General features: G+C 33.7%; 1 protein-coding gene across 1 annotated transcript; it reads right to left on the bottom strand.

Moving 5' to 3' along the window:
- Positions 1-8,617: 8,617 nt before the first annotated feature.
- LOC129234612 (short-chain specific acyl-CoA dehydrogenase, mitochondrial-like) lies at positions 8,618-42,623 on the bottom strand. Its single transcript, XM_054868642.1, has 11 exons — positions 42,420-42,623; positions 32,439-32,605; positions 30,062-30,211; positions 29,155-29,266; positions 26,267-26,382; positions 24,248-24,454; positions 19,764-19,820; positions 17,107-17,187; positions 14,083-14,178; positions 10,400-10,456; positions 8,618-8,862 (listed from the first exon to the last, which is right to left on the bottom strand). Exons 1-11 carry the CDS (start codon positions 42,466-42,468, stop codon positions 8,710-8,712), a joined length of 1,245 nt encoding a protein of 414 aa, XP_054724617.1. The 5' UTR covers positions 42,469-42,623; the 3' UTR covers positions 8,618-8,709.
- Between the last annotated feature and the right edge of the window lie 29,466 nt (positions 42,624-72,089).

Below are 72,089 nucleotides of genomic sequence, written 5' to 3' on the forward strand. Positions count from 1 at the left end.
AGTCAAAAGTGTTTTTAAAAAATTTTGAAAAAGAAAAAAAAAATTTTTTTTTTTCCTTCTTATTTTTCTAGCAGAAAAAAAAAGGAATTCAGAACTCCACCGAAAAACTCTAAAAGTGAAGTCAAAATTGTTAATTTAAGCAATTTTTGGTAATGGTTTATAGAAAAGAGGCTTGATTTTTTAAAATCAGTTTTGTGCTTTCTTTGGTGACGTTAGGGAGATTGGGAGTTCGCAAGGAAATTTTCCGAAATTGAAGTCTTAAAAAAGAAGTTTTAGGCTATCTTCGGATACATGAAGACATTGGGAAGGTTCAGCGGCGCTGTCTGGTGAGCTTTTCAACTAAACTGAAAAGCATGTAAATGTAGGCTGTATCTAGTGGTGTAAGGGTCTCCTCTAACTCCAACAAAGACTGGATTTTAATCCCGAAATATTATCAAATTTGAAATCAATTTTAGTTTATCTTTGATGACGTTAAGGAGAATGGGGAAATTACGCGAGCTCTCGAGAAATTTTCTGATGCCAAAGTTTCAAAAACGGAATTGTAAGCTATCTTTCACAGCATAAATTTCTGACTATTTCCAAAAATGTTGGGAAGTCAGATGGTTTTCCTGTTTCCTTGCGAAATGTTTTGAAAATGACGCCCTAAAAAGGCAACTTTAGCCTTTGTTTGACGGACAACGTCATGAGAGAGAGAGTTCGGAGGGGGATTTCCACTCGAAATCTTTTTCGAAACAGTTGCTTATTTTAAGCTCTTCATCCCTGAGAAAAGAAGGCTTTGCTGTCTTTCCTTAGAAATTTCTAAAGACGAAATTTGGAGCCAACTGTGATGACGTTAGGTTCGTGCACGTTTGGGGTCCCTACCTTAGAATTTTTCTGAAGTTTCAGTTTCAAAAACCCAACGTTAAGCTATTTTTAGGGACATTGGATGCAATGGGGATTTTAAAATTAGAAGTTGATGTCCTTAATACAAATATTAGACTATCTTTAACCACGTCAAAGGAAGGGTCAAGGCTCGACCGCGCTCAGGAATTTGTTGGTATTGAAATTTTTAAAACTCAATATTAGGCTAAACGATTAGATGTAAAGGGATGGGGTGGGAGTTATCCTTTGGAAATGTTTCTTAAAACTGCACTTTTTAGTCCTGGATCTGACAACACTTCTGTAGGAAAGTTTGAGTAGGGAGAATTTTTTTTCAAAAATGCTTAGTAGGCGTCCTAGAAAGTATTTTGGACTCGGGTGGACATCCGCCACCTGGTCACTTCTCCTGCTATGACGTCATCAAAAATGGCGGCCGCTCGATCACATAAATGCTCATATTTATTTTAATACTTGACTTTTTTGCGTGATTCTTGCACATTTTTATACTAATTTGTATTAACTATTTTACTTTTAAGTTACAGTTTTAAAGTTTTCTCGAAAAAGTAATTTGAAAGCAATTTATTTTATTGTTTTTTATTTATTTTCCTTTTTTAAAATTCATTCTTTAAAATTATTTTTTCAACTGTCAATCGTTGAATAACCGTATAAAATTATACTCAAAAACTATTTATGTAAAAAAATGTTTATTTGCCATTTTTACCTGGTGTGACTAATCAATCAGAATGTTTATTAGTCGCTCCACTATAGGCGGCGCAGACGTAACATTCGAGCGCGTTGTTATTCTTCGAAGCAGTAAGTTGGCAGCCATTGAATTATATGATGTGTTATGAGTGCAACAGAGGGTGGTTTTCGAAATGATGAAACGCTGTTAATCTGAATGATTGTTTTGTTCGTGATTTATCGAAACAAAATTGAGATATGGATATTATTAAATTGTCGAGAGTGTCAAAAGACAGCATAAGAAACCTTAAACCAGTTGAAAAGACGTGCATTATGTGTAATAAAAGCGACAATAGTGTGATAAGTACAGAAAATGGTCGTGAAAAATACAGGGCCGCTGTAAAATTGCGAAATGACATAGTTACTAAGCGTTTGAACGCCTTAAGTGAGGAAGAGTTGCTGTACTGCCATATGAATAATTCTTATAAGCAATAGTGTCATAAGAAACCTCTTTTACAGCTTCAAAATGAGAAGGAAATATGAAAAGATGAAGATGACGGCATCATTACTGCTCAGTCAAATGTGCAGGAAAGTTTAAGGAAATCTGGAAGGAAGCGTGCACGTCATCACAGTCCTCAAGCAGGAGGTATTCCTCATCAATTACAATTGTGTATCATCTGTAACCATGTACCACATAATCGCATTTGCGAGAAGAACAGAATAAGTGAGTATCCGAGAGCTAAGGAGTTTTTAAAAGTCACATTATACTTACAAGATGATGTTTTCAACCGCACTTGTGATTTGGAGGATGTATCAAGTGTTTTCGGCGCCGATCTTTTGTGCCATAACAATTGTATTTCTGGATATTTATTGCAGTACAAACGAAAACTTGAAGCAGATGAGAAGAGTACACCTCCAGTTTCAGAAAAGGTGGCAGCCTTTTCGCTTATAGCTCATGACATCAAATCTGGACTGCATGAAGACTACGGATACACGCTCAGTTACATTCGAGACAAGTTTAATATGCAAAATGAGGGCATCAAAATCAGCAACAAGGAGCTTAAACTAATGCTGTGTGATTACTTTCAAAATGACATTACTTTCGCCAAACCTATAGAGGCAAACAAACCGTTTATATTTTTTTCTGCGAATCATCATACAGAAGAAGTAGCAGATGTCCTTAGAAGCTGCAATCCTGTAACAGAATGAGCCATTCTACTAAGAGACGCATTGCAGGGGCTAGATTTCGAGCTCAGCGATAAATTTGGTGATGCGCAAGACCTTAAAAGCTCTTGGACTAAAAGTAAAATACCTGATGTTTTAATAAACTTTTTCAGTACATTATTTGACATAGATCAAAACTCCATGAAATAACTTGACAATGAACAAGAAGAGGAAGAAAAGAGGAAGTATCCTCAGAAGTGGTACCTGAAGACACAAGCGTTATTACAAATAATGTACTATAACATGCATCGTGGAAGTAAAAAAACTCCTTTACATATGATGATGGGCGAAGCAATACATCAGAAATGCAAAAGTAAAACATTGATAACAAGCTTGAACCATCTCGGCTTCAGTGTCAGCTACAGTGAGATCATTCGTCACCACCATAATCTTGCACAATATGCTCTTAAATAGTCTCCTACTGCAGTGCCAATGCCCAGTCATTTTAAGACTGATTTATATACGGTTGGCGCTTTCGATAACTTTGACTACGAAGAATCTACTTTATCCGGTATAGGAGGCTCTCATGAAACTGTGTGCGTATTATTCTAAGATAAACAGCAAGACATCAGTTAAACCATGCTTATCGGAAACTGGTATCACACGAGGTTTGAAAGCAATTCAAGAACTACTTCCATGCTAGAAGATACAATTGTATTTCAAACCGGCAAAACGTCCTGATCTTCCAAGCGATTATGAAGTTTCCTCAAATTTATTTAGAATGGATGAGAATGAAAAGAAGAAATACGAAAATTCAGACAAGTTATGGCAATTTTTAAGAATTACACAACCTCTTTTACACAGCTTTGACTTCATTGTTGATTACGAGCATCGTAATCAAGAAAAAAACCTTGAACAGCTTGTCCCATCCTGGAGCGCTTTTAATGCACTTTGTACAGTTGAAAATATGCAGCAACAACAAGTCGGATTTCTACCAGTGATTCGAAACCGAGTAAATCAGCATGCTACAGTTTACACTGCTATATTGAATTTTAATAGTGATCTTGATCAGTTGGATCAAAATTATTTACCAGTAACCTGTGACGAAGGTGTATACGCTATTACACGCGAAGTGCAACTTAGCAATCCAGATACATTTTTCAATATTGTACTGGTTATGGATGCATTCCATATAGCTAAAATTGTACTATGTTGTTTAGGTAAATATCTTCAAGGAAGTGGAATATCCAATGTGTTTATAGAATTTTCAGTGTTTGGGGTAAATGGGCTACAATCGGTTTTACATGGAAAGAATTATGTGAGAGGTGTCAAGGGGATGTTCATGTTGGGAGAAAACATGTTCAGATCGCAGGTGAAATCTTTTTTGACAGAACGTTCCATTGAGTCCTACGCTACAGAGTTTGAAAACTTACAGACCATTCAGCAGAATATTTCTCTGGCATGGGAAAAAAATCAGATCATATAGATGTAGATGGTAATGTGGAAAAACTCTTCTCAGAGTTTGAGAGGTTTGTCAGCCGAGGAAGGAAAATGTCAGAGCAATTTTTGTACTGGGACAATTTTTTGAAACTCGTCCAACTTCTCAGAAATTTGATTCGTTCAGATAGACGTAGTTCAAGTCTGACGATTAAACCTGTTTTATAGTCGACGTCATGAACTCTGTACGAAAGGTTATGACAAATGAAAGTAAAACGTTTGGTGGAGCTGTTTCAACTTTTTCGTCATACATCGGGAGCATCACGAAGAAATGTGGAAGAATAGAGCACATTTTTGACAGTTATCGCAAATTTTCTCCTAAAAAGTCTGAAATGGTTCAAAGACAAGGTAGCAGCATCGTTATAGATGTGGTCAAAATCTCAGAAGATATTCCATTGCCTGTCCAACTCAGCAGCTTTTGGGGATCTTCAAAGAAACAAACTGATGTTGCAAATACTGATACAGTGACAGCTTCTTTGATTCAAACACCACATAATACCAACCACACTTTTAGTGCCTCTTCATGGTGATGAAGAGGATGATGTAATATTTAACTGTACATCTTTGCAAAGTGGAAAACAGATAAATCACCCAGAACTAAACTGTCTGACAGTAGAGGAAGCTGACTTCAGAATGTTGATTCATTCAAAACATGCATCCCTGTGTGGATTCACTAAATCGTTCTTGTTAGCGCCGACACTGATATAATGGTGTTAGCTTTGTTTCACTATCTTACTCTTCAACGATTTGGTGTTCGGGAACTTTGGGTGCGTACTGGAGTTGGTGATTCTACGCGATTATTATCTGTTAATGATATTCACCGAAAAATAGGTGAAAACTTATGTTCGTTGCTTCCTGCCACCCACGCACTATCTGGATCAGATTATACAAGTAAATTTGGTACAAAAAAACTGCTCTTTATTGTGCATCTGTAGGGTATTTGGAGAGTTTTGGCGTATCATCTGACTGGATTTATATAGAGCAAAGCCTTAAATCTGCAGAAGAATACTTAGTGCAAGTACTGCAAAAAGGGTCATTCTGTAAAGCTTTAGATGAACTTAGGTTATGACTGTATCATCATGCGAAAAATATTAACACTGATAACTTGCCACCTACTAGCAGAAGTGCTAAGAGTCACTTATTAAGATCATATTTTTACACATACCTACAACGCCATTGTATTGACGATGTTACTGTTGACTTAGATCCTTGTGAATTTGGTTTTGCATGATTGATGATTTGATGCGAGAAAAGAACTTACAGAGATTTCCAGCTGATTTTATTAGAGCATGTAATTGCTTGAAATGTGCCAAATCTTCCTGTACTTGTAGAGCAAATGAAATAACCAGTTGCTCTTTCTTTAAGTGTAATAGTGCGGGTTTGCAACCAAATTGTAACAACCTCTTTCAAGTATAATTTTATTAAGTTCAACAAAAAAATAAAAAAATAGTTATTAAGTTATAGCAGTAGTAAAAATACATTGCTATTCGCCTTAAAAACACTAATTGTAACTTACTGGCCAAATTTTAATTTTTGTTTGTTAAGTACTAACATAAATTTGTTTTTATATGGAGACGAAAGCGCGCGCCTGCCATCTTTAATGACGTCATAGCTGAAAAATGTACGAAATGGCAGATGTCCACATAAGCTCTAAATACTTTTTAGGACACCTACTAAACATTTCTGAAGAAAAATTCTCCGTACTCAATGTTCCTATCGTATTCCTTAACATTTATGAGAGCGAGCGGCCGCCACCTTTGATGACGTCATAACAGGAGAAGTGACCAGGTGTCGGATGTCCACCCGAGTCCAAAATACTTTCTAGAGCACCTACTAAACATTTTCGAAAAGAAACTCTCCCTACTCGAACTTTCCTACAGAAGTGCTGTCAGATCCTGGACTATTTGGGCTCTTTGTTGACGTTAAGGGATAGGAAGGCTCTTCCCGAAAAATGTGACACCGCCCTCAGTCTGTAGCTTCAGACGCAGGAAGAGAAAAAACAAACAATATAATCCTGAGATGTCCACAAATCCAACACCTGTTTAGTATTTGAGTAATTTTATTGTCAAAGTCGTACCACAGCCTTAGACTTAAAAGACCTTTGTTTCGACTCAAAAAAAAAAAAAAAAAAAAAATCAAAAACATGATTTACTAATTGGGGAAACGCGTTGAATTTTTTCGTATCAAAAGTGTGAAATTGCCGCCCCCCGAAAAGTGCCGCCCGGGGCGGACCGCCCCTCCCTAGCTACGCCACTGGGCACAAGTTCACATAGGGACAAATATGTATACCAAATTTCGTTCGATTTCATGTGATAGATTTTGCTGTAGAGTGGCCACAAAAAATTGGACATACACGTGACATACGCACACACACACAGACAGACATTTTCCAAAAATGGTCGAAATGGACTCAGCACTCTTCAAAACGTTCAAATCTGTCAAAATTCGAAAATTTGCACGAATTCAATACTTTTTTCTATATCAAATTTTCTACAATTAGAATTAATCAGTCGGTGTGTAATTTATCAAGTCCGCATTATATTTATGGAATATTTAACTTTTAATTAGATTTTTGCCACATTTTTTACTATTATTTTAAGTGATGTTATTTTTCTATGTACAAGATGGTTGTGTCGAGTATCAAGCAAATTTATACTAAGATGGATATGTGTCGAGTATTATGCAAATATTGAATCAGCCAGGGGTTTTGTGATTCGAAAACTTTGAGTTGTTGTTTTCGAAAATTTTAGGCTTACATTCTAAAACTGAAAAGTTATTTTCAAAAAAAAACTTTTTTAATGATTTTTATCAATGATTTTGATGATTTTTGTAAGAATATTTGAAGAGCTTTTATATAATTTCCATGATTTTTGTTCTTATATTTGAAGAGTATTTGGGGGGGGGGGGGGTGTTTGTAGAAGAAAATTTTTGTACATTCTTTAGCATGCCCCCCCCCCTGAAAAGAAATTCTGTATCCGCCCCCGGCCACGTGTTGTTATATGTAACTGAACTACTTGCATATATTGTCAAAAGAAACGGACTGCTTCTCTCTATCATGCTTTGCAAGAAAGCAAAGACAATTCAGGGATCAATTCAGGACAGATACTAAGCACAAAATAATAATAAACTGAGAGTAGCACTCTTTGTTACTGAACTTTAATCATCATAAATTTATTTACTTACTCAATTTGAATTTATACCCACTACTATTTCTACCATCTACACTGCATTCTTTCTTAAATTCCAAAACAAAAACCCTCACATGATCTAGAATTTATGAATCACTAGCAAAAACGTGCACTTGCTCCAAACACTTACTTACAAAGCAAAAGAAAACCACGTATGTAATCAGTTCTATCATCCCTCCTTCTTGGAGTGAACGTTTCTGGTATACTATTGGTCCAAAGTATCCATGTGATCCCATATGAAAAAAAAAACATATCTCCCCTACAGGATGTAAGAAAACTTGATTGCCCTTGCAACAATCTCTCTTTTGTGTTTAGTGAAAAAAAACCACTATGTGTGGAGCGTGCCTAGTCATTGTTATGTGTGTAGTACAAACTAAGCTTTGTATATAACCATAATCAAGTGGTTAAATATAGTTATAAATTTTCAACAAAATATTCTACTGTTAATTTGTTTTTAAGGGCTACAACTAAATTTTTGAACTTATCTACAAACAATACATTGAAATAAATTTTTATACTAATTAAAAAAGTGCTAACTTACATATTTTTATCGGTACTAATTACTTTATGCAATTTATCTTAATCATGTCAAAATTTGTAAAATCTTTACTAATAATAAAGCTGAAAGCCTGTCGGGATCTCTTGACTGTCTGGATGTCTGGATCTCTGTGACGCGCATAGCGCCTAGACCGTTCGGCCAATTTTTATTAAATTTGGCACAAAGTTAGTTTGTAGCATGGGGGTGTGCACCTCGAAGCGATTTTTTGAAAATTCGATGTGATTCTTTTTCTATTCCAATTTTAAGAACAAAAATATCATAAGATGGACGAGTAAATTATGAAATTATCATAACATGGAACCGTAACATGGGCACAAGCCAATTGGCGAGATACGAAATTATCATAACGTGGAACCGTAACATGGGTACAAGCTAATTGGCGAGAAAATTCATTTGATCTTTTTATGTTCCAATTTTAAGAAAATTTTACCAAGCAAATTATCACAATGCGGACGAATAAATTATAGAATTATCATAATGTGGAACCGTAACATGGGCAAGCAAATAAAAATAGCAAATTGGCAAGAAATTCATCATCCATTATTTGTAAATATACAAGCGAACCAAGTGACCTTTCAATTTTCTACTATGGGAAAAGTCGTGCGGGTACTAGTGTTATATAAAGGATTTGAATCAGCAGACTTTTTCAAAGAACGAGATAAAATTATAAATAAAATGCTTTATTTCTGTTAAAAATAGACTATTATTTTTATAAATTACAAAAATAACGTAGGATATTAATAAAGATGTCAGTTAGTATGCTCAAAGACCATATTCTTTGATTAGGTTACCGGCGATCACCAACTTCTGAATTTCAGAAGTTCCTTCATAAATTTCTGTAATGCGAGCATCTCGATAATGACGTTCAGCAGGCATGTCGGATATGTATCCCATACCACCTAAGATTTGAATTGCCTAAAAGATGAACATGAATTGTTACAAATTGTACTGATTTTACAAGAAAGACATTTGAATACTAAAAACAAGGGGAACAAATTAATTTCAGATAAATAGACAAAATCCTCTTTACAACACTTGCAGCATTATATCAACTAATCATCAATAGGAACATTGTTGTTGTCACAGAAGGAAATAAAGGATAAGTTGCATTAGTTATTATTAACTAAATACCTAAACACAGCGGAACCTCGATAACTCAACACACCAAGGGAACATGAAAACATGACGACTTAAGCAGATGTCAACTTACTGAGGTTCCATAATTTTAATTCCTAATGAGTTTCTCTTACATTCACAATGCTTAACATTCACATTAAAGAATTAATTCTATTATTATTTTTTTTTTTTGAAGAGTACATATTAAAATCACCAATATTATTTCAGTTCCTCATAAAGAATAAATCCATAATTTTTGAAAAGAGATGAAAGTTTCTTGTGTGGTCTGTTAGAGATAAATCTGCTCACACTTGTTTGAAAAATATGTCATGACACTTTCTTTCTCTAGAGGACTCCCTTGTGTACCCTTCCTAATCCTACCCTTTTAGAATTGCCCTAACAACACAGAGTTTGGTGACTGACTCCCTTGGATAAAAAATAGAATTGTCTAAAAGAGCTTTCCGGAAAAGTATTGACTGACCACAAAACCACAGAGTAAAATTCTGAGAAAAGGTCAATATGCAAGAATGTTGATAGCAAAAATTGGACTAGAATGGATGTCGACTTATAAGGGTTCCTGCAAATGTGCATCAAGTTAGAGAGATTTTCATTCATTGAAATTAGCACTGGGCCAACCATAAGAAAGGTAAATGTTGAGTTAACGAGTAGTTGAGTTTTTCGCATGTTGAGTTTACCGAAGTTTCACTGCATACAAATTTTTGAAAACTATAGCAAATTTGCTCTAAATATGACCAATATTGTTACGGCTCAAAGTCATTTCAATGTTTGTTTTTAGGATTTGATACAATGGGCCGGAGTTTAGGGTAAAACTTTTCAAGCAAATAAAAAAAAATATCAAATAATATAAACCAATTAATAAACTTAACCTAATAAAAAAAAACGAATTGTGACAACATTGCAAACACAGCCACATTGAAAATTGGCAGCATTTGCACAGAGAAGGAAAAAAAATCAAGACATCAAGAAAGAGTATTGATGTTCAGCAAAACAACTAAGCATTTGGGTTTGCACTAATTCATATGCAGAAGCATAGCTATTGTACTTGTGATGCAAGGAAATTTAGATATTGTTTGAAAATACATCAGTAATTTCAACTTTATATAATGCAAATACAAACATAGATGTTATTACTTTTATCTACAATATTTGAGAAGTTAAATATGTATTAATTTAAAAGCAATATATTTTTTGTGGGGGCATTTTTTGAACCATTCTAAAATAAAATCTTTCAACAATTCTGTATATCACAAGAATAATATATTCGTATGTATATCACAAGTTAAGATAACAATAATCATAACAGTAGACAACTTACTTGATGAGAAACAAAAGTAGCTGCTTCAGATGCTGCTAATTTGGCCATTGCAGCTTCCTGCAAAATATTGATGGTACATAAATTGATGGTATAATTTTAGAAAGCAGAATTATTTAAATAATTTCTTGTCCATAAAAGTTGCTGTTAAATTACACACTAAAACAGATCCTCAAAACTTAAAATCATTTACAATAAAAGTATATACCAAAATGTACTGAAAGAATTAAGTTTTAAATTCAATATCTCAAACATTAAGTGCTGTTTACTCTTTGAATGCCAAGCAAATATGTATGAATAAATACATATACTACAAAGGTTTCTTTTAGACTTTTTATACCTAAATGACTTGAGCGAGCATGATCAATTGTATCTTTTTGATTTTAGTTTACTTTTTGACACCATTGGAAAAAGCGACAGATTTTACTCCTGAATACGTAAGTATTCAGTGGGTCCATGATTCGTCTTTATCATTTTAATTTCTTAAAAGTATTTTAATTTCTGTCGTGATTGTTTGGAAGGGAAATTTCACATGATGTTTTTTTTTTCATTTATTTAAGCCTGATTGTTGAATATACGTCGCTTGACACAATTTTCATCATCAAGGTAGACTGGGCAAAGCCGAGCAATGCAACTAGTATTTATTAAGAGGACAAATTTTTGTCGCCATGGTTACAAATCATTTGTGTTCATTCAAGGCTTAACTTAAGCAGATTTTTTTTTAAGGGAATGGTGCAAAATTGATTCCCCCCCCCCCCAGGGAAAACAACATAGATGAACTTAAAAAGCAAAACTCCATCTAAACACAACACAATCTAAATTACTAATTCCTGTTATTTAAGGTTAGTAAGAAGTAAAAATACGTAATGTTATACATATGCTTTTTCTTTCCCTTCTTTTAGCAAAATGAATTTTTGTAAATGATGAAAAGAGGAAGAGGCAGGTTGTTACACATTTTCAGCGAGTTTGCTTGGGAAAAGTCAAAGAAAACCAATGAGACAGAGAGAGAGACATGGTGTTAAAAACAGAACTTAAGCACTCTAGCTTCAGTCACGAATAGTGTTAGCATGGGAGCTACAAATTTCGAATTCTGAAGACTACAAGTAGTTGTATAACAGGGTTGTCCAACTAACGGCCCGCGGGCCGCATGTGGCCCGCCAACTTCTTATTCAGCATATTACTTTTTTTTGACATTTTATGCTATCAAGAAGCATTCGAGACTACCATTCTTGATCAAGCCGGGGTCCCCAAAGTTACCTCTTAATCGCTCTTTTACTCCTTTCATTGTAATGGGAGAAAAAAGTAAAGGACATCTACAGGTCAAGCAGTCCTACCCTGCACACTAGAGCTCAAGCGAATTCCTAGAGATAGTATTGCATAGCGTTGGCGGGGGGGGGGGAGACAGGGAGGGAAGATTGAAACATTTCAGATAAGCAAAACCTGCCAGGAATCAGTTACAAATAAAGACCCCCCCCCCCACACACACACACACTGACTCTACGGCCTTTTTTCATTTCCAAAAAGAAATTGAGAATTTGCTCTCGTCACTTTGTCGTTGGGAGCACATATTTATGCGAAGTGCTTTTTCGATGATGAACTTTATCGAGAATCGTCACAGGAGCTCTCTGACAGTTCATTGTTAGACCTTCTTCTGCTGGCAATGACAAACATCGATGTTGACACTCCTGCTCTTGTAAAAAAGGCGGATCGACCTCAGTTTTCCCATTAAAATTTAAGCAAATTGTTTTTTATAACCCTTTTGTTTCATTGTTTTATAATTAATAATTCAACTATTAATTGTTGTTGTATAAGAGGTAAGAGGTTATTGTACAACTTTTTTAAACTGCGGCCCGCCAGGTGATAAGTGAGAGGAATTCTGGCCCGTGGGCTCTTTGCAGTTGGACAACCCTGTTGTATAACAATGAAAAAAGAATCAAACTTAACTACTATCCATTTTTAGTAATCAACAGGGCATACATTTTGCGAAGCAGAAAAGTTGAAGTTTGAATTTTATAACTGCTTTTTAATGCTATTTTTTGATAAAATTCTTTGACTAATCAAAGAATGAATATTATGAGCAAACAACATATTTTAAACGACACTACATTCCGTTCTACATTAAAAAGTAAATAATTACAAAATTTTGCTTCATTGAATCAGTTGCTTTATTGAATTAAAGTAGCAAACATTAAAATAACTTCCAACTTTTAAAATAATTAAAAAATTGACAAGATGCAAAAGGACTGATATCTCAAAAACTGCCTGCAATTTTTGGCGCAGCTCGAGCTCAATTCTGGCAAGTTGCCAAAAGATTTTCATGAAATGAGTCATAAATTGAAAATTCAATTCAGTGGAAACTTAAATAAGTCAATTCCGACAATGCACTCAATTCGACACTGATTTTTCTCAAAAAAAAAAAAAACAACCTTCATTTGAATTTTGACGTTTTAATTCAATAAGTTTTTTACAACTATGAATTGTGATAGGATCCAACTTGTTGGGTTTCTTGTTTCTACAAATGGCTTAATGGATGACAATGTTGTTGGGTTTTTTTAAAACCCAACAGCATTTTAACGTATTTCAAGGTTTCTAAACACTTGAAAATGAAACATTGTTTTTAAGCAGTTTTTAAAGTTCTTTCAAGGCAGGCCAAACAAAAACTAAAAACTAAACTCAGTGATGCAACAGCCCATGGGGGGCCAAGGCCTACAGTGCCTACATCAGTTTGGAAGAACAGGGGCTCTGGGGTGCAAGGCTGGTTAGGTGGTCAACCAAACACAGAACCTCCAGGATTTAGTTCCCAAGTGCACTTGATACTCATTTTATCAAGCCACTGATGGGAAGAAAGGCTGGGTCAACTGTGCCTTACATAAGAATTAAAATCAGGTCTGTGGCATGGAAGGGCAAAGCCTTACCACTGAGCCATTAAGAATCATGATAGCTAAACTGCCACTCTTCAAACTGTGCTGCTGAAAGCTATTACGGCCTACAAGAACAATTAGATACTAGTTACATAAACTTTCAACATTCTTGAAACATTAAGGATACTAAATTACAGGAGGTACCATTATCTGAGTCATTAGCCTTATGTAGCTATTACAGGTGAGTTTTGCAGCTGTTATGCAAATAAAATTTAAGAATTCTATACAGTAATATACAGTTTCTCAATAGAACAGTCTTGCCTTTTAAAAGCATTATTAAAATACAGTTCTCAGTTTATCAAACAGTTTTGAAAAAAAAAAATAAAAAGAGATTTGCTTTTGGATTATTTATAAATGATAGTGCTCATCTCATCTGTAGCTGGCAAAACTTGAATGATGACTTAGAACAGATAGTGCTAGCTCAAATTCTGATTATCTAAAACAGATTAATATTTAAGTTTTAACGAATTTCACAGTTAGATACTAAGATTTCAAACATCCAATAATTGACATCACTCTAAACATGCAGTCTTTGGTTTCACAGAGCAAAATCTCACGACTATTTTCAAAACTCAACAGCTGAACTACCATTATGTTTTATCTATTTCCTCAGCAATGAGACAGAACAACCATTATGCAAAATATCAACAAAAAGAAAAATGATGCTTTAATTTCTCTATCAATAATAATTGATCAGTAATATTTTCTGTTAGTTTTTACAGCTAAGTACATAAAATTGTTGCAACATGATCATAATGCACTCACTTTTGTATATTTTTGCCCAGCATCTTTCAAAGTAGCTGCTTTCCACGTTAACAATCGGGCTGCTTCAATTTTTGATTCCATTTCTGCTAGTTTTATCTGCAGACAAAATGTAAAAATAATTATGGAAAAAAATATTCGTTTTCATGGAAGTCAAATACGAGTGATTAATGATTTCAAGAAATATCTTAAATAGATAAGATAATTTGACACAGTAAAAGAGTTTGGAGATACACCTGAAAATATCCATTTGCAACCTGCCAATAAAACTTCACAGTTTTATGAGCAAATAAAACCCCCAACTTATCATTAATCACTTTTACATCAATAATAGTTTACTTTTCACACATAGGATACCAGTCTACCAACACATAAGAAAATGCCTTCTTTGTTTCCCCCTTTACTATCAATTTGCACTTTTAGAAGGTAAAGATTTTCCATGTGTACCAAATGTCACAAAAAGGTATATAAAAATAAAAATGATAAGTCTTATATCGTTAAAAAGAAATTCTTGAGCCTTACACTTTTACTTTTGAAATATAATAAGGTTGAGAAAGGGCAAAATAATTTTTTTTAAAGCAAATATTTTCTGGTTTTTTTCTTTTTTTAGACAGTTTACGATGAAAAATGATAGAGTATTCTTGTAAGTTATATTGTAAAAATTAAAACTAACTGATATTGTTGAAACTTTGTTTTCAGGATTTCAACTTAAAAAATCAGAAAGGAAAAATTCCATACATTTTAAGAAATACGTTTAAAAAAGTCAAGTGGGGTGGAATGGGTATAATATTAGGCTAAATGACATAGGCTGTGGAATTAACATTTTTTCTCGTTAAAAGTTTTTCTCTGAAGTAAGCTGTTCATTTTATCTAAAGTTTTATATTCTGAAATCCTTGTAACGAAGTTGCTTAAGGTTGCACTAAATCTGGTTGGATGGAAGACACAATCTTTGAAAAATGGTACAAAATTTTTGTAAGGCATCTGAAAAGACGTGCAAACCATCAGACATATTATCGGGGCGGCATTTCAGCATTTCATTCGGGGGGGGGTCGAGTTTATTAATAAAGAGTTTTTTAAATATATACCTTAGTATGGTACAAAACACATATTAGCTAACAGCAAGTAATTGTGATATGGTTGGAGATTGCATAGTTAAAGAGCCCCCAGAAAAGATATTTGTTGATGTGAGATCAATTTTTGAAAAATAGTATGTATTTTTAAAGAGTATCTATGAAGCATACTATGCTTGAGCAGCTGAAATGTGTTTCTAGCAGAAGAAAGTGATGAACGCTTATTAAATAGACACACTTAAAATATGAGCTTAAATGTAAAATACCAAGGCATTTTCTTGTGAAAATCATGCAGCCACACCACTGCACGGGCCTCTCATAACCATCGTTACACAGAGCACACAAGATAGACACGTATATTTACCCTATATGAGGAAATGAAGTCTTTAGTTAAAATTAACCATGATTCTTCATGTTTTTCTGTTCTTAAAAGACTGGTAAAGGCTTGATGAATTTCTAATAATTTAAAAAACGGAAAACACTTGCTCATGTCTGAAAATGTGTCGAGTTTCATCAACCATTACGAAGAACCAGCAAGATTGGTTTTCTTGAGCATTGATTTGCGATTCACTTAAATTGAATTTGCTCATTTTCATCATTCCTCTCAAAAAATTTGGGGGTGCGACCGCCCCCTCTCGAAACCTCTATTTGCCGCCCCTGCATATTATGAAACTAAAAAGCATGCTATCAATAGAGAAATTATCATTTGCCTACCACCCATGGGTGCCCATATGCAAAACTTTGAGGGGCTCAGATAATTTCTCCATGGTTTAGCAGGATATTTTCCCCAAGGAAACCGATGTCAGTACAGATTAGAGTTATTAAAATTTGACATTTTTAATAACTTATTCATTAATGGCTGGAGAAAAAATGTTTTTACATTTTAGCAAAGAAAAAAGTACTAAAAGCAAGAAAGTTCCAATTTCAAAGGGGTGGGGGCTTGAGCTCCCACTAACCCCCCTATATGGGCGCCCTTGCTACCACCTAATACGAATCGCGCCCTGCAACCACTAGACAAAGCCAGAGCTGACTGAATAAATTGAAAACCAGTCTGATCAAACTTCCATTCTACTAAGCTTATGTACAATAGCTACAGGAGATTGGGTGCTAGTTATAAAAAATACATTGCTACTAACATTGCTAAGAATTTTAAAAAGTATTTTATTGCTCAAGTTGTAGAATTTTTAGATACTGTAAAAAAGTCTTTGTTGGGAGACTTTTTCACCTTCCCCAATAACGCAAAAATGGAGATTGAAGTGAAACTTTTAATTGAAGTGAAATTACAAATTATATTGTTCAATAGATTTTTACCCTATCTTTTTGTGAAAAAATAATAAATAAATTCATGTTTTCACTCTGAAATTTAATTAAAAATAATACTACCCTTTTCACCCCACCCCATGGGGTGGAATGGGTATAAAATCAGAATTTGAAATAATAGCTTTTTAACTACTAAACAATAAAATTATTTCTGCAATTTTAACTATGGATATGCAAAATGTATTGTTGGAATGTAACAACTCAGTCATGGTTTTTTAATTGTTGGACATCAGATTTGAATAGTTAGACAATCATTTCAAAATTATCAATTTTTATACCCATTCCACCCCACCTCATGTATCAAATATTCAATTTTAAAGGCAATATCAGATAAGGAAGGCAATAAAAGTTTCCTTAATGAGCATTTAATTTTATTACTTTAACAAACCGAGTATTATTTGTATACTGTACATAACTTATTGTAAAATTTCTCTGTATTTTACAACATTATTTTTTTCAAAAAAGTGCACATTTCAAAAATCAATACTTTTTCATAGAAACTTGTAATGCACAGGAATGGGTAACTGGGCCAAAAAAAAAAACTTTTTAAGACACTTGATAATGCATATCATTTACCACTAAGGAAATAGTCATTTAGAAAATTTTCATAAACAGCTTGAAAAGCAACTTGCTGTACCTGAATCGCTTGCAACTTGAGTATTGAAGCACCAAAAGCTTGTCTTTGAGCAGCATAGTTAACAGCACAATCGAGAGCAGCCTAAAGCATAAACAGAAGAAAAAAAGCATGTTAGCTAAAATATAACTCACTCATCAGTTTTGTGCAAATGTTAATGATTTTGACAATAAAGAATAGAAATAAAGATACAGTCGAACCTCGTTACCACAACACCTTTCAGACTGTCAACAAAGTGTCGTCATAGCCGAGAGCGACGTCATAACCGGAATAGTTTAAAAAATTCATAATCAAACATTGGTTAACCATAAAATTAGATTTAATGAAGAAATTAATACTGTTTATATTTTTTTAATTAGAATTTCCTATTGTAAATTTTAATTATTAGTGAATATAACAAAAATTATTCAAAAAAAGAAAAGAAAAGAAAAACCCTTCACTTATTATTATTATTATTTTTTTTTTCAATTCTACAATACTTTCTAATAAAATGTTTGATAAATTTTTGAATAATATTTGTCACACTCCTTTTTTCACGAAATTACCAGCAAGAAAGAAACCAATTCAAAACCCTTTTCACTTTTGTCCACAATTTGATTAGATTTTGATGGCTAAGCCCCACCTTTCAAAGGTGAAAAAACCCTTTCTAGTCCTTTTATCCACTTTAAGAGTTGTGTCACCCTTTTCAATCTAATGAGGAATTCCTTATCTCCTTTTCTCTTATGGGAGAAGCTTGTTGTGACCACCTACAGCGTAACGTAGCTATGGTCTTTTTCTTCTCTTCCTGTTTTCCTCGTCCATTATTGCAATCCACCAGCTTTGAATTCGTTTCTATTGTGCCTCTTGTCAAAGTCTGAAACCTGTACCTTTCAGAAGTTATCTACTCGCCCCCACCATTCTCGAGGTGTCATGCCTGGTCAAATCTCTTGTCAGAGTCCGAAGTTCCTACAACAAACATTTCCAGATGTCTTCATTATTTTAATGAACATTTTTCAATTGCAAAGAAATATTTGATCCAGTCAGCACAGTTCGAAGCGTCGTCGTAACCGGAGTTGCACGAAAAAAACTGCTGTAAAATCCGGAGTCACTTAACATTAAAATTATATGGCATAAGTTCGGAACTTTGAAAAAGTGACGTGACATCCGAAGTGTCGTGAAATCCGAGTGTCGCGATTACAGGGTTTGACTGTAGATAATTTGACAAGAAATAAAGGTGATCAGTGTTAATGCAAACAGAACACATAATTTTTTTTTTCTTTTAAGAAATTCATATTTGGTTTGAAAGTGCTTAAAACGAACTGCTTTAGATAGAGTTTTATTGCACTAACTTAAAACTTGTGAGACATAAATACTCTAAGCAATAACGTTTTACTACATAATATTGAAAATTGATAAACAAGACTTAAAAGCATTGCAAAATCGTTTTACTCCATCAAACAAACACTAATGTGTGCTGTAGAAAATATAGAAAAAATACAAGTCTTTGTACTGCAAATTATTAGGATTAAGAAGTTTGAAAAAATCAGTTTGTAAATATTAGAAAAGCATTAGTGAAACATTTATCATAACTATCACCTCTTGAGCTAAAATTTAACCCAATTGTGTATAGTTTTTTCCCCATGTCTCCATGCCAGTCAATTTGACTTATATTCCTTTTTTTTTCTTTTTTGAGAAATAATTCTAATATATTTTCTGCTCATTTTTGAACAAAATGTAGGTTTTTACTTTCAGGTAATAACAGAGTACTAATCGCTAACTGAAAAAAATCTACAGATAAACCTTTAGCAATCAATGCCAATTTATTGAAGATTTAAAAAAAAAATCTTTTATTCTTTCCTTCTTTTTATAAAATTTTTACTGAAAAGGGGTTAAAAAGTCTTCGATGTTCACAGATTAGCATAAACGATTTGAGTGGTTTCTGAAGAAGTAACAGTAAAACTTTCAGCAACACTGCATTGAAACAAACAAAATAAAATACATAGTGAAATTCTAATAAATGGTAAAAGCTATTATTAATGAACACATTTCTTGCTAATAATTTCAATGAAATGGATTTTCAATAACCAGAACTTTGTAGAACTTGACAAAGTAAAAAAAAGAAGTACTTAATAAAGTCCATCAATTTTACTTTTAATTATTTCAATACAATGTACTTTCAACAACCGAAGTTCCATGAGTTGAATATTTATTTAAATAAAATATAGATTAAACATTCATTTAAGTTTTCGTTCCAGATTGATTGACTTCAGTATTTAATTTTTTCTGCAAAGCAAAGTTCACATCTTTTTAACATTTTTTTAAAGTAAAATTTTTGCTTTGATTTTCAAACAAACAACTATTTTTGCCTAACCTGTTTCAAAGAATTGTTGATCCAAGCAGGCATGTTCTTGCTAATAAAGCATACATTCGTTTGTCGAAAATGTATCAACTTTTTGACATTGACTTCAGAACAATGCTTTGAATGATAATACTTCGCAGCTCATTTAATATGCCTGTCTTTCTGATGCATGAGAGTCCATTTTGGAGGAATCCATAAAATTACTATATTTTAAAATGCCTTATTTTACAAACAAAAGATAAAAAAATAGAATTTTAAATAATAGACATTCAAGGCTGTGTGTTATACTCCTCATCTGAAGTTAAAATTTCATCAATAATACCTGCGCAATACCAAGAGCTTGACCTGCAATTCCAATTCTTCCAGCATCCAAGCTCATCTATAATATTAAAAATGTTAACACAATATGAAAATACAACCAAGAATATATTTCAAATGTTAATTTTGTAAATATAAATAACAGGATGCAGTAGCGGTGATTCGGAGGGGGGGGGCTTTATCGTTAATTCACTTATTTTATTTTCAAATTTAGAAACCAAAACTAAAAATTGTAAAAAAGGCAGGAATGTCAAAATTTTCAGAACATAATGGGGTCGTTTCCAAAATTTTAAAAGTATTTTTTTCTGAAAGAGCATGCTTAAAAACATGGGATCTAACCATTTTTTAAATAATTTGTTTAAGTTTAATATTTAAAAAAAATTACTTAAATCGGTGCAGTTTCATTGTTTATGTTTCTGCCCGATGACATCACAAATGATGAAATGCTATTCAGTGTTGCCATTCACAGACCAAAATATTAAATTTGCATCTTTACTTCCATGTATTGGCAACAATATGGTTGATAGCAAGCGTAGAGCGCAATATTTGATTTGCTTGTTGATTATCATAATGTGGAACCATGGTAGAAAGATGCACCAAAATGCATCATTTGTGACATCATCAAGATCACGCCTTGTTTGAAAAATCGGACATTTAAAACAATTAATTTAAAAACAATTGTTGGGAAAATGAAAAGACTTTCTGGGTCTATGTTATTTTTTCTGCTCATTCTATCCATTTCAGTGACTAAAAGTAGTACTTTTGACTAAAGGAAACAACCCCATTACTTGTTTTACTCTGTATATCTGTTAATAAAACAGTATTTAACACAAGCAATAACTTTTAGTTTATGTAATCAATTGTTTTACTTAAACAAAAGCCACTTGTTTGATGAAATTATTACCAGGTGTTTGTGACACCTCAAAATGCTTCAGGGTAACTAATGTAGGTGTAATTCATATCTAAATGTTTCTTCAGGGAAAGTTATTGAGTAGAAAATTCATCAAAGTCTTAAGAAAAACGTGATTTAAGTTGATAGACAAACCTCAATTTCCACTTATCTGCTTCAATACAGTCGACTCCCGATACAACGCGATTCAACTTACGCGGAATGGCTATAACGCGAATTTTTCACGAGCAGTGAATTTTGGAGCTAAAGCAAATTTCTCGCTCACAACACGAAAATATTTGAAAGGAATTGTGGTGCTAAATGTCTGCTTTGTTACTGACTACTAAGTATTGACTTCATGAATGCACTTAAATCCTTTTAGCATCACTGACTGACTGACTGACTGCACAAGTTCTCACACACCGCACTAGTCAAAACATCAGTTTGTTAGTGAAGATGAAAAAAAAAGCAAAAGGTTGCGATGAACAACTAAAAGTGGATCGAAGTTTTACTATGAAGCGCGCAGATTTGTGTCTAAGCAAAATGCAAAGAGTATGAATTGGGACGCTGCTATTATATTGTGGATTGTAGAGACCCTGAAAGAGGGGGTCTAACCATAATGTAACCATAATGGAAATGTTATAACAGTAAATGCCAAGCGACTCTATTTAAAAATATATTAGAATAACGATCTGATATACTTATAAATGTAACTATAATTGTATCTACTGTAAAGTAGTATTATAGTACAGCACTTTTATTATAGTGTTGCTACATACTGTACAAACCGTATCGTTTTATTGTATGTCGTCGCATTCATCATTGATTTTGTGCATCACACCAGTATTCTATGTTGAATAATGCAGCTTTTTAAAAAATACAGAAAAAAATCAGCTCTTAATGTAAAAAATGGTAATATATAGTTAATAAATGGTCTTAAAAAAGTTTGAAAGGTACAAAAGTGTCTAAAATAATTGGGTATGTTAATAAAAAATCATATACAATGCAATTTTCTACAACGCGAAATTCCGACTTACGCGCAGATTCTTGGAACGCATTCCTCGCGCAAGTCGGGATTCGACTGTACTCTCAAAACTAGCTGTATCAAAACTTTGAACGTTTTGTCCTTATCTTTTTTATTTTTTGCTGCTGCTAAAAGTACCACTGCTTTCTGTTGTCTTTTTGTTTTTTCTTTTTGCCCCCCCCCCCAATTAGCCCCAATCTCCCGCTCTGACAGGATGAATTACAAAGCTATACGAAAAATAAAAATGAATTCAAATATTCAATCTTGTATGTAAGAGTTAAACATAACTACAGATATATGGGTCATCATTCTCCTGCAATGTGGAATTTTGCAATCCTGAATTTTTAATTTTTGAACTATTTATGAAGGATGCAGTTTGGCATTTTTTTGAAAGACAAATATGTGTCTTGGTAAAACTACAATAGTTCATTAAACATGTACATTTATTATGCAGATAATGAAGCTTTAGCTTGTAAAACGGACAAAAGGTGTCATTACCATCCCATGTTAAAAAATCATGTAGAAATTCCAAAAAAATATGTTTTTAGTGGTTTTAAGGTTTACAATTAAGTGCCAGCAATAGCCAGACAGAAAATAAAGAACAAATACATCATTTTAAGTCTTTTAGTAAATTAAAAATAATTTTGAGATTCTTTTTTTTATAATAAAATATACTGATTGCATTACATCATTCATTTTAACTCGTTCAAATAGTCTTATAACCTAAAGTAAATATGTTTTCGAAAATACAAATGGAACTAACTATTTAAAATAAATTGATTAAAAAAAATGAACAATAATAGTTTGAGGACAAGCAATTCTGTAGCAAGGACAGTAATGACTCTGGAAGGATGGTAATGATCATGGCAGGTTGGAAATGACGTATACATGTATAAAATAACTTTAAGTAAAGATACAGTAAAATTAGTGTAAAAATGTTTTTTTCAAAACGGAATACTATGACGTCATTATTTATGTGTTTATTTTGCATTAAATACAGATGCTGTGAGTTTCTCTACCGAATTATGTTCCTCTTTTGCTACACAAAAATATCTATGAGAAATGAGTATAGGAATAAAGGAGAATCTTTAATAACACAATAAAGAGTGCTCTGTGGCTATCTGGTGCTTGTCCTCTTCTGTGGACCAACAAAATTATATATATATATATATTATATATATATATATATATATTTTTTTTTTTTTTTTGATCTGGACATAAAGTCAGCGACACCTGCACATTAAGGTCTGAATTAATCATCCTACGACAAATTACATTTAAAACCAATCAATTTTAAACATAATGTACTTTACGAAATGATAGTTAACTGGGAACCATTGACCATCAAAAACAACAGCAACAAGTACTTATTATATAAGATAATTTTAAAAAAGTAAGTTTAAGAAAATTATGCATCTAAAATATTAAAAACAATTCAATGTACTAATTTTTGGAGGTAAAAATGCATATAATTAAAAAAACAAAGCAAATAATTTTATTCTATCCTCAGTCTGTCATTACCGACCAAATCTTTATGCTTTGTGCTGGATGGTAATGATATTTCACTTTATTTTACCTGTCATGAACTAAACTGTAGCTACCATTCTAAAAATTTTGCACACTTTGATCAAAGGTTCATCTAATGTAAGCAAATAAAAAACAAAAATACACAATAATGTTTAAAATAACTATTAATAGGTATGGATGGTAATGACAGCAATAAAATTTTTTTTACTTAATTTGATAGCTACACATCTAAGCAAGATGCATGAAGATTTCCACACAGTAAATTTTTGCTTTTCAAACCAACTTAAGGTGGCTGCTACTAAAACTGAATACTGTTTGGGTTAATAGTACTACCAAGTAGTTATGAAAAAGTGTAAAAACTGTTGGATGATAATGATGCAAAATGTCAGGGACAAATTAAAACTGTTTCACTACAATTTCAAAATTGCAATCAAACAAAAAAGAAACTTTGTTTTGAATTTGATTATGTGAGGCAATTATGAAGAAATTTTTTCAAGGCATTTTTTAGTTTGATTTGCGGTATAGTTAGATTACAAAAGACAAACATGGAGTCGAGGGACAGTGGATGGTAATGACTTTTTAATATATCTTTTTAGTCTCAACAAAAATAGGTTTTGTCTATCACTGTTAAATCTATGTTTAATTTTGTTTGGTAAATGGTAACAAATAAATAGAATTTTTAAAAAAAAAATTAAAAAGGTTTATGAGGTTGCAGCGAACATGGGACGAAAAATTCCACATTTCTAGAGAATGACCCATATAACTAGGCCTTTTTTTTAAATATACAAAAAGACTCCCTAATATTTTTGAAAGAATGCAATTTATTTTGGAGGGGAAGAAATATACGGAAACAGTATAGACCACAATAGTGATGAATTTCATAATGAAACTAGCTTTTTACGCGCAGGGATTTGTACTATTTCAATTTTCAAAATATGTTTAACCCTTGAATTTCAAATAATTTGCAAAACATTATTGACTGAAAAATAAAAATTATAGAAAAGGAAAAGTGTTTTTAATTTCAGGGAATGATTTGAATGAGCCTCACCATAGCAATTTTGAACCCTTCTCCTTGTTGTCCCAGAAGATTTTCTTTTGGAATACGACAATCTTCAAAGATGAGGTTACAAGTTGAAGAGCCACGAATTCCCAATTTGTCCTCCTTCTTGCCCAGAGTTAATCCAGCAGTAGGCTTAGGCACTATAAAGCAACTTATTCCTTTGTGCTTCTTAGATTTATCTGTAGTAGCAAACACCTAAGGAATTAAAGTACAACTAAAGTACTGTGATAAAAACATTTTTTTCTCATTCAAATAAAAGTTGACTCTTTAATTGTTTTACAAATCAAAGAGGAGGTTATGAATATAGTAAAAAGTATTTTATTATTGCAGCAAGATTTGCAAAGCCACAATTACTTCAATGTTTACATTTTGCTTGATAGTGATTTTTTTTCTTTTCTTTTCAAATATTAGAAAAGCATACCAGATGTAGAGCATATTATTGTAATCATGACTAAAAACTTTTATTTTCATTTTTTAGTTAACATGTATTTTGGACAAAGCAAGTTCTTTTCTTTTACTGAATTCCATCATTTTGAGTGTTCATGACTAGAGGACAATTTCAATTTAACAATACTTGATTTAAGGATTTTCTTAGTTAATGATAAATGCCACTGTTTGAATTTTATTAGCTGTGCTGCACACTAACTTTATTTTACAACTGCATTTAATAGTCCCTTGACAATCATTAAAACTAGAGTCCCTACATAGAAGCTATGCTTCAGAGTCACGCAATAGGAGCTAATACGCCAAGCTAAGCATACACAAAAACAAATATAAAAGCAAAATTTGAAATAGTGGACTGTGTTTACAGTGGTATAATTAAGTGCTAATGACAAAACGAGTGCATAAATGTTGTATATCACCTAAATAAGCAAGTTGTATTAAGATATTAAGCAGAAAATAAATGCAAACAGTATAGATGCTTCACTATCGGAACACAAGAACTAAGATTTAAAAATCGCGAAAAGGATTTTTCCAGAAAAAATTGCACATACATAAACATCCATATATTGATAACTAAAAGCAAAAGAGTCGTTTATTCCTGTATTTTATTGGATTCTGCGTATATTTGATAGCTTTTCGGACGCTCCAAGTCTACAGGAGGAAAATCTTTATTGCCTATGGGGGTAAACTGGAGGCTTCGACTAATGAGAGGAGGGTCGCGTATTACACAACTCTGAAGCGTAGCTTCTATATAGGGACTCTTAAAACTAGGCTGCACTATACATTTTGATTTAAACATTAAAAATGTTTTTTTTTTTCCTTAAATCATTAGTCAGATTTGCAACATATATTATAAGATAGCAGGCATGTGTTCAAAAGTAGCATTTTTCAATGCTTTTATTACTATATTTCAGGTACAACATTCTTCTAAACTTTAGAAAGATTTTTTTTTTGTTGTTGTTAAACTTTATTTCAATTATATGTCAGAAATTAAGAGTTAATATAATTTGATAGGTCTATGAAGGAATATGACCTGTAATTTAATATATCGTAAGCAAAAAAATTCCGCTATATTCGCATCCCTGACTGCAGCCCAGTGAAAAAACTTGAGCAGGAAGTTCTGTTTGTTAAGAACATTTAGTCAGTCCCCAAGTAAGTAGACATCTACCACTTAGTACAGTTTTTACCCGTGATGTTATTGAAAATGGCAGTTACTTGAACACAGAAATATTCATATCTAATTTAATACTAGATGAATTTGTATAAATATTGAATATTCATGATATGATTATAATTTGTAAAGTAAACATAAATGCGTTTTCTTGCATTCAAAAAAATGTTCAAAGGTCACTAAGTCCACTAAGTAACAAACCCTTGTGATTAATTTTTGAAAAAATATAATATGGTTAAACTTAATTTTAACAAAAATAGCAATAATATCAATAATAAGTGAAACATAATTTAATTGTAAACTATTTCAGAACAAAGCATTCACATCAAAAATAATTTTAAATAAAAACAATTTAAAAGGGAAATAAATAAATATAGGTAAAATTAATTTACCACAGATGCATCTGCCTCATAACCACTGGTGATCCAAGACTTTGTGCCATTTAGTACCCAAGAATCTCCATCTAAATTAGCTACTGTTGATGCTGCACCTGCATCACTTCCATTACCTAAACAGAAAATGCATTTGAAACATTATATATACACAGTAGAATCATGCTAATACAAATCCCAATCACTGGAAATTTCGATTAATTCTAACCAAATTTGTCTTCCTAAGTTCAAATTGAAAAGATCACCTAAAAGGGTTTTAATGTACTTAAAACAAAAAGACTTTTTTTTTATAGTGTACATTTTAGCACACACTGAAGTAACTAGTTCAAGGATTACATTTATATTTTATAAACATATTATTTTTCATTACATTTACATTGGATTTAGAATCTGTAAGGGTGAAGAAGTCAGATATGTCTGACTATATGATGTTACTCTAGACGGGAAAGAAATATCATGCTCAATGCCTCATAAATATAAGGTCTGCTGATGTCTCCTCTATGTATTGCGGTTCTAGCTAGATTTCTGAGTTCTTTGCAGCTTCAAAATGGAAAAAAAGAACATTTTGTCGCTCATCTGCTTCTTTTGATTCACTCAGTCATCATGTAGCTAATTCTGAACTGCAGGGATGACTATTTCATCTCTACATAATAGTGATGCAACGAATATTCGGTTGAGGCCGAAACTTAGTTTACTATACAGCATTAGCCAAATACTATGCAAAAAATATTTTATTTCCATGCATTAAAAGTTTTATAAAACCTTATTTGTGCTTATCATATTTAATGAGCAGTTTGATTGAAATCTTACCATTTTTAAGGTTATTCATGAATGAATAGTGATTAAAAATGTCTGTACAGCAAATGTTGAACATCTATTAACACATAAAATCTATCTATACACAACTTTCAGATTAAGTCAAAAAAAAAAATCTTTTTCTGTATTGGGAAGGTTGATACTTTTAATGAAACTAATTCTAATACAAAAAGAATTTAAATTATAGATAAAATAGAAGCAAAAATAAGCAAAGATTAGTTTTCTCACTCAGAACAAAATCGATAAAAATTGAATAGTTTGATATAAATGAATGTCCCTCCCCCCCCCCTGATCTTTTCATTTTTTCTAATTAAATATGACAATTCAAAATTTCAAAATTTAGAAATATTCATTAATATTATTATTTCCTACATAACAATGCATATTTTTACTTTTTTCTTTCAAATAAATGTTTCTATTAAAGATAGCAGTCAATTTCCCTTTATTTCACTTAGAGCTGAGGTTTCAGCAGTTAAAAGGCTTTACTTTGCCACTGGCTTGCAATTTGGCTAATATACTCTTTAAAATAATTTTATGTTTGAAAGAGTGGAATAATAATGCTAGAAATATTTTCCAACTCCGATATTTTTCCCAGGGTTATTAATTTTTATTTTACTTCTGTGTCCACTCGAATGTTGTTGAAGAAGAAAAATTTTAATCCGGTATCAAAAACAATTGCAGTGTATTATAGTGTTCATAGTCTGGAATTGATAAAATTTGAATAATCTCAGAAATCAAGTTTTTTCATAGAGAAATTTGGTTTGTTACTGCTAATTTTGTAAATGTCTATGCAATAGAAAATTATGTGGAGCAACTGCAGTGAATCACTTCATTTCTTAATTTAGTTGAGAAATTAAAATCTAGATTTAAAAAAAAAATATATTTCCGCAGCTAAAAGGTGATAAGTCATCCATTCCTCTTTCAACAAAGATTGCTTCCCTCAAAAAAGAATGAAATTATCAGCAAAGAAATTCTACTGCTTGTTAAAGATTCAGGTCAGGGAACAGTTATTGCAAGAGATTTTCTGCAATGAATGAATCAAGAAAAACTATGTTCAAAAATAAAACAGCATCTGAAAAAGGAAATAATACAGATAGCTCTTAAAAGAAAAAATGAATGAATTCGATGCTGCACTAGCAATTGCACATTAGTTGAATGCATGAGGCACAGTGATGGCAATGCCATCACACAAGAAATGTTAAGTTATAAAACACAATGCATTTCATTTAAAATTGCATTACTTTAATACTCAGAGTTTCATAAAAAGTAGAAATAACAGGTATTTATCAGATGTCCAGCATTCATTCAAATAGTCCAGGGGTCCAATCCCTTTGCTGAATGATGTCTAAACTAGGAAAATGTCTGGATTTAAATATTAATAGTTGTATGCATGATAACTGCATCACCATATGGACAGAGTAGATGCCTTATATTGTAACCATGCTGGGAATATTAGCAAGTTTCATATTCCTTGCATTACCATGATAAAAATACTTAATGCATGACTAAATAATTACTACTTTAATATTGTTTTCATTTCCTGTACTGTTTCGGTCAATAGATTTCTCATAATTTGGTACCAGTGGCAGAGCAAGAGGAGTCAAGTGAAATAATCTGCTGAAAAATCTCCTTTTCCTTGGAAACTAAAGCAATAATTATAAACAAATGCACTTGCGGAAAAATTCTGCTTTTTATTAAAAGTTAAGAATGATAATAAGACAATTCCTACTACCAGTCGAAAACATAGTAACAGTTGAAATTGCAGAAATAGCAATATGAATTGCAGACACATGTTTCAGAGTTACAAGGTACCCCCCCTTTTCAATGCAAAAGAATGAACCTGGGCATGAAAGTCTATCCAAAAAGAAGGGTGTTTGGAAAAAGAAGGTAAACATTTTGTTAATAATATTTGTTATTCTAAAATTTTAAACTCATTCAGATAGGCATTTAAAAAAATATTTTTTTTTTCCTAACACCAAACAAAAAACTAAATTTTGGCTCACTCAAAATTTTAAAGTGAACAATTCACTTGGTTTTTAAAATATTTCTTAACTTAAAGGGAAAACATATACCTGGTTCACTTAAAGCAAAGCAACCAATTCTATCTCCATTAACAAAAGGATTTAGATATTTCTTCTTCTGCTCTTCAGTTCCAAATTTCTGTATGGCACCTAAATATAAGGACTACAAAAAAAAAAAGAGAGAGAGAAAGAGAGAGTTATTATTTCAAACCCACTACCAAAAGCAACTGATATAAAACTTTTATCTAAGTAAATCAAGTAGCAGAAACTTTTTTGCAGTCTGCTAAGAAGTTTCTAGCAGTTTTAAAAATCAAAAAAGTGTTTGTTACAGTTAAAGTTACATGAGTTTAGCCATAAAATTTATCATGAAGAACAGAAGCAAATGTTAAAAAATAAAATATTACACTTAAAAATTCCAAATTTAACTTCAGACAGCAAGTTTCAAAATAAAAGGGAAAACTTAGGTTGATATTTTTTATTTGTAGCATGTAAAAAGTTCAATCAAAAATCCAAAATTTTTTATGCAAATTTGATGCATTAGAATTTTTAATGGCTAAATGAAACATGGTTAAAATATTCCCAAGATGGAATCTTCGATTCAAGCAGTTTTGAAAACCATTTGCAGAGTTTTATTTATGCATTTATTTGTTTTGAAGCATTTTTTTTCTACAATGAATTTGAATTTTACATTTATAATGCACAAATTATGCTCTTAGATTAAAAATTGAATTCCTTACTTTTTTGCCCCATTTTCTCTTAAATGCAAAACATACAGACTTTCTAAAGAATCTAGAATTCTATTTCTACCTATTCTGGCTGTTTTCCCTACTAGGTATAGCATGTAATAGTATGAAAAATAAAATTTTCTTTTAACTTAAAAAAAAGTATTTCAATTCATAATTGTTAAGTTTGCAAATAATTGTAATAAAACACATTATCAGTTAAATACATAACTTACATTATTAACACTCATGATTACACCACAGGAGGCACATCCTCGGCTAATTTCCTCCATAGCAATGGCATATGCTAAATAGTCCAATCCAGCGCCCCCTGCATTTTCTGGCACAGTGACTGCTAGCAGACCTAATTCCCCAAGCTTTTTGATCTAAAAATGATTTATACAAATTATCTGTGTACACTATATATGAAGGATGCAGGAGGAAACCCCATTAGTCAAAAAAGTTAATTTTGAGAAAAATGCATTTCAGTGTTTTCCATTTTGTGGAGGTCCCTAGTACCACATATTTTCAGACATATTACAGCTGACTAACAGGACTTTTCTCTTGTACCCTTCATAACATTATACATACAGTATGACTCTGATTTACCGATCGTCAAGGGACTAGAAAAAGTTATCAAGGTTCAGCGACCGACCGCCGGAAGCTGCGAGGAGAAGCCAAGTTCAACGAACTGCTATCATTCTACCGCCATTTGGCAACGAAGAAAAAAAGCAAACCCAAGATTAAACATGGGAAGAAAATGATTTTTAGTCGGTACATTTCTGAGATGTGATTGCTATCAATTGCTATGTACTTGTGAAAGAGTGGGCATGTTCAGATTTTACAAGCTTTAATTTTAACCTTTTTACTGGTGTTTTAGAATTGAGAATGTTTTAATAAATTGTTTCATTTTACCTTGCTGTTTTATATTCATAGTGCAACAAAGGGACTAGAAAAAGTTATCTTAAATCAAGGAACATAGATATTCAATGCAGTTAAATCCGAAGCAGTGAAATTTATCATTAAATTGAGGAAATCGTTAAATTGGGTATCGTTAAATCATACATATATAGAGATCAAAATAGTTTTAATGATAACACAGATCGAGCAATTATGCAGAAAATAAAACAAAACCTTGATACTTGGACTTATTAGCCATTCACTAATCTCAAACATAAGAAAGTCCCAGTGTTTATCTAACCACCAATAAAAGAAAAAACATATCGGGCTAAAGGCTCTAATTATCTCATTTGCAAGCACAAGGGGGTTGTCCACTTTCTTCCATGACAAAAGACAAAACCTTGGAAGGTCCCAAAATTATAGTTCAATAGAAAATTACAACAAATTCAATTTTAATTCATAAGCTTAAAATAAAGAAAAATGTATAAAATGTACAGAAATAGAAATGTAGCCTTTAACACCCACAGTCATTATTTGCTATCTAGTATTTTGCTTAGGTAGTTTACACCTTCAGACTAGCTTAGTCTGTAGCATATGCATCAGCACTCTTTTCCATTGTAAGGGACCTGTAGGAATTGTTTGCATATTGAATTTCGGTTTCATGTTAAAGAAAGTCAACATATTCTCAGAAACTTCACTTACTTTTAGTTTATTGAACATTTCTCACAAGTACTAAGAATTGCTCAGTTTACACAGGGACCATAGAACGATCGAAACATTTAGTTACACAAAAACACTTCTACTGAAAGAATTATGGAAAACTCAATGTCCCTGCATGAACTAAAGCGCCCTCTAATCAGTGGACTGTATGGAATACAATTCTAAACAGGATCTTTTACAGATGTGTCTTAACTTAATGTTATAAAATTTCAAAATTGGGCCCTGAATACAAGAAAATTTATATTATGATGAGTTGAATGTTCTGTCCCACCATTGGGATAAATGTTTAAAAAAATTTCATTTTAACAAACTGTTGGTTTCTCAAAAATTGGGAGAGGAGTTCATGTTAGCTCTAAATTTTGTTACTCGTAAAAAACTTGCGTAATAGTCATTTCGTGTATGTCAAATCACGATTTAGCGTCAGCCCGCTGTACATTAAACAATCTTCACAAAAAATGTATACACAGCAGTCAAAAATCACAGATACATTTGAAAAGAACTACCTTTGCACTAACTGTATCACATTACAGACATCATTAATAGAAAAAACTATAGTTTATTTATTGGACACATCAGGACGCTATCGGGCGCACTTGATTTTTTCAGCAAAGGTTTTAAATGTAAATCCAATCTAGTTTCATATATATATATTTTTTTTTTACCGATTTGTCCATCTTCTGAATTTGACTTGCAAGACCCAATGTCTCATGGCAAATAATATGACAACTGTTTTGAGCAAAACAAGATGCAACTCTTATGCAGGGGATGTACTTTAAGCATTTTTTTGGCTTCCTACCTAACATGTGACTTATTAATGGGTATGACCTATAGTTACCTATGGATAACATGATTTATAGTTTTAACAAGTTACCATGGTACTATAGACTTTTAAGAAAAAAATTGTTTTCAAAATAAGTTAATAAAAATTCTGCACATTTCTGAATTTCACTTTTGAAATTTGTACTGTCATTTTAATGTTGTAAGAAATGTTACTTGTTCTTTTGGATATAAATGTTCTTTGTCAAATTTTGCAGCTACTGGTTGTAATTCTTTTTCAGCGAATTCTCGACAAGTTTTCTGTAGCATCTTGTGAGTCTCAGGTAAACTGTAACTGTTGGATATAGTTCGAAGAGCAGCATACTTTGAAGATCTTACGAGCCCTGTAGGAAAAAATTAATAAGTAATTCATAGAACAAATAAAAAGCAGTTTTGATATGTTTACAACACAACAGAATACTATTGACAAATAATTGCATCAGCCCAAAATTACATGCATTACTCAAGAGATTTCAATGCAGTTAATAACAACCTTAATCTGACTAATGAATAAAAATGTACATCATTAAATGCATACCACTTTAATTTAGCACCAGGGTTCAAAAATATCAAGATATTTTCGAAAATATCCGATATTTTGATATATATCAGATGGGGACTAATGTGATACACTCCCTTCCCCATGGGGTCTCTTTCCTGTTGGCGCCAAGAAAGTGTTGTCAAGAAAACTTTGTATGAGGACATATGTCAATGTGACAACATAGGGTCCAATTTGAAGAAACTGGCATTTTCTAATATTTCCTCATCAAAACACAACTACTGAATTTGATACCACACAAAATAAGCTTTCCGATGAGGTATATTGCACAAAAAAAACAAGATGCTATGCAGCGTGCAAACGCTTAACAAGTAAACAAGTTTGAAAAGACCTAAGATTGCCTTTACATTGCCAAACATAGGTTAGTTTCACCAGGGATGCCACGCTTAAAAGAATATTGCCTCATTGGCGAGAAAAGTATTTCAATTTTGTGCAAAAAATCAGATGTCGCAAATGGGGGGGAGGGATATATCACGTATGTAGTATGTACCAATTTAAAACTAAAAAATGCATTAGTTGGTACACAGTCATTAGACATTTTCTTTTTTTCTGACCAGCATTTAATATTTAATCAGGCACTTTTAATATGAAATAAAATTGGTACTTTAACTAACAATTTTATGGATATAAAATAAAAAGGTATTATATTGTTATATTAATGATGAATTAATGTATCACAAAAATATAGTACATAACTTTTTAACAATATTAGGGGAACTTGGGGAACCTTAACCACGTTCTCAGATAAACATTTTTGTAAATTTTATTTTGAAAATTTAAATATCATATGATAGCACATATTGAAGTACATTCTATTGGCAACAGGAATATGTATGCGATAATGTAAATAATACATTTTTTCTTTTATAAAAATAATATTTTTTAAAACTTAGGTTAGCGGGTCAAGCCTCTCTTACTAAGGGAAGGCTTGACCCATGGTATGGGAGGCCCCGGATAGTGATATATAATTGTAAAATAAGAAATAGAAAATATTTTTTATTAATTATGTAAATATTAAGTATACGTGTTTTATCATGATAATTGAACTTTCAGAAATTATTTTAAGATTCTGTATACATTAATATTTAGAATTGAATTTATGAATCATTGTTTTCTGGATAAATAAAACTAAATGATTGCTCACATCGTCGTAAGAAGGTGACTTCATACTCATCATTTAGTACCAATACTCGTGTAACTCGCCCAACAAAATAACACAAATCTCTTTTTGTTGCAAATTTTACAACAGCAGAGTCGTGAAAATCAAATTTATTATTTTCTACTATAAAATTTTCTATTTCTTCTTCAGTGCAGCTAAAAGGTGTGTAAGAGGTTGTATTTCTCTGTGCGAGTAGTAATAATTTATTCATAAAAAATTAATATTTATAAAAAAAATAATTATAACAGAGAAACTTTTTGAGAAAAATTAATCTAAATTTGCAAATTTTCCTCAAAAACCAGATTTTTTTTTTTTTTTTTTGGAATAAATCTAGAGAATCGGCATATGTAGGCGTAGCTTCATGTAATCACTTTGGGACAAATACAATTTGATAACAATAACTGAAAAGAATCCAGGAGACACAAAATAATGATTTTTTTCCAATTAAGGTGCATTTATTTTGGCAACCTCAAATTAAAACCACAATAACTCAACTGAACGCAGTTTTAAATTACAAATTATTAAATTAACAGAATGGAAATATCTGAATTATAAAAGTTAAAGCTAAATTATGCAATTTTTAATCACATAGTAATAGGTGAAGTAAAATATGACCGTTTTCCCTGACATTCGTAAACCAGTTTCAAAGCACATTCAGCTTTTCTATATTTTACAGCATGGTTTTGCTTGTTGTTTAAATTTTAACTTAACTTCGTTTTGTTTTCAATCTCGACAGAATTCTTTAATAGATTACAAAGTAATGGCAACAATGGAGGTCCTACATCAATGCCTGCAACATGTCCAGCGACTGAATTTTTTTAGGCGTATAAGAAAGTTTTCTTAGGGGGAGTCTGGTCACTGGGGGCAAAATTTCTATAGCTTCATTCCTAGAAAAAATTTGAACTGCTATTGAAAATTATAAAATGCTACACAGAAAGTTAGCCTCTTCAAGGTTTGCCCATGTATTTCTGTTAATTGAGGAACAAAAACGGGAAAAAAATTGAAAGTTTATGAAAAAGTGATAACAATAAACGAAGATGCTGATTACAATACCCGATTTTTTTAACGTGTGTTAACATACAAATGTTCCGGGACTTCGTGATTCTGATAACATTAAGCGAATGAAAACATTAACTGTGATCACAATCAGCTGGAATCTGGGCAAACTTTTTTTGTGGAATCATTTCAATAGCTAAGGCATTTCGCATTTTTTTCAACTGTCGCTGTTTTTGAAGCTAAAGACTACGCAATACTGTTTCTCGGTTTTCACCATGTAACCAAATATCGCCATTTCTTTAATATTTCTTTCTTTAAATTTGTTAACACGTAAAATAATTCGCCAACTAATTCGCAAATTCATAAACAGCGCAAAAACTTCCATTACTTTGTCTTTTCACACAATTTCAAACAATTGCCAAATTTTTACTGTTTATTGGAAACAGTTCGGGTAGCATCATTGTTGACCCTATTTTGGGACGATTTCTACGGTAAGAAGTTACACATTATACAATAATTTAGATTGTCGGTGTAGCGCTGGATATTATGTATTTGATGGAGATCGGGATTATAAGGGAACTGTTTCACTTTATTTAAGAATAGTTGACCTCACTCGAATTGGATTCTTTGGGAATTACCCAAACTGACTTCTTTAGAACTCCTGAACATTTTCGTGATTTATTTTTTGTGATTTTTGGGTTTCTTCTCAGTTTTGCAAACATTTCATTTACTCCCCTTTCCCTCTAATTTTCAGTTTTAATCATACCTTTTGATACATTTAAGGGGGCAGGCAATTTGAAATGTCGGTGAAACTAGACACAAACAATGTTTTGATAACTATTTGACCTCTGCCTGTAATGACCATTAATTTGAATCAATTGAAAAAAAACTACATCAACGTGAGTGAAGCCGCGGGCAAAAGCTAGTAAAGAATATTTTTTCTAATGTCATAAGAATTTAAACGACGTCTAAAAAAAATTATTGAAAAAAGAAATTCGTATTTCTATTTAGAGATCGTTAAATTATGTTTCCAAAAGAAAGAAGAGGAAAAAAAATTCTAAAATAATAAAAGCGGGGGAAAAAAAAATTGCTAGCACAGGTGATAAACTCGCCAAAACTGGTGCAGCTGACGATAAACTACATTTGTCAAACTAGAATTCCCCTCTGGTAACCTTAAGCTTATCGTATACTGTGTTGTCACCAACGGAGATTTGCTTGGCGATTTTAGCGCAAAATGGCTTTTGTTACGATCATAACCAGCCATGTTTCTATTGTAATATATGTATTGTTCAATGTGTAACGTATTAATTATGTAAAACAACAATGGATTAAATAAGATAACATTATAATAACTTTTTTTATTGAGGTTAGAAGACAGTGGATCATCAAAAATTATGAATAAACGGTCAGAATTATCGGCGTCAAGATCGTAACACCATTTGGATATCTCACATGTATGTTTAAGAAAAATTATTTTTCTTCTAAGATACTGCATAAAAGCTTATGAAAACACTTTTAAACAATTAAAAATTGATTCTGAGGATCGAAAAATACCTTTAAAACATATAAATCATATATTTAGTTCTCAAATAATAGCATTGTCAAGATCGTAACTTTTGGACATACATCAAACTACCAACTTTCATTTTTTTCTAAAATTGTTTACAACATAAATAATCTGTGTTTAAATTTTTAATTTGTTGAAAATATTATCAAAAAAATATTTAGTTAGATTCATGGCCTTAATTTTTTTTTGAAATGTATGGAAATAACTAAAAAAAAATTTTTTTTAATGGTACATTTGCTCAGTTAATGTTTTGGTATGTCCAAAATTGTGCCTTTTAGCAAAGAAAATATTTTTTAAGGGCATTTGAAGAGCATTTTTTCCATAATTTATGTCAATTCTTGTCTCTATACAGTATAATAATTTAACTCAAAAATTTTTGAGTTAATTAAAATGAAAGTTATTTGGTGTTGAAGCTTCAAAGTTGAGGTCTGTGTTTGCTCCCACCTTTTGAGAACTGCCCTAATACGCCCCTGCATGACATCAAAATGTAACGAAATGTCACTCAATTTATTATTACTATTTATTTACCTATATCTTTTGCAGAAATTTCCTCCAAACCTAGTTCAAGTGCAACAAAGCAACACAAATGGATAGTTAGGCAAACGCACTTTCAAATCCAAAAAATGCATATTTTGAAGAGGGAGCCAAATTTTGAAAAGATAAAAAATGAGGAGAGAATGTAATCAGGGGTCGATCCAGGTTTTATTTTTTGGGTCCCCATTTTGTGAAAAGGCAAAATATTTTTGTGAAATTTCGTTATTTTTGTGAAAAAGCAAAATATTTTTGTGAATTTTCTTTATTTTTGTAAAAAAAACCTTCTCGTGATTTTTTTTTTGGAAAAGATTATATTAAAGCATTTTTAGCTGTCGTATCGTTATAGAAAAGCCTTAGACAGGTTTCAGGGGTGATTGCAAGTTCTTGAAGAATACCTGAAAGCTGTCAAGAGAAAATGCGTTAAATTTGTCACTTACGTTCAAATTGCCTTAGCAAACTAAGCAAATTTGCAGTTACGACTTTTTCGTAGCGCTTTTTTTTAATATTTCCTGTTCACAAATCGCCAAAAAACTTGAAATTCAGGTAAATTAAATTACTAACGACCACCTGGTGACAATAACTCAATTTTGATAAAATGTGCAGATACCACATCTGTGCTTAGCACGGCAGTATGAGACCTCTGGCTCGCCAGGACCTCGCTCCGCTCGGCCCGTTATCCCTCCGACTGTTAATATACATTACAGTCGGAGTATGGTCACAGTTATGTATACTACAAGAACCCCTCAAGGATTTGTAAAAACAAAGAATTTTGGAAGTGAGAGGTTTTTTTTTGAATTCTAAAATAAAGAACTTACCTTCTTATATGGTATAAATATTCACACTCAGTCTAAAACAATACATCATATGACAATGGCACGTTACAGATACACACCACGTTGGAGTTAACTTTTAATTAACCTTCAAGTTTGAAGAAACTGGCATTTTCTAATGTTTTTTACTTCAAAACACAACTACTGAATTTAAACTAACACAAAATAAGCATTCCTGTAAGGTATATTGCACCAAACAACACCACCCTAAGAGCGGAACATATGTGCACCTACCTCCACGGACACACGTGCGAAAAGAATTAGTTCACATCTGTACTTCCCAGGTATATTCTGCAGGGTTACTAGAGCTACCGGAAAAAGTTTTATCGCCAAGGGGGGGGGGGGTATATCACATCTGTACCAAAATTATAATACATAAATTTTTATATTTTTAATCTTTTATTTTACGGTTTATGTTTTAAAAAGAAAAGTATTACTTTTTGATACCACGTATTTTTCTTTTAAATTTATTTATTTATTTATTTTTTGCAAAATGCGCAATTGCTAGAGCACTGCTTTATTTACCCTGCCTTCGGATAGATACCCAAAAAAATATTTACCTTCCCACCCTACATCACTAATTGCGTGTATTAAAAATAGTTTGAATCATGAAGTACTGGGGAGCAAGTGCAAATGAGCAAAGCAACAGAAAACAATATTTTGATTTTTTTTTTCTTTTCTTGCTTATTAATGTGAAAACTGTTTCTATATTTGCCAGGTTATTACTTAAACATCAATAAAATAAATAACATCTCATAGTATTACCGTATTTTCGGGAATAAGCGCCGCATCTTAATATATTCTCAAAGAAAAAAGTTTTTTAATGTATGCGCCGCATCCGGTGTAAGCGCCGCACCTTCCATAAGCGTGCACACAGCATTAAACCACTTAAAAGCACAATGAGTAGTAAAGAAAGCTGGATTAAATGTAAATAAAAAATATTTTGTTATTTCTCGCTAGTATTTTTAAGTAACAATAATGAAATATTTTAAAAAATCCCCATTTTGCACTATTTGTCTTCGGCATCCTTCGATTGGCCATCACTTTCGATGGTTAATTTATCTAATTTCCAACGGCAAACGCATCTCTCGTCAATGCCAAACTCTCTGGCAGCAAAACGATTTCCAATTGCTTCTGCCTTTATTACCTTAAACTTAAAGGCTGCAGTATAACTTTTCAATTGCTTAGAAGCCATTTTCAAAAGCAACTCTGAAAAAATTCCGTAAAAAAAAGATAAGCCAAGAACGCACGAACGCAAAATGATGGCAAACGATGTGGTGCCATCTGTTAGCAGCATTTTCAACTTTTTTTTTTAACTTGAAAAAAAAAAAAACACTGTATCCGCCGCACCTATATGCGCCGCACCGTCATTTTTTTAACTTTTTTTCTTGTATGCGCCGCGGCGCTTATTCCCGAAAATACGGTAATGACTTCTCAGTTGATTCTTCCAAACATCCCTCATGCTTCCTTTTTTTTTTTTTCATTTTGGATATGACTAATCTAGATTATGATTTTGAAATCCTGAAGTTCATTATTGAATTGCTAATACTTCTCCAATTATGACATTGAAAAGCAAGATTCTTTGGTTCTCACGATATGTTTCTTTCGTAATTTCAACAAGTCTTTCAATAAAAAATATTATAAACTGTGTAATACATATGTATGTTTCATATTTAGCTTTTTTTTAAAGTTCCCATTCACTTTTTGCATTTTTTTTGTAAAATACCCAGTTTTTGGGTATTTACCCAGGCCTTGGGTAAATACCCGGGTAAATACCCAAAAAATATTTACCAACCCGCTGGGTATTTACCCTATCCACATCACTAGTTATCTGGCACTTATGAATATATAAATGTAAGAAAATTAAAAAGAATATCAGAGTCGGTTATGCTGCTTCAGTGCCGGACGTTTGATTTTTCTGAGCCAGGGCAAATCATGCAATCCCCGCCCTTCTTCATCTAAAAGTTTTCATATCAAGTTTCCACGAAAAACCCCCACAGAAATAGGGTGAATTCGTCTTCTCCCAGAAGTTGCCAACTGCGGCAACGGCTTGTTCTCTCCTGAATAAGGCTGAACTGTTCGATGCTAGTGAAAATAAAAAACTCCAAGTTTTCAGGGTTCAACTTTAATAGAAATCAGAGGCGGCGACTGGGACTTAAAAGCTCAGGTGCAATTTTTTTAGGAAGTTCAAGACTATTTTAGGCTAACTTGAATGACAAGGGGGGGGGGGGAGAGAGCTTCTGATGTCCTCCTGCACAACTGTTTTGGAATTGCAGTTTTAAAAATGCCATTTCAGTATAGTTTTGTAATGTTTGGGGAATGGAGAAGTTTTTTCTTTTAAAATAAAGTAATAAATAACAATTTCAAAAATAAATAATCATTAAAAAAACAAAGCTTAATCTGCCTTTGGTGATTTAAGGGTAAGGAAGGCTATTCCCAGATAAAAATCTTAAACTGATGTTTTAAAGATGCAAATTAAACCCATCTTAGCAAACTTAGAGGGACTTAAATGTTGTAAAGATTAAAATGTATTTAAACGCCTTTTAAAACGTTTTTTCAGACTTCTCTTTCATTGACTTAAGGAGAAACGCAAAGGTTTGGAGGCTCTATTAGTATTTTTTTTTAATGATGAAATCCTAAGAACTCAGTCTTGAACTTCCATTAGGAAAAGATCTCCTGATTTTTCTTTTAAATTATAGTGTTAAAACGCAGTCTTACGCTATCCAGCAGGATTCTCTTCCTGATTTCCCTCCCTCAAACTGGAGTCTTTAAAGCACAAATTTAGGTCATCTGTGAATTTAAAGGAAGGAGGGAGTGCATACAGGGATTTTCTCCTGGAAAATTTTCAAAATTGAAGTACTAAAGGCGAAGTTTTAAGCAATATTTGGTGACTTAATGATTGGGTTATCTCCCCCAGAATGTTTTGAAATTTAAATCTTAACGTTTAGGAAATCTTTGATGGTGGAAAAAGTGGGAGGGGCAGTCGTTCCCTCCCCCCCCCCCCCCCCCCCCGAATTGCCGCTACTGATAGAAATAAAAAGTTCAAAAGTTTGTGCAGTGGAATTAAAATATGGCTCTTCTTGCCAGGATCAATTACAAAATATTGTGTGTAAACTTTAGATTTTTTAGACAAAAAACACTGCAGCTTCTTTATTTCTTTATTTTGAACTTAAAAAATGATGCCAGAAATGGTACATAAAAGATATTGGAGCAAAATTTTGAAAAATCAATGAGGATAAATAGATAATAACTTTCAATCCGCTGGATTTTGATACACACACACACAAACACACATAGGGTAAAAAAAATTTAATATCTCTATCATCTATAACTCTTTTTTTTTTTTTTTCATGTTAAAGTATTTTATGATGTTCTACAATTTTCTCTACCCATTCACTTAAGGTAGCTGATTAGTTTTAAAAATAGTTTGTTTTAATTTCTTTGAAAATTCCTGAACAGGCTTTACTACAATAAAGAAACTTTTTTATGATTTTTAGATGAGACTCTGTTTAATCCAGAAACCATCAACTAAATTTCTGTCCTACAATGTGCTTAGAGGACTAGGAGAGCTGCCTTACAAGAGATCTTCTATTCCTAACAGAGCAATTTTGATACTAAAGGCAAAGAATGCTAGGGATATAAGGAGTATTGAAGCTTATATAATTTCTTCCTTAAATGTCAGTTACCCCCCAAAAAAAAAAAAAAATCCAGCTTTTAGTACATATTTTATTTAATGCATTTTAGGAGGCTTTAGTGATTTGTAAAAAGAAAGTGAAATGAATAACATAATAAATGAGTATAAGCTACTAAGTCTAAAATAAAGAAGAAAGTTTGTAGATTAAGAGTACAGCAGCACCAATGAAACTTGGAATTTTCAAGGGAAATTTTTTGGGCTTAGGTTCAAGAATGATGAAAAAATATGAATTTTCTTTAATCATTTGATAGTTAAATCCCGATGAAAAAAATTGATAAAATCATCGACTCCCTACCCACACTATTTATATAATTATTACACCATTAATTATATAATTGTGAAGCAAATATATGAATTGATCCACTTTTATTTAGCATCAAAGTGGAAAAAAATCAATTTTATAAATTAGTGTTTATGTATTAGTGAATGAGTGGCTGATTGAACTTCTGAACACATACCATCTATTGAAAAAAAATGTGTAAGAGAGAAGGAAGTATAATACATGCTTCCTCATTCAACATCAAATATTATCTTAACAAATCAGTTAACAACATATCAGGACATAGGATATGATGATTCTTGTCCAAATGTGTGCTTATTTCCACTCCCCCTCCCCCCTTTTTAACCTCAATTTTTTAATGTTTAACAAATTTTACGCTTTCGTTAAGCTAATCATGGGAAAACTAAACAAACCAGTACAGAATAGTTTGCGCTAAATGAACAAAAATCAACTAAAAATATTTTTTAATACTTCTTTCTTGTTGAAACAAAGTTTTGTCTAGTGAAAATTAATAATTTATAGATAACAACAAATACTACCTGCAAGAGACAAAATTCCACTCCCAAATCGGCTAAAAATTGGGGCCATATTTCCTGAGAACAATTTTATTTGGGTTGATACTTTTAAATTACTAGTGGTCAAAAATCGAATAAGTAGCCCCAAGATTCACATTTTTTGCACCCTCGATTATCAACAACCGTAGCCCAACAACCGGACAGAAGCTGACTCAAAAAGAAACAAAAACCACAAAAACAAAGATACAGCTGTAATAGATAGGTGTCGCTGTAAACAGTAAAGTTGTAATGCTCGACTAAAAGCGACTGGGTATGTTCGAGAGGTTTTTACTGCCTTTTTTTACTTGTATTCAGAAATAATTCTTGGAGGGAGTCTAAAAAAATTGAAAAGTGCTTGTCGATTTGGAGTTATATACATGTCTTGAAGCATTTTTATCAGTTCTCTTAAAATGCAAGATAGCCACAAACGAAAGGAATGGAAAGTTAGGATAGGTGAAAGGTGGCGCTGTAAATCGGATAAAAACGAAACCAGCTTGTTTGCTACAATGTTCTGTTGTGGTATTAAGCTTGCAACGAATCATTACTTTTCTTATTGTTTTGGTGATATTCTAGCCTTATACATTTAATACATTTCGTGCTCGGTTTTTGAAGATGTGATTATTCTTAATGCGTTAATTATTCATAAACTGTAGATTTATTGGTTTTCTTTTCATATTTTGATTTCTAGTATTGGTACTGTTGCACGGTAATTCTTTTGCTCTTTTCTGTTGACAATCATTTCATTTAATACATTTTTCCACTTCTAATTTTAATTCTATTGTCCATGGCGAGATTCCGCCCATGTTAGTTAAACCATTTTTATTTTTTATCATGGGTGGAATAAAATATGGTAGAAAGATTACAGAATTCGATAAGTAAAAAGAAATAATGGTAGATCAATTGAAAAGAAAACTACCACCATATATCCGTGAGAATTTTGTTGATGATTTGTATAGCATGACATAATTAAATCTTAACTCAAAAATTAGAAACATACCAAACAGAAAAATTTAAAATGAACCGATTCGGCAATTTGAGAAAAATATCTCAGCTACAAATGCAAAACAATTAGCACTAGTCAAGCAAGGCAAAGAAGTATCATCTTCTTTTGACAATAATTCGTAATGTCATATAATTAAATTTCTAGCATTAATTGTTATTCTTGTCAGGCCACAATTATTATTTAGTTTTATCAAGAATTGATAAATATCGAATTCAACATCGTGGAAATGGCTGCTTAGAACTACGAACTGCGTATTTTGCATTAATTTCTAACGTTTAGAATTGTTTCTTGAATTCTCATTTCTTTCTACGTGGGCCAGAATATCAACAAGACTTTGAAAATTAATTTAAAAAGAATAAAGCGAAAAAATCATGTATACGGACAAAGTTTACTAGACTTATTAGCATTTTCTTCGTTACCACATACGTTTGTTTTAGTTTTTTCATCCGCCATTAGACAGTGACTGCAGTGCCCCCTATAGTTCGTTGGAGTTGCGAATTCCCAGCTATTTACAATGAAACATGATCAAAAACCTTTTTTGAGCAATCACGATTGCTTATTGTTCTCATTTGACTGTTTTTGGCGTTACGCTGATTTTATTTTCCCGCCAGCAGTGGCGGCGCTAGGCGTCGGCGATGTCGGCGACTGCCGACGGCCTCGCGCAGATAGGGCCTCGCAAAATTCTCAGAAGTAAATTCTCAAAAGTTTTACCTGAATTTAAAATATTCACTAGCTACAGCTTATTGATCAGCTAACTCGATTCCCCCCCCCCCACCCCGTTCTATTTCTTTTCTTTTTCTCTTGTTGAAAAATTAGAAAATATTCAAAATGCTGCTCCTCCGAACACACACCCCTCCATACACGCGCGCACCGATAGCATTATGGAGCATCTGAAATTTCGTTTCGAGATCTTAAATTTTGCGATATTTCAAGCTTAAAGCTAAAGCCCCCAAATACTAAACAACATCGAAAATCACTTAAAATTGTGTTTTTGTAGCTTGAACTTCAAAAATTACCGAACCTAATATTACAAAATATGGCCTTAGAATCGCATTTTTAAGGCTCGAATATCAGAAAATATTCGGGCAAGGGTCCCCATACCGCCTTTCTTTTATATCATTAGCAATTAGGTTTTTTAAACTACATCAACAAAAAGTTTAGGTGGACTGGCTCCTGAATATAAAATATTGCTAAAGTTTTTAGAAGCATAATTTTCAAAATTTTTCGAGGGAAGAGCTCCCTTCCTTTCCGTAAAATCATCAAAGCTTGTCTAAAATTCTGTTTTTGAAACTTCGATTTCGAGAATTTGCAGGGGATTGATTTTGACCTTTTTTTTTAAACAAAAGAATCGATCTGGGACACTCTCTGACCCTTTAAGTCAATAAAAATGGCCTATAATTGCGTTTTTAAGGCTTCAATTTCTAGAAATTTTCACCGAGACCTCTGTAAACTTTTTCCCCTAACATCAGCAAAGAAAGCCTAAAATGGCGTTTTTAAACTAAAAATTTTAAAATTTTCCCGGGGGAGGACCCCCGGACCCACCTTTCTATCAGGTCATTTTTCCTCTTTCAATGTGCCGCCCCCTCCCCCCACTACCAAAAAAAACTTTTTGATTGCGCTACTAGTCACGAAACGTTTTTGTCCTAGCAATTAAGTGAATTGGAAACTATAAGTGCCAATAGTTAGTACAAAAATTAATTCCGTGAATTCAATGATTTGTCTGAAAATATTTTATGATTAAAAGGGCCTCGCAAAACTGCATCGCCGACGTCTACTTTTGCTCTCGCGCCGCCACTGCCCGCCAGCACCCTCTGCAGCACCACCGTCGACCGGCCGCCTCACAATGCTGCTCCTCTTGCGAAAACCATGTCCAGGTTGCGTCCATATCCTACACTCACACGCATACATACGCGCACCTACACATACACACTCATGCCTGCACACAGACACAAACACACATGCCTTACATACACACACACACACACGAACGCGTACACGCACAGCACTGCATACACAATAACTCACACACGTGCATACATACACTCACACACGCGCCTACACAAACACACACGCGCATACATACACACTCTCGTGATTGCGAAAAACATAATTTGAATTCAAGATGCCAAAAATTCAAAATAATATAGTTTTTTTTTTTTTTTTTTTGTTTCCTCAATTTGTTGCTGGTCCCCTAAATGAATAGTAGACTTAATTGTTATTTGAAAATGGCAACTGGAGTATACCTTCTAGGTGAAAAAATTACAGAGAAAATTAGTCTTTTATTTCTCGAGAAATCTCTAAAAATGTGAATTTTTGAAAGTGTCCCAATACTTTTGGTTATATAGTGAAGATGATTAAATTTTTTACGCATTATTTCAGATTTCAAGAATGTCAGGATCAAAACCTAGAAAAATAGGAAGTACATGAGATGAAGATAGTTTAGAACGCGCCATGGAAACAATACAAAATAATCAGCTCAATACAAACGCTGCAGAGTTAAAATTCAATATTAGAAACCATTTAAGTAGTGATTATTATTTTTTAAATATAAAAAAAGCATGTTACAGATGGTAATTGTTAGTTTGGCCATCTTAGGAGCATTTTGACTTTACAAATAATGGACCCAAAAAAAAAGGTCATTATGGGTTAATTTTTTAAAAAAATAATTTCATTCTGAAACGAATTGGCAACTTACTTCTATTGTCGATACAATACTCTTTTTTTTTTAAAAAAATAATTTGCATTAATACATTCTTAGTTGTACGATGGTGTTCAAGAAATATTCGTTGAGTTTTTTGAAGAAGATTATAAGATGTTAAACATTTAATGTTTTGTTTAGATGAAACAGCTGTTTATGTAGTTTTAGTAAACGCGGATAGTTTGATTATTACAACTGTAGTTTTAAATTAAAAGAAGTTAAGTTATAATATTGGCTTTGTAAGGTGCCCTTTTCCTTGCCAGGCCATTCGGAAGAGCTAAACAAAAGTTAAGTTTAAAAAGTAGCGATTATATCTAGAATTTAAAAAAGTAATTTATATGATACACAAAGAAACAAAGTGTTAATTAATAATTTGTTTATTTCATTTATGCAGTAATTCAACTCATGAAAGCTCGTTACAGTGGCCTTCCATGGTCCACCCACCACCTTAGATCATTAACCACAATTGCCAATAGAAAAGAAGTCTCCCCCCCCCCCAGTGGCGAGAGTAAAAATATTTATGCTATTATATTTACTTTCATCTTACATCTTGCACTTATCTCATACTCATCATCTTCTAATTCACGTTTCGGTTGAAATTCTACATTTTGTTCTTATTGTTATAGGTTCATCGTTATAAAGAAAGTTCAGGCTTAAGGCAATCTATATCTATATCTAGTTTGGTAAATGAAAATTTCCATATTAAGTTCTCAGAAAATGAGAGTCTGCAATAAACAGTTTGTTTATTGCAGAAACCAGTCAAACGCAAAAGTTTTAATGATTAATTTTACGGAAAATATGAAGCAGGCAAATGAAAGTTTGTCTAAGAAGTATTCAAATAAGGTCTACTTAAGCTTAAATTAAATTAACATCTTCATACAAACTTAGGGTGCAGCTGGAAGCGGAAAGCTTTTCTTGTTTTTCTCAAAACAATAAATTTGTCAGATAAATACCTTTGTGCTGAACAGTAAAGTAAAAAAAAAAAAAAAGTTTAAAAAAAGAAAAAAAAAAAGCACAAATTGCCAATAACAGCAGACACGTGTTTCGGCGTTACAGGGAACGCCTTTTTCAATGCAAAAAGTAATGAGCTTATGGATGAAAAGACATCCGACAAAAGCCAAGAGCAGATAAGCATGCAGCTTAAAAGATAAAAATAGCGGATTAACCAAACACCAATGAGATAATTATAAACCGATCAGGAACCAATAGGAATGCAAGCAAAGGCCAAGAGCTCTCTCTTAGGTACAGAAACCCAGAAAGAAAGAATTCATTTAGACAAAGATTAAGCCGAAGCTTAAACAAAAAGAAAATGTCAGTACCCAAGAACCGCAAGAAAGGAAAAGCTGAATGGAAGAAAAAAAAACACCACGAAAAAAAAAAATAAACAGAAACAAAAATATTCGGAAAAACTAAAAAATAAAGATAAATAGAAGAAAAAGGGGAGGGGGATGTCAACCAAGACAAAAAAAGGTAAAAATAAACAAAGGAAGATAGATAAAAATGAATGGGGGAAAAATGCAAATATATAAATAAATTTTTAAAAAAAAGGGATGGGGAAAGGACAGTATTAAAGATATGGGAGTCAAATGTTGGAAAAATATGGAACTGCTTTAAGATCATTAACTAAGTTAGAACTATTCCTCAAAATATGAAAAGATTCCCAAAAGTCAAGATCTGATGAATTGGGGCATTTTTAGCCTACTTTCCCTGTAAAAGTCAGAAAAAAAAGAAAAAAGCATGAAAGAAGGCTTATGCATCTTTAAAATATCGCGAAAAACCAAAAAAAAAAGTCAAAAAATAAACAAAATTATTAAATAAATATCGAAAAATTGAAAATTGGAAAGTAGGGCATTGAGATGGGGAAAAATGTCTGTCGGTCTGTCTGTCTGTCCCCCATAATAACTTTCGAATGAATAGTCCGATTCGAACAAACTTTTTTTGTTCGAAAGATCTCGGCGATGACATATCATTCCCACATTTCACTTTTTGATTTGTACTATTTTTTGTTTAATTTTGAACAGTTCAAAAAAACTTAACATTAACGCCTACGGGGAAATTCAAGGCAATTCCGAACTGTGAGGCAAATTTGCTTCAAACAAACTTTGTAGGAAAAAGCTTTTGATGAAAAACTTGTATATAAAATATCTTTTTGATTTGAACAATTTTCCGTTCAATTTTGAACAGTTCAAATCCCTTAACATTAGCGCCTACGGGGGAAATGAAAGTCAATGTAGATTCTGTACTTGAAGGCGGATTTACTTCAAACAAATTTTGTTGGAAATAGCTCTTGACGCCAAACTCCAGACTTCGACTCCGAGAATGTAGGGGCATTTGACTCCGACTCTTGTGCCCGACAATTAATCGGACTCCGACTCCCCGACTTCGTAGCTTCGGCAAAAATTTATACGCGAAGGACTAATGACTGACTCCGATTCTTAGATATTCGACTCCGACTTCTTTACCCCAAAATGAGATTGACTCCGACTCCGCAGCTATGGTTTTGACTGTGAAATAATTATTGTTGATCTGACTTGTTTTTATTTTTACGCTAATTTTAATTTAGGTATTCAGTTTTCGGCGAATTAGCAACTCCAACGAACTATAGGGGGCACTGCAGTCACTGTCTAATGGCCGACTTAAAAACTAAAACAAACGCATGTGGTAACGAAGAAAATGCTAAAAGTGTTGTGATTTTTGTTCGTATGTATGATATTTTTCGCTTTATTCTTTTTAAATTAATTTTCAAAGTCTTGTGGATATTCTGGCCCACGTAGAAAGAAATGAGAATTCAAGAAGCAATACTAAACGTCAAAGATTAATGCAAACTACGTAGTTCGTAGTTCTAAGCAGCTATTTCCACGATGTTGAATTCGATATTTATCAATTCTCGATAAAACTAAATAATAATTGTAGCCTGACAAGAACAACAATTAATGCTAGAAAATTCAATATGACATTACAAATTATTATCGAAAGATGATACTTCTTTGCCTTGCTCCGCTAGCGCTTATTGTTTTGCATTTGTTGCTGAGTTATTTCTCTCGAATTCCCAAATCGGTTAATTTAAAATTTTTCTGTTTCGATTTTTCTAATTTCTGAGCTACGATTTAATTATGTCAAGTTATGCAAATCATCTACAGAATTCGTACGGATATATGGTGGTAGTTTTCTTTTTAGTTGATTGACCATTATTTCTTTTTACTTATCGAATTCTGTAATCTTACTACCATTTCATTCCACTCATGATAAAAATTAAAAATGCTTTAACTAAAAACGCGAAATCTCGCCAAGGCTACTTTGCTCGCACAATACTAAAACTATAACCCTAAAAAAATTTGGCGAAACCTTTCAGCTGAGAATAAAAGGAATAAAGTAAATTCTTTCTCGGTGAAACATTTTTCATTTTGTTCTACGATAATATATTCAAGAAAATATTTTGCATACCGTTCATTTCAACTAAATGCTGCTGTAAAAGATGGTTAGTTAAATTAATTTAAGATTAAAAAAAACTCATATTCTTACAAATTCATACAAAACAATAAAAATTTTTACCTTGTATAACGTTATCCAAGTTTGTTAATCCAGTTTTCGCTTTCACCATTTTCAATCAACTCATATTTTAGAAGGAAATAAGGAAAACTAACATTATTTTGAGAAGCTCGAGAATACTACTAAGGGACGAATTAATTTCTGTAGCTGAAAGCAAACTAAGACTCATCGATTGCGTTAATAAATACTCAGAACAAACTGCCTGTGTTTACGTCAACAGACACACGTGGAACGCAACGTGGCAATGTTTTAGTTTCATCGGCAGTTTTGTAAATCACCGCAAGGTAGCGTATTCGAGCGCTGGAGTTCCGAATATGTTTCTACATAAAGTTATGCGCAGACGTTTTTTTTTTTTTTTTTTTTTTTGACAATGAAAATTATTTCTTTAAGTTGACATTTTATTGTTTTTATTTATTTTGTAAGTGCATTAATTCATTAAAAAAATTGTTTTTGGCAACCGGGAAAAAGAAACGATTTTTTTTTTTTTTTTTTGATATGATGTGTTTATTTTAATGAGCTAATTAATTTTAATTATTATTTTTTCGTTTTGAATGCTGTTTAAGATTTTTTTAATGGAAAAAAGTGTATTAGCTGCCTTGTTTAAAAGTTGCTGCTATTTTATTTGTTCCGTTTTTTTTTTTTTTTACGCATCTAATTTTTTAGATGAGTGAGGAATATTTTATTCCTAGAAATCAGCTTAAAGTATTTTAAAAATATGTTTGAAAACATTTGCGATTTTAGCTATTTTTGAGAATATTGATCGGGTACTAGAAAGTAGTATGGGTGTACGGGAAAGTAGGCTCGTCTAGTTCTAGACAGAACTTCTTGTTGGATAATCTGATAAGAGTTAAAATCAAAAGAGTGATTCGAATTCCAACAATGTTGAGCAATACTAGACTTATTTAATTGCTGTTTTTTCACATAATTTTGATGCTCTTTCAAGCAAATTTTTAAAGAACGCCGAGTCTGTCCAATATAGGCAAGTTTACAAATACAATTAATTCTATAAATTCCACAACAATTAAGAGGGTGAATAGGATCTTTAAGAGAAGAGAATGAAAGTTTATTAATAGGAGAGAACACCACCTGTCGTGAACAGCTGCTCCCAAGCTCGTCAAGGTCGCCTCTCACACCCCTCTTGACCCCTGACCCCTGACCGGATGTGGGGGCTCTTTTCGAATGGGGTTGGTGGGAACCGGGTGACTGGACGAAAGGGAGAGATGCGGAGAACAGGACAAGAGAAGGAAGGATGCGATTAGAGCTCTGGAGATGTCTTGTCTCTCGTTGACTTTCTTGGACATTTTTATTTTTTCGAGCAATCATACTATACGAGATGTAAATATTTTATGTGAATTGTGATGTGTCCCTTTTTCCTATGTCAATAAAAAAAAAACTTGGGACTAAAGTGCTTATTCTCACTTACATATCGGAGCGGCAAACCATCCCAAAAATATGGAAACTTACCCAACGCGGTACTCCGAATAAAACGATTACATGAAAGAGCAAATTCGCGACATTGGTGGCAGCGGTGAGGGATTGGTTTGACTGCGACGATGATCTGATGATGAGAAATAGCTCCAACGGAGTGCAGTTTACAGATCTGGTTGCTGGCAAGGATTATAAGACGTGGCTCCAAATAATGACCGTTATTTAAGCCGTCTTCTGATGATGACGCCAAGATGTGGATCCAGTGGACCGTTATTCAAGCCGTCTTCTAATGATGATGCCGATAAGGGTATCCGATTGACTGTCGATTTAGCCATCTTCTGTTGATGACGTCGAAAAGTTTGCGCCAGTGGACGACTGATGAGCCTCCATTCCTTTCGTAACGATGAGGACAGAAGAGCCCTTCGACTAGCCGCAAAGTGTTCTTTTTCGTGTTTTGTGGAAGAATTGGTTTCCAGCAGAAATTGTGTGCTTCTAGTGATTCGTGTGTGACCGTCTTCGTGGTGATTAAGTTGAAACTCTCATCTGCGCACGAGTGGTAGTGATGATCCCGAAGTCTTCAATCGAGTGTGGTGAGTGGCATTTGCTTCTTTTCATTTTATTTGCTTTTTGCAGGGATTCTATTCTATCTTTAACTGTGTGTGTGTCAGTAATGTTTAACAATGTATATTTAATAGAATTAGAATGCTCTAAGAGGTGGCAAATTTAAAAAAGAAATTTTAATGTCATTCTTAAAGTAAAATATATTCTTATCTGTAATTCTGAATGCATTGGTGGTTAATGAAATAGCTTTAACGTAAATGTATTTTGGAACATATTTAAATATTGTCACTCGGGAAAGTTTTAGTTGAAGTATATTTCTTTTTGCTATTGTTAAAATAAGTAAATAAAATGGCTTTCCTAAAGAAAGGGAGAAAGGTAGATCTAATGGTGTTAGCAGAAGAAATGGGCTTGCAGGTTACACCTAACAGTAAAATTTGTGAGTTGATAAAACTAATTACAGAAAGTGATGATTTTAAAAAAGATGAAGAGGGGATAAAGGATATATATGGGAGTGTGGTGGAGGAAAGATTACGAAGGGAGGAACAGGAAAAAGAGGAGCGGGAGCGAGAGCGGGAGCGCGAACGTGAAAAACGAGAAAGTGAAGAGCGCATTGAATTGGCGAGAATCAATCAGCAGGGGGTATTGAGGGAACGTAGGAATTCTGATAGTGGAGAAAACTACCAGAGAGAGAGGACTTTGGAAGAGATAGTTAGAGCAGTTCGAGTCCTAACTCTTAGAGTCCCGAACAAAGCGGACGGGTGGAACCATTTTTTTCATAGTCTGGAAAGGGCATTCGTAAGCGAAAAGGTAGGGTCAGAACACAAAGCTAAAGTACTTATAAACCTTCTGGGAGAAAAGGCAGCCAATCTCTTAACCTATTTAGTTGACGACAAATATGATGATTATGCCGAATTGAAAAAAATAGTGCTTAAAGAGTATGAACCGTCTCCGCAAGTATGCTTAGAGAATTTCAGAAAGGCCAGACGGAGTGATGGGGAGACTTTTGGTCAATTTTCAACCCGACTGACCGCGTTATGGCAGTATTACTTGCAGTTAAGGGAAGTTAAAGATTTTGATACACTGAATCGGTTGATAATTACCGACAAAATATACCAAGGGCTGGACGAAGAAACAGCGGTGCACATAGGTGTACGACAGGAAAGCGGGTGGTTTAAGTCGGAAAAGCTAGGTCGTGAATGCGATGTGTTTTTTTCTGCTAAGGGAAAATCATATGGAATTCAAAAAGGACGGGGGGCCGAATTTTCAAACGGAAAGCCTCGGGACGAAAAGGGCACGGAGAAGAAAAACTTTGCTTCAGTCAAAACCGCGGCGCCTCAGTTTGATCGGAGTAGGAGCAAACCAAATAATTTGGAATGCTATACTTGTGGTTCAAAATTTCACCTGAAGAGAAATTGTCCAAAGGAAAATTCACAAAGGAAAACTGTAACCTCGGAATTTAAACCAAGGGCCAATGTTAATCAGGTTAACACAGCAGAAGGGTCTGTGGATGAGGAAGTGGTAGTCGCAAAGGTGGTTTCATTGGGTATGCCTATTCGTAACCGAGAAAATCGGTTTTGCAAATTAAAAAGGGTGCCCGTCAGTGTGAATGGGAAGCATGCGAAAGCCTTATTGGATTCCGGGACGGAAATTACCGTCATTAGACGACAACTAGTAGAAAATATCCAAACTAAGGGAAAACCCGCAATATTTTTAAAGGGTATTTTTGGTCCAGCAGTAAAATGTCCGTTGGTGAATGTACCGTTAGGAATAGTAACGGGAGAAGGCATCAGCGCTCATCGAGAAGTGCTCTGCGCGATCGCGGATGAGTTAGCGGAGGAAATTTTGCTACCCCCGGAGATTTTTGAAATGATTGGCGAGGGAGGGGGGATTTGCTCACCCACCCCAGTGGAGGAGTCGTTAGGAGAAAAAACGAACCCTAGTAGGGCAAGAAGAGAAGAACGGGAGGAAACTCAGCAGAGTTTGCCACGAAAGGGGCTTTCTGGTCAAGCGGTGGAAGAAGTAGTGGGGGAGGAAGATTTAGAGGTCACCTCGGGGAGAGATAAGCGATCTGCGGATGAAGGGAGCACCGGAAGAGAGCAGAATTCGGGGGAAAATGGGATGGAAGAATAGACACGTTTAGTGTGACGTCAGGGGTTGCCAGAAACACGGGGAAGTTTCCAATCATGCCGTTGCTATGCGCGTTGCTAAGGGAGAATCAGCATAGGATCTTCGTAGGAATAGGGTTAGAGCAATGTTTAATTGATAGTTTTTTGGCAATTAAATGGTCTAAATAATTTTTTTAGTGGTTTCAAGTTACATATAAGCCACCTGTAGACATCATTTGACGAGTATCGATAATTTTTACATGTAAATCGGGTTAAAATTCGGCAAAACATAGAATTATGTGGAATACAAGTGTGTTTTCTAGAATTATACACTCTTCTTATTGTTATTTCTTTTTCGTTGGGGGAGAGGGGGACAGGTCCGACATTTGAGAGGGTCAGGAGAGGTATTGCCCCTCTCATGTCTTTTGGAAAATAACTGTATTTCTATAAATTTGGCGTAATTTTTGCTGTTTTTCGACCCAACATATTCGTACATTGACTTTTTCCTTTTTGCACGTACCCTTCTAGGAAATTTGAAATATCATGACTTGGGGGGGGGGGGAGAGATTTTTCTTTAAAAGTTTAGAGCGAAATTTAATTATTATTTTTTTTTAGGAAGAGGAGTAGTTTTAATTGAATTGTATGCATTCTTTTCTTTAGAAGACGAGAGACCATGTCAGCCTAGTCAGCGATACCTGGAGGGGGGGGGGGGAGAATTTTTCTGCATTTGTTCCAGTAATCATGCATATTTTAATGAAACTCCATTCCTTTGGGCTCTTTGGGGGAAAGGGAGAATTGTGTGTTTTCTTCAAATTGTCACGAGTATTTTAATCATTTTTTTTTTTTTTTTTTTGTATTCCGAGGCGGGGGATTTTTACTTTACTCTATTTGTTATACATATTTTTGTATCAATATACATAAATATACATTGAAAATTTCAGTTTGTTCTACTATTTGCAATGCATAGTTCAATTAAATTTTTTTTCTTCGGGGAGAGGGGATATTTCTTCTTGCTGCGCGTAATTTTAAGTAATTGCTCTTTGGAGGGGGGGACAAGGATATACATATTAGTTTTTTTCTAGGTTCAATGGGAATTTATCAATTTCTTCAAGCTAGTTTTTATTCCTATTCGGAATAGAGCTCAATTGGAGTTTAACTTAAATTACGTGTGTGTTCTCGCAGAAGAAAAACTTTTAAACTAAAATATCCCAATCAAACTCGCATTAGAATAAGAACAATGTAACCTAACATCCCCCCTCCCATTCGAAAAAAAATAATTTCAATGCAAACAAGCATCACAATCGAGAAAAGTGAAAAATTCTCCTTCCCCAAACAAAAAATTACTCATACCATTAAAAAAAAAAAAAAAAAAAAAATCCCGCCCGAAGAAAATAATTATAATCAAATTCTTAGAAAACTTTAAACAGGATTCAAAAAAAAAATATCGTCATTTTAAATTTTTCTGCAAGGGGGGGGGAATCATATACAGTAAATGCATATTGCATCGAAAGACAAAAAATTGCGCAAAATTTATAGAAATACAGCAATTTTCCGAAAGCGGGGGAGGGGGGCAATGTCTTTCCAGACCCTCTCAAATGGCGGAGCTGTCCCCCTCTCCCCCAACGAAAAAGAAATAACAATAAGAAGAGTGTATAACTCTAGAAAACACACTTGTATTCCACATAATTCTATGTTTTGCCGAATTTTAACGCGATTCACAAGTAAAAACTATCGATATTCGTCAAATGATGTCTACAGGTGGCTTATATGTAACTTGAAACTACTAAAAAAATTATTTAAGCATTTAATTGGCCAGAAACCATCAATTAAACATCGCTCTAACCCTATTCGTACGAAGATCCTATGTTGTTTCTTCCTTAGCAACGCGCATAGCAACGGCATGATTGGAAACTTCCCCGAGTTTCTGGCAACCCCTGACGTCACCACTAAACGTGTCTATTCGGTGGTCGAACAGCTGACCATTTTCGCCGGAAGCAGGAGCTGTGCGAAGGACTCGCTGAGGGATGGAAAAAAGCCCAAGAAGGAAAGGGAAATTATTACGTTGTAGATAACGTTTTATTTCATAGGGATACTGTTTTGGGGGAAAAGGTGGGACAATTGGTGGTCCCAAAGGATTCCAGAGAAGAAGTTATGAGTTTGGCCCATAATTCCGTTTTCGGTGGTCATATGGGGGTGAGGAAAACTCTAGAGAGAATTAAATATTCATTCTTCTGGGAAGGTCTACGCTCCGATGTTCAAAGGTTCATTGCAGCCTGCAAAGAATGCCAATTGCGGAAACCTATTAAAGTGTCAGATAGGGCCCCAATAACTCCTGTTTCGCGTCCAGATTTACCGTTTCAGGTGGTCAATGTTGATTTAATTGGACCAATTGAACCAGCCAGCTCACGGGGTCATAAGTATATTTTGTGTTTGGTTGCCAACATACGAGATGGGCAGAAGCCGTACCGCTTACTAGTATTACCGCTAAAGCTACTTGTGAAGCGTTACTAGCAATTTTTTCCCGAACAGGAATTCCAAATGTTATAGCTTCGGATAATGGCCCGAACTTTAATGCAGAGTTAACGAAGGAATTTGAAAAAAGGATCGGGTCGAGCCCTAGATTTTCCACGCCTGCATATCCTTTGAGTAATGGATTAGTGGAGAGATTTAATCAAACTTTAAAAAGGATGTTACACCATGTGATCAGAGAGGAGGGGAGGCGGTGGCACCTGCAAATTCCTTATGTTCTTTGGGCATATAGGGAGGTACCCAATACTACGACGGGAGTTGCGCCCTTTCAACTCATGTATGGCAGGCCACCTCAGGGTCCCTTAGCAATCCTAAACGAGCTGATGTGTGAATCACATGACTTCCTTTTACTCCAATTTCATGTCATTTTCCCATTATTGGTAATTTTAATGTGATTTAATAGTTTACTCTGTAAATATTTCCTACAGTGGCCAAATTGATACCAGATTTAAAACTTAAAAAAAATCGCCAAATTTGTCACCAAGTTAGCGACAAAACTTGGCGATCAAAAGACTGGCGATATATCGCCAAGTGTTCGCCAAATTATAACACCACTTGAGTTTACATCAAAATTATCAATGATTTCCCCCAAAAGGGGGCAAAAGACCCCCTTAAGAACATCTGAATGCAACCAAAAGGGGAGGTGCACAACTAGATCCCACTAGGAGTCTACGTACAAAATTTCAACTTTCTAGGACATACCATTCTTGAGTTATGCGACATACATACGCACATACACACATCCGCACATACGTACATACGCACATACATACATACGTACGTACAGACGTCACGAAAAAATTCGTTGTAACTAACTCGGGAATCGTCAAAATGAATATTTCGGGTGTCTATACGTTCTTAGGCACTTATCCATGTGGTCGATTTGAAAAAAAAAAAAAAAAAACTCAACATTCATTCGGGGGTGAGCAAAATGGAAATTAAGGTTGATTTTTGAGTGAAAATTCTTTCGGGAAAATAATACTTAAGTAAAAAAAAAAAGTAAGAAAAAAGAAATCGTTTGTTTTTCCCCTGTTGCCAAAAAATAATTTTGAAAATGAATTACTGTACTTTCAAAAATAAATAAAAATAATGTGATTCAATGATTAACTCTCTAAATATTTCCATCGGTGGCCAAGTTAATACCAAGTTATTTAAAAAAAAAAAAATCGTCGCCAAGTTGGCGAAAAAACTTGGCGACCAAAAGCTTGGCGATACGTCACCAAGTGTTTACCAAATTATAACACCACTTAAGTTTGCATTGATATTAACAATGATTTCCCCCCAAAAAGGTGCAAAAGACCCCCTTAGGAACATCCGAAAGCAACCAAAAGGGGAGGTGCACAACTAGACCCCACTACGAGTCTATGTACCAAATTTCAACTTTCTAGGACATACCATTTTTGAGTTATGCGAGATACATACGCACATACGCACATACGCACATACACACATACGCACATACACACATACGCACATACATACAGACGTCACGAGAAAAGTCGTTGTAATTACCTTGGTGATGGTCAAAATGGATATTTCGCGTGTCTATACATTCTTAGGCACTTTTCCGCATGTGGTCGAATCGAAAAAAAAACTCAACATTCATTTGGGGGTGAGCAAAATGGAAATTAAGGGCGATTTTTGAGTGAAAATTTTTTCGCGAATACAATACTTCCTTTTTTGTAAAAGGAAGTAAAAATACTTGGACGGGAAAGTTTGATAATCTGCAATTAAACACGACTCCGGTTTCAAGTTATTTGCAACAGCTAAAGACTAGGTTAGAAAATGCGGCAAGAGAAGCGGAAATTACCGCGGAAATCGCTCAAGAAAGAGCTGCGCATTATTACAATTTACGATCATCGGATAGAAAATTTGAGGTAGGAGAAAGTGTCGTGGTTTTAATTCCCGATTCAAAAAATAAAATTTACGCGCGTTGGCAGGGGCCGGCGACGATAGTGGAAAAGAGAAACAAGCACTCTTTTATTATCCAAATGCCCGATGGTGCCAAAAGACATGTGCATCAAAATAAAATACGACATTATATATCAAGAGCTAATGCTGTAAACGTGATTTTTGAGGGTGAAGAAGAATTTGGGAAAGTAGAATTAATGCCAACTACAGAGACAGGCAGTAATTTTCTGAAAGCGGTTAGTGATTTGAAAATGCCCCATTTAACTCCCTCACAAACAAACGAGGTAAAGAACTTGCTTACCCAATATGAATATGTTTTTACGAAAACAGTTCAGCCAGCTGGGGTTGGATGTCATAAAATTGAGCTAAAACCCAATTTGGAGTATAAGAAACCGCACTGCTACAGCATCCCTGTTGCTTATAGAAGGGAGGTGGACAGGCAAATCCGGGAATTACTAGAGTTAGATCTAATTGAGCCATCAAAATCAGAAATTGCTCATCCCATTGTTTGTGTGGCTAAAAAGGATGCATCTATTAGAATGTGCGTAGATTTTAGGGCATTGAATGCGGTAACGAAAATTCCGGTATTTCCAATGAAAGACATGCAGGAATTAATTTTTGAAGCTGGATCTGCACAATATCTTACAAGCTTAGATTTATTGAGGGGTTATTGGCAGATAAAAATGGATGAACGGAGCAAACATCTAACGGCGTTTGCAACTCATTATGGGGTTTATCAATGGAAAACCATGCCCTTCGGGCTTGCCGGGGCCTCTGGTACATTCCAGAGAGAGATTAACCGGGCGCTAGCTAAGTATAAAGATTACGCGCAAGCATACATCGACGACGTAATAATTTTCTCAAAAACATTCGAAGAACATTTGATACACGTAAAGGCGGTATTAACGCACCTGCAAGATTTAGGGTTTGCTGTGCGCTTTGATAAATGTATTTTTTCGGCTAGAAAAATCAAGTATTTGGGTCATACAATAGGGAGTGGAGAGCATGCGCCGGACGAAGAAAAAATAGGGGCGATAAAAAGATTAACCAGGCCCACTACTAAAAAGGGGGTAAGATCGGTGTTAGGACTGATGGGGTTTTATCGAGAATACATACCTCATTACGCTGAGATAGCAGCCCCGCTTACGGAACTAACAAAGAAAAAGGGTCCGAATTTAGTCAGATGGGGAGAGGTGGAAGAGAGAGCCTTCGAAAGTTTAAAAACTGCTTTATGTCGGGTCACGGCACTATCCACCCCGAATTTTGAGGAACCATTTCAGGTGCACTGTGATGCGTCAGACTATGCCGTCGGTAGTTGTCTAACACAACTAGATACGGAAGGAAATTTCCGACCTATCGCTTTCGCTAGCCAAAAATTTTCAGGTAGTCAGAGAAATTGGGCTAGCATTGAAAAGGAAACTTGGGCGGTACTCTTTGGGCTAAATAAATTTGACAAATGGATTTTCGGGTCGCAGGTGGAAATTATCACTGACCATAACCCACTGAAGTATCTTAATGAGACGACTCCTAAGAGTCCTAAATTAACACGCTGGGCATTAGCTTTGCAGCGGTGGAGCCATTTTATTACCCACCGTCCTGGGAAGCAGCATTTAAGCGCAGATGCACTCTCCAGGCTGGAGTAGAATATAATGTTAAATGCTTGTAAATATGTTTTCCATAGTAATGTGTATCCCTGCAGATTGCAATTAAAATATTGTAAATTGAAGCATTTGTCATTTTGCCTGATGTGTTTTGTTCCAGTGTTAGACATTTGTGCTACTATGTGCAGTTAGTGAAATTAAGCCCCTATAAAAAGGAGCTAATTTTCCCTCTTGGTGGGGGCGTGTCGTGAACAGCTGCTCCCAAGCTCGTCAAGGTCGCCTCTCACACCCCTCTTGACCCCTGACCCCTGACCGGATGTGGGGGCTCTTTTCGAATGGGGTTGGTGGGAACCGGGTGACTGGACGAAAGGGAGAGATGCGGAGAACAGGACAAGAGAAGGAAGGATGCGATTAGAGCTCTGGAGATGTCTTGTCTCTCGTTGACTTTCTTGGACATTTTTGTTTTTTCGAGCAATCATACTATACGAGATGTAAATATTTTATGTGAATTGTGATGTGTCCCTTTTTCCTATGTCAATAAAAAAAAAACTTGGGACTAAAGTGCTTATTCTCACTTACATATCGGAGCGGCAAACCATCCCAAAAATATGGAAACTTACCCAACGCGGTACTCCGAATAAAACGATTACATGAAAGAGCAAATTCGCGACACCACCTGGAATTGGAAACATTTTAGAATCTTAGCAACCTGATAGCTTACAGATGGAAAGAATGGCAAAACAACCAAATTCTTTCTGATGAAGGTTCGCTTAAGAACATTAGTTTGGGATTTATTTGAAAGCTTTTTATAAATGGAATCAATCAAAGTTGGCGGATAGTCTCTATCAATTGCCACAGCTTTAAGATAATTAAGTTCCACTTTAAGAAGTTCCGATGAAGAATAAATATTAATTGCGCGATAACGAAAGGAATTGAAAGGAGAATATTTTTGATTTGGAGGATGAAACGATAGCCTACGAGGAGGTAAAGAGACAGCAAAATGTTTGAGATAAACAGTAGCTTCAAAACCAATTTTAGTACGAGAAACAAGTACTACATCAAGAAATGAAATGCGATTATTCCGTTCTTTCTCACAAGAAAACTGAATATGAGGATCAACGGAGTTTAAAATAGATAAAACCTCATCACTCTCAAACTGATTCTGGTTCATTAGAACAAAACAATCATCAACATACCAGCTTTTCCTTTCTTGCGGTTCTTGGTTACTGATATTTTCTTTTTGTTTAAGTTTCGGCTTAATCTTTGTCCAATTGAATTCTTTCTTTCTGGGTTTTCTGTACCTAAAAGGGAGCTCTTGGCCTTTGCTTGCATTCCTATTGGTTTCTGATCGGTTTATAATTTTCTCATTGGTGTTTGGCTAATCCGCTATTTTTATCTTTTAAGCTGCATGGTTATGTGCTCTTGGCTTTTGTCGGATGTCTTTTCATCCATAAGCTCGTTACTTATTGCATATTAAAAAAAGGCGTTCCCTGTAACGCCGAAACACGTGTCTGCTGTGATTGGCAATTTGTGCTTATGGTTATTGTTTAGGTATACAAAGATGACTTTTGAATGGAACTTTTTTCTTTTAGTATATCAAATGGATTAATTTCTTTTTCAACTAAAGCAAAGTTACAGAAGATGCAAAATCATGCAATTTAATTATTCATAAAAAAACTACTCAATTTAGTAGTTTTTCTTCAGTGACAATTGTGAAAGGTTATAAGTTGTCATTTCAACAATTAAAAAATTGTTTCAGTAAAATATCTTTTTTGTACAAGTTTATAGTATGTATTAGTTTTAGTATATCCTGGTATACATCTCATAATACAATAATATAACTGAAATATTACAAATAAAAGTAAAATTTGTATTGAAATATAAATAAAATGATTTAACTCATAAAATAATACTATATTTGACTTCTCCAAAGTCCAAAGCAGCATTATTCTGCTGTTGAAGCCACTGCACCTGAAAAGGCTAAAAGCATAATAAAGGAGAACAGTATAGTAGTTCAGACAATTTTAGTTTTTAAAGTCTATTTTAAGCAGATTAAGTTTCAAAATCTCTTCAAAATATTACAAACAATGTAGACTCTACAAATGTTAAGTTTTAATGAAATGAGATTTCGAAATACAAATTCAAAAGAGATGAATTACAACTGGTTGTGAACTTATGATATTCATTTGGTGTAAAATGAGAAGCAAGTTTGAACAAATACATGCAAAAATACACTTACGAGAGTACAATATGAACTTGTTTTCCAAGAAAAAAAAAAAAAGAAAAATGGTTCTTATATAAATTGAGGATGCTGAATCCAATCTGATCTTGGAGGCCTAATTTTGTCAACTTTTCCATTTTTGAGATACACACGACTAAAATATAGCAGATAATGATAAACAATGGCATAAGTTTCAGTATGCGCTTATGAAACTTTTCAGTAGTAATTGGTCATTCTCTTAAATAATGTATTAGGGTTCAATTCCTATATTAAATTTGGTGTCCATGTATGAAATAGTCCCAATTAAGTTCTAATATTTAAAAGGTGATGAAAATTTTCCAGATTCTATCTGATGAACTAGTGACTTTGGACATTGTAATATAACTTTAAACGATATATTTCACTCTAGTATATCTTGAAAATATGAAAGTTGCAAAAAATTAGACCATACCATTGGATTCAGCATTCTCAATATACAAAACAAAATTTCAATATTTTTCTGGAAAAACAAGTTTCTACCATCCCCTTGTTAGCAGAAGTTAAAGTGGATTATGATTCATTGTATCAATCATCCTTAAAAGAATTTACTAAACATAAAGCCAAATAAAGTGAAAGAAATGGGGAAAAAATAATTTAAAAAATCTCATCATTACGTGTTTTACTAAAATTTAAAATATTCCCACAAAAATGTAACATCACTTACATATTATGAAATGAAGAATCAATGTGAACAAACAGATGTAACATTATGAAATCATGTGCAAATATTTTTGAAATACATACAATATATCAACAGTTATATGAAATGTTACTTAAGTACATCACTGCACATAAAGTAATATATTTTTTAAATAAGTTAATTTCAGGGCAGCATCCATTTAGTCAAAAACTTCATATGCAATGGTAAATGGCAATATTTTATAAGAGCCTACAAAATGCAGAAAGCTCAATTTAATAAGGTTATAAATGTTCAAAATTCTGCTAAAATTAATTTTCAGTAGAATTATATTTAGAAATCAGCATTTGTAGATAGTGCACAGTTAAAATTTTAATTAAAAAAATGTGCATTAAAAGCTCTCATTATGGGTTAGTGTTAGATTTTGAATGACCTCTTCATATTCCTTGCATGTATGCAATTTTATGCTTTCTAAAAGTAGTATAAATTTGCCAGTGGTTTTAGCTTAAATATATTGCAGCTTCACATAAAGATATATTTGAATACTTTCTGTAAAATTTAAATTTCTTTTTATTCATAATCACTTAATATTACACATTTATTTACATTACATTTTAATAAATTTTTTATTTTGGCAATATGCATAGCCAAAATATAAAATTTCTGTGCATATTAATAATACAACATTATGTAGCAACAACTCTTAGTTATAAAGGATGCATGAAAACATACATAAAAGTAGATTTCATAAAACTAAACGAAGATTTGTTTGCTTTCAAAAAAGTGTTAATCATTATTTTCCATGATAATATAAACATCTCTTAGTTCAACTCCTTCGGCAGAAAAAAAAAGATAAAGGAAAATAAATCTCAATCTTTTAAAGATACTTTTAATTAAAAGAATTAATGCTGAATAAGTTGTCATTATTTAGAAAACAAGCAGTATAATAAATTGTAACAACTAATTCATTTGAAAATAAACTTTAAAAATAAACATAAACATTCATTTAGTTGCACAAAAAATTTATTTTAAAATTAAAAAAAAATTGACATTCCTATATACATTATAGATCTAAGAGCAAAAAATATTTCGAAATATAATAATTCTCAATTGAAACATGAATGTAAGATCACATTTTTTGAAAAATCACTTGAATGTGGTATTAGCCATGAATGTGTATTGCCTTTTTATACAACAAAAAACAACATAATTTAATGTATACACTAGCTGTGTTGCCCGGCTTTGCATGGTCTACCTCGAAAATAAAAGTTATATCATGTGATGCGTATTCAAAAATCAGGCTTCAGTATATTTTGCAGCAGATTGCAGAAAAATAACCAAAAAGGAAACATTTTATATCCCCTGATTACAGGAAAAGCCTGAAAACAAAATTCAGAACTTTATTTGTTCATATTTGAGAAAACAAAATGGCAACAGATATTTCTTCTGAATTAATTTTCTTCATGCTACAAATTATAATAAAAGCATTGTTACCCAAAAATAAGATGAAGCAATGAATAATAATTTGAATGGAAGAAAGCATTCAAAAAGTAGGGATATTATGTTGAAATCTAAGTATCATAATTAATAGTTTTTAATTGATATCTTTGCTAATTATTATCAAAGGATTATGTAGCTAAAAGAAGGATTATGTTAGTAAATAGCCAAAAATAAAGATGAGAAAATTACGAATTTATCGATACTTGATTCGATGGTCAGTTCACTGGCGTTTGGGAGAAGTAACTCGGACATAGATACATACATACACTCAGTTTTTACTTATATAAGATCACCGACATGAAAGAACTTTGTATTGAAAACTATATTAAAGTCTGGAGTGTGAAAAGATTGAAAAATGAAGATAATTAATTTCTTACAGAAACATATATTTTAGGTCAAAGGGATGGCAAAAAGCAAAATAGACTTAAAAACTGCTGCAAGAGAGTTTTCTTTAAAATTTTGATTTTTCTTTAAATTGCTTAACCTTGAAAGATAAGTTCTTTAAGAGACAATAACAACAAGTGATTCATTCTGCAAAAGCTCATTTTTGCATTACCAAATATGGTAAAAAATTATTAAAAATGTGTCCTTCATACAATTTCATTTTATTTTGATTTAATAAAAATCTTTGCTTTAAAATAATGTAGTTGCATTACATTACACATTGTACTAATAACAAGTACTAAAAAGTCAACAAAACAAATACTAAAAACATAAAAATATATGCAAATACTATAGGGAAATAATGATGAAGAGAACGAATAAACAACAAATAGATTCAAATTTGAGATAGGCTTGGTTCTGAACCTTATCATAATTTTAATACAACAACAATGATGAAGATTTAAAAAAAAAAAAGAAAAAAAAAACGTAGCCTATATACAAGTTGAAAGCAAAAAGGAAGAGGGGAAAGAACCTTTTTAAATGTCAAACATTTTATCCTGACACTTAAATAAAGTGATGGAATATAGGTAGATTAAAAATTTTTAAATAATTTATGTTATAAATTATACAAAAAAATAAAAATATTCTATGAAGAACAAGCTCTACCCATTTTTTAAATGTGCTAAGGAAATATCAGAGGCGGAATTTTCTTAAAGACGGGGAGGGGGGGCTTTTTGTGTTGAAGAGGAATATTTAACAAGCAACTTCAAACAAATAGATTTTTTTGTTTTTTTTTCAGTGGGAGTTTGGAAAATATTGTGGTAATTGCACAATCCCATTCTTTGTGCAGAGAAAGTGCATAAATAAAAGGTTCAAAAACCATAATTTTAAAGGTTATACTTATAAATAATTCAGTGAACTTTTTCAAATACTTAAGTCACACTTAAACAAATCTAATTATTAAAGTACTTGAGAATTAAAAAATATATATTTTTAATAATAATAATAATAACAAATAAATAAATCACTATTTTTCAAGAAAAAAATATGACGAGGAAAGAAAATAGAAATGGGAAATTTTATCAAAACAAAATATCAGCTGTAGAAACCAGTGAAGCAGCCAGAAAATAGTTTCTTAGAAGGGGGAAGGGCTTTATTTTTTGCTATATATATTAGGAATGGAACATAATTCTTGAACTCAGAACAAAGCAACATCAGCAGATCACCCTGAAAGCTATATACCGTTTCGGTAGGGAGACATCAAATACAGAACTTTTGCGATATCGTGATCATCAGTGTGAATATCCAGATAATCCTAACTATTACAGGGGTTGTTATGAAGGAATTAGTTAGTCTCTCTCAAAACTAGTTTGGATGTAAAAATATCACTAATTATTTGTTTAAATAAGGGCTGTAATTTAGAAGCAAATCAATATTTTCAGTTTGTAATTTTATTCATGTATGTGTATTTTCTGTAAGTGCTACTGCTGTAAAAAAATAATAATAATAATAATTTTTAAATCTAATAGATTATATTATAAATGAACAAATTTGTTAATTTTATTAATAATATTTATTTTATCATCTTTTAAATATACATATATCTATGTACAGGGTATCCCCGAATGCCGTGTACAAACTTGGCGGGGAAGTAGAGAACACAATGACAAGCAAAAATTACATTGGGACATATGGCCATAAACGCAAGGCTGACGTGCTACATGCATGTGAAGCTAGAAACAGACTGATACGAAAAAAGGTTACAAATTTGTTACACAAAAATGATTTCACACATTATTTTACTTTTGAGAAAGAATTAAAACTGTTGCTAAAATTTAAGGCATGCAGATATATTACGTGCATTGCAATGAAAGTGCCCGAGTTGTTGTAATGAGACATTTTCACAAGCTTTTATCCATTGCAGCGTTGTTGTTATGATGTTTGTGTTATAACCACACATCACAAATTTTAGCAACAGCTTTAAAACCTTCTTTCTTTTATGTGAAATTGTCTTAGTAGAATAAATTTGTAACCTGTTTCACATCCATCAGTTTTTGGTTTGATAACAAATGTAGTTCAAATGGGCAATGAAGTCAAACCATTAAAATTAAAATGAATTTATTAATGAAGTCTAAAGCTAATTAATATCAAAACATATCAAGACAAAGAGGGTTAGGCACACGCCTCAATGAATACAGACGATCTTTTCACTACCAAAGCAAACATAAACTGACTACAAAGGGGAGTGGCTCAAAATGACGTAATACAAAAAATAAAAGGAAAGTGAATCAAATCATTCAATAAAAAGACACCATAAGTTTTGCTTCAGGCTTTGTGCGCACATAGCGCGTCATCATTGCGTTTGCAGCCATATGTTCCAGTATAATTCTTTTTGTTTATCGTGTTCTCTATCTCCCCTCCAACTTTGTACACGGCATTCGGGGACACCCTGTACATATACATATTAGCTGAAAATTATATTTCTCACCACCTCACAATCTTTGTCAAATGATGACATGGTGCTAACAATAGAGAGGTGAGAGAGATGAGAAGAATTAATTTTAAACTCTGGCAACAATACATTTTTTTTTTTTTTTTTTCAAAATGAGCATCACTGTCATTGCAAGACCAACTCACTACATAAATGCTCCATGTTCATAAAATGATTCTTCCTAAAAATTCTAAATACAAAATCCTAAATATAAGCTCTCTTGAATTACTAACCATTATAAGATCAATACTTGACATCATCATCATTTTAAATCAGACAAAAAATTTGTATACTTTGAAGGAAAAAAAAAAAAAACAAGATTCATCCCTATGATACATTGACAAACTGTCTAAAAAACAATAATATGTTTAAATATTAGCACAATAACAATTTATCTTTGAAACTCGCATCAATTTTTTAACAACAACAATCTATGCAAAATAAATACTATGATAGAATTCAGATCACTGGACTGTATGGACAATCTTGCCAAAATAAAAGTAATACAGGAAAAGAAAACATGTAGCCTACATTCCGAGCATGAAAAAAAAAAAAAACACACCACGTCAAATTCATCTGTAATCATAGCAATGTGCACACATGGCTCTGAATGGGTTTCTCATCAGCTTTGGTGACATTGCTTCCTCTCTTGCCCACAACAGCAGCTGATTGTCCCTGGCAGGAATAAGCATAATTTTTCCTTCCACCTTCTCCACCTATGCTCAGAAATCCTAATGCTCTCCCAGACCTGTCCTTTCGCTCTTTGAAAAGCACAAGGGATGTGTCATCATACCTGCGACGAATTTCATGGAGAGATTCTGCAACTGGATTTCGTGGTTGGTTCATTGAAAATAGAAGATTCTGCAAAAGAAAATATCACAACATTATTGTTTGACCACCAAAGAAACGGAATGGCGAACAACTGGTTTACAGGCAGCAATGGACCCATCAATTAGTTTGCAGGGAGGTCAGTTTGTTAAAGCTATATGTGTTAGCCTCTGAATAAATCAGAGTCACATTGAAAGAAACAAAACATGCACATTGTACTGGGATTTATGTAAGATTCGAATTAAAGAATTATTCAGATCAAAGCAACTGATTGATATGAGATTGAACCAAGATTTGCGCTTACCTGAATTTATTCCCGTTTGAGACATCCTGTACCGGCCTGAAAAGGAAGTATTTGGCACATCGAATGGACTTCGAGAATGATTACACGAATTTAATTTCTTTCGAGTTTAATTGGAGACTTAAGACTACATGATTCGATTTATATCAAGACCAAGCGGTCTCAGCGTGCTCACACAGACATCCGAGTACACATGACTGAAAGTTTATAGTCTCTCTTAAGCGCTAGTTGACTTCAGCGCCCTCTATCAATGTTTTGTCCGAAACATCTTCCGGGGGGGCACAGTCACTAATCGGCAGCAGTCGTATACGTCCTACAGCTCTGGTGACCTCTCCTGTGGCGGTTCGGATGCTGACCACTCGGGTGATGTCATCCTTCCCTGGAAATATTTTGGCGATTCGACCTAGGATGAATCCTTGGGGTGAAGCTTTGTCTTCTACCAAGACCATTTGTCCCAGCTGCAGTTGACGTCCTGCTCTGGTCCACCGGGTCCTGGGTTGAAGTGACTGCAGATAATCCTTGGACCACCTTCTCCAGAACTGCTCTTTTAGCTGTAATAACAACCTCCATCTGGAATAAAAACTAAGATGATTATTAGCGGAGTCAGATTCTGGGATTTCCAATAGAGGTGACCCGATCAAAAAATGACCAGGGGTAAGCGCTTGGAAATCGTTAACGTTGGTAGATAGAGACGTCAGTGGGCGTGAATTTAGACATGCCTCTATCTGGCAGAGGAGAGTACTTAGCTCCTCGAAATTTAGAAGCGCTCCTCGAGTGATTTTTACCAGATGACGCTTTGCTAACTTGATGGAAGACTCCCATAGTCCCCCGAAGTTAGGCGCGTACGGTGGGATGAAGTGCCACGTCACGTTTCTCGAAGCACAATAGTCTTGCACAGTTGGGTCTTTGACCATTCTTACGAGTTCTTTTAGGTACGACGCCGCACCTACGAAGTTCTTCCCGTTGTCCGAATGCATATGAGTTGGTAGACCCCGACGTGCCACAAACCTTCGAAAAGCTGCTAAAAATGCCTGAGCAGACAAGCTGGAGACTAACTCTAAATGAACGGCTTTGGTGCTGAAGCACACAAAAAGGCATATATATGATTTGAATTCGCTCGCCTTGCGAATATGCTGACATTTTGTTATAATTGGGCCAGCGAAGTCAACTCCAGTGTTTTCGAACGCCCTTGAAGGTGTAATTCTAGATGCGGGTAAATCGCCCATTAGTTGAGTGGGCGGTCTAGCAGAATACCGGAAACATCTTATACACATACGAAGGAATTTTTTAACTGCTGATCTTCCATCTATTATCCAGAATTGTTGACGAATTAAGGATAAAACCATTTCAGTTCCTCCATGCAAACTGACTTCATGAAAGTGCTCAACAACTAATTTTGTGAAGTGATGTTGCTTTGGAAGAATAATAGGGTACTTATGGTCATACGGCAGAGTAGGATGCTTTGACAGGCGACCACCAACTCGAAGAAGCCCCTCGGCATCTAAGAAGACATTTAATCTCAAAAGTCGACTTGAAGTGGGGATAGCCCGGTTTTTTCTCAGGCAGTTAATCTCCGTATTGAAAGTCTCCTGTTGAATTTGTAGAAGAATGCACTTCAAAGACCGATCTAGCTCCGGAACAGTCAATGTCCCTGAAAGTCTTTCCTTGCGCTTCAGATTGTAGATATAACGTAAAATCCACCCAATAACCCTAATTGTTTTCTTATAAGAAGAATATCTTTTAAGAAGGCTCTGCTCTTCAGATGCGGTGGTTGCCAGGAAAAGATCCTCCTCAATATGTGAATCGTTCCGAACAACATCTGGAATTGTAGACGGACTTGCCCAATTTGAAGCATTTTGGAGCCAGGTTGGTCCCGTAAGCCAAGTCTTATGATCTTTCAATTGGTTAGGAAAGAGTCCCCTGCTTGCACAGTCTGCTGGGTTCTCCCGGGAAGGAATGAAATTCCAGGACTTAACATTTGACATGGATAAAATCTTTGTAACTCGATGACGAACAAATTGGTTTCCGCTTGAGGGTGGATTGACTATCCAACTTAAAGTGATGGTTGAGTCACACCATAAAAAGGTTTTCTCATTACTGAGTGACAGTGTTTTTTTGATAGTGTTCACCAGTTCTGCGAGCAATAATGCTCCACATAACTCCAGACGGGGTAAAGTCAATGTCTGGACTGGTGCAACTCGCGTTTTTGCTGCCACGAAAGATACGCGCACAGTCTCAGAAATAGCACGGATGTAAACCACTGCTGCGTACGCCTTTGTGGAAGCATCGGAGAAACCATGTAGCTCAATTGTTGTGGCTTTAGCGCATTGCAAATACCTAGGTGCAGAGATATCCTGTAAGACGAAACTTTGAGACTGAAAGGTTTGCCATTCTTCGAGCAGATAATGAGGTAAAGAATCATCCCAACCTATTTTAGTTTTCCAAATCTCTTGCAACATTATTTTCAGTTTAATGGTGGCAGGTGCGATAAGACCAAGTGGATCGTATGTTTTAGCAATAACGGAGAGTAATTGACGCTTAGAATTTACATGTTCTGTAAGGACTGCCCGAACCCGAAGACTGTCTTTAGTTCCATTCCATTCAAGACCCACGACTTTCTGATTTACGTCATTTTGAAAGGAATGGGTATCGGTAGAAGCTCTCATGTGATCAGGAAGATTATCTATTACCTCCGGGTAATTGCATGACCATTTGCGCAGAGGGAAACCCCCACTTTCCATGAATTTTATCATTTCGGGTATTATGGATCTTGCTTCTCCAACAGATGCAGCACCGCACAATAAGTCGTCGACATAAAAATGAGTACGCGATAATTCTGACGCAATTGGAAAATTTTCCTTTTCATCGTCACATAGTTGATGGAGAGTACGTAGAGCTAAGAATGGCGCTGCTGACGTACCGTATGTCACTGTGTTAAGACGAAATATTTTTAGAGGTTCATCTTGATTATTCCTCCACACTATTCTTTGATAATCTTGATCTTCCTCAGCAATACGAATCTGACGATACATTTTGGCGATGTCAGCCACAAAAGCAACGGGATAGGAACGAAATGTTATCAAATTGCAAAATATGTGAGTCTGAAGTTTAGGTCCAGTAAGAAGAATGTCATTTAGAGAATGTTGATTAGAGGTTCTAGCTGAGGCATCGAACACTACGCGTAATTTCGTGGTGGTGCTATTTTCATTAACCACACCATGGTGAGGCAAATAATAGTGAGGGACCTTATGGACATCTTCAGATTTTACGACACTCATATGGTTAAGTTTCTCATACTCCTTCATGAATGTGACATATTGTTCCTTTAACGCGGGATTTCTATCGAGTTTCTTTTCTAGGAGATGAAACCTTTGATGCGCTTGGGTTTTGCTTTCTCCTAGATTCGAATTTACTTTTATGGGGAGCTTTACAATATATCTTCCATTTTCATCTCTTTTAACGGATTTTTTAAACAATGTTTCCGCGAGTTCATCATCTTCAGTTTGAATTTCTTGGGTGGGCACAGACTCCACGGTCCAGAATTTTTGTAAAGTCTCATTTAATGACACAGTAAGGTGGGACACAGATTTCCGATCACTGTGGCAATGTCCGACTTTGCCTGCCAGCACATACCCTATTTCTGTTGGCAAGGCATCTGGTGTTCCGTGCTGACCTCGTAGAGGAGGGCCAATGATAAGACGTGTGGCTAGCTCAGCCCCTAGCAAAATGTCAATCTCTGATGTGTCATAGAATGTGGGATCAGCCAACTGAATCCCTTCCAGGTGAGGCCAAGAATGTTTTCTCAAACGGAAATTCGGAAGAGGTGAGGTTATTTTATTTACTACGAAAGCATTAATTTTCAGAAATTT

This window comes from Uloborus diversus, chromosome 1 (genome assembly GCF_026930045.1).
Source record: "Uloborus diversus isolate 005 chromosome 1, Udiv.v.3.1, whole genome shotgun sequence".
In the NCBI taxonomy this organism is placed as follows: domain Eukaryota; kingdom Metazoa; phylum Arthropoda; class Arachnida; order Araneae; family Uloboridae; genus Uloborus; species Uloborus diversus.

What these genes read in the sequence shown, in the direction of transcription:
- LOC129234612 (XM_054868642.1), bottom strand. Translation starts at nt 42,468, where the DNA reads ATGGCCCCAATTTTTAGCCGATTTGGGAGTGGAATTTTGTCTCTTGCA. An exon ending in ATTTATATCCAAAAGAACAA is followed by an intron (nt 30,212 to 32,438) that starts GTAACATTTCTT and finishes AATCATTTTTAG; the next exon opens with ATCAAAAAGCTTGGGGAATT. An exon ending in AAGGGTTCAAAATTGCTATG is followed by an intron (nt 19,821 to 24,247) that starts GTGAGGCTCATT and finishes TTAATATTATAG; the next exon opens with ATGAGCTTGGATGCTGGAAG.